Source organism: Lissotriton helveticus, chromosome 4_1 (assembly GCF_964261635.1).
Source record: "Lissotriton helveticus chromosome 4_1, aLisHel1.1, whole genome shotgun sequence".
Taxonomy (NCBI): Eukaryota; Metazoa; Chordata; class Amphibia; order Caudata; family Salamandridae; genus Lissotriton; species Lissotriton helveticus.
The window spans coordinates 20,093,075-20,165,163 of record NC_136063.1 but is presented as its reverse complement, the minus strand read 5'-3'; the positions used below and the strand labels follow the sequence as shown (position 1 = coordinate 20,165,163).

The window sequence follows — 72,089 nt, the reverse complement described above, 5'->3', positions numbered from 1 at the left end:
TTAACGGCGCTCCCAGTTCCTCCATCACCTCTGGGGGAAGGACCTGAAGGTCCAAATCCTGGAGATAAGGGTGGTAGGAGTCTTCAGTAATTGTGGGGTCCGCCGTGTACACCTGCTTCGGAGCACCTCCAAAATAGCCGATTCCGAGTGTACTACATCCCCTGTGGGAGCCCGTAAGGCAACAATCTGATCAGGGGCGAACTCACGTCGGAGGATCCAGGCCAACAGACGCCCAGACTTATCTCCCTCACAGTGTAGACGCTGCCTAAATTGGCCTAAGGTGTATTTGTCCAAGCGGGTAAGAATGTCATGTATGGACACCTGGGCCTCCTCCTCCACCTCATGATCTAGAGCAGTGGGCTCAGACATGGATTGGCAACGTCGGAGACGGTCCTCCGGGTCTCGCAGATCGCATAACAACTGTCTCCGGACCCCATATGTGAGGCCCATACAGGCGCCCCGTATCACCGCCTTCAAAGCCTCCCATTTGGTGGAGCAGGCCAGGTCCTCGTCCCCCCAGTTCAGTTCCACATAGTCGTTTGAAGCAGTCTCAATATGGTCCTTGCCCACCTGATCCTGCAGGAGGTCAACTGGCATCCGCCAAGTACGAGGACGCGCAGTCTGGGCAGCCCAATTCACCACGCAAGTCACCGGAGCATGGTCCGACAAAAACCGTGCCTGGTGTGTGACCGTCAATGAGAGAGATGTGGCGACATTAGCGGCAAGAATGCGATCCAACCTAGTATGTGTATTGTGTGTCGGGGTATAGCAGGTGTAGAGCCTCTGCGTGGGGTGGCTTGCACGCCACACGTCCGCCGCGCCTAAGTTATGCATCACCTCCCTAAGGCAGGCCGTCATGCGCAGCTTCGTGCCAGCGCGGGGAGGGTGCCTGTCCAACTCCGGATCCAACACGCAGTTAAAATCCCCAAGCCAAAGGAAGGGGGTTTCCAGATCCGAGACCACGGGGTCCTGAAGGTGGGAAAAGAATGCAGGGTCATCCGTATTCGGTGCATATGAGTTCAATATCAAGAAGTCCCTACCGTCTAATGTGATTTTCAGTAGCAGATACCGGCCTTCAATATCTGCCTCCAAATATTGTACAGCACAGGGCACCCCCGGAGCAACCCAAATAAGGACCCCCCTGGCATAGGTAGAGAAGGAGGAATGAAACACCTGGCCCCTCCATTTCCTGGACAACTTCTGGGCACCCTCCTCATTCAGATGGGTCACCTGGAGACAAGCAACGGAGACCCTGTGGGGCTTGAGAAAGGAGAGGACCCTGTGTCGTTTGGTACAAGTGCCCAGCCCGCGCACGTTCCATGTCAAGAATTTAAAGCCCATGACTGGTAAGTAAGCCCACCTGGGCTACATGATACAGGCAGTGTGGTCTAGAACTCCCGGGCCTGCATAATATCCAGATTGGTAGATCTGGTCCACTCATTCCACCACACCGAAACCTGCAGAACAGTACTCTTGATGCCAGCAACAATCCCTCCCCCCATCTCCCCAAACCCCCCAAGAATCCCCAACTTCTGAACTTCCCCAGAACTTCCATTCCCACCCCCACCCACGAGCAAGATGACAGCAACAACTAAACATGCTACCCTGCCCTTCCCCTGCCGGTGCCAGGACGTACACAGCCACCCCATTTATCTGACACAACACACACACTCAACAACCAAACTACCACCTCCCCCCACCCCCCACCATCAGCTCCCCCCAGGACCCAGGCTTCTAGATCTGGCCCCGGGCTAATCCAACTAGGGCATCCAGAGGACGTAGCCCTCCCCAGCTAGATTGAGATAGTGCTCTTGCTCTTTAGCGTGTCATCAGCATGATACAATTTACTGTCCCACCCAGTCCCCCAGCAGCCAGCATTAGGAAACACAGGCATCCCGGACGAAGCCGGGCCCCATCAGGGGACCCTCCATGAGGTCGCAAAATATTTAAAAAAAAGCAAAAGTCAACAGTACTTCAGGGCGGAACAGACTCCAATAGTGGCTCCGAGAGCCCAGTCTCAGGAATCTCCGGGGCTGCGGAGTCAATTCTAGGCACAGTGGCCCGCAGGGTATCAGGAGCCAAAATCTCTCCAGGGGCGGATGCATCCGAGTTCTCAGGGTCAGCCCCCACCAATAAGGAGTCTAAGCGCAGGGCACCATCTGCTCCCACCGTGATTCTAGGTCCCTCCGATCCAGACCGACGTCTACGTCGTCCTCTCCGGCGCCCCCGAGGCCGGGTCCCCCAAGTCTCACAAGGCCCCCCACGCTCGCCCAGGGGCAGGTTGTCTCCACGGATTTCCAGCCATTCCCACACCTCCTCTGGGGATTCGAAGAAGTGCGCCCGGCCTTGCGAGATCACTTTGAGTTTAGCTGGGTACAGGAGCATGTATTGGAGTTTCATTTCGCAGAGCTTCCGTTTAACACCCAGGTAGGACTTCCTCTGTTCTTGCACTTGTTGGGTGTAATCAGGATAGATGGATATACGGCTATTCTCAATGGTGAGCGACTCAGCCTCCCTTGCAGCCTTTAAGATGCAGTCCCGGTCTTTATAGTTTAGAATTTTCGCTATCAGCGCCCTCGGGGGCTCGCCAGGACGAGGAGGGGGGGACGAGGGCTCTATGCGCCCGCTCTATGACGAAGACCTACGACAAGCCACGAGGACACAGGTGAGTCCGGATCCAGTTCTCCAGGAATCTCTCTGCATTTCCCGCCTCCAAACGTTCCGGTACACCCAGGACCCTGATGTTGCTCCGACACGCCCTGCCCTCCGCATCCTCAGCTCTCCTTTCCAGAGCGTGCGTTGTGGCCATAAGTTGTGTAACTGTTTTCTGGAGAGAGGCCACCTCACCCTGTAATTGGGTAATGTTACCCTCAGCATCGGAGACTTTGTCCGCCACCTTGTGGAGGTCTGTCCGGAGGAGGTTGACATCAATCGACACTGTCTCTATCTGTCGCTTCAGCGCGGAGTGAGAGCCCTGTATTGCCTTCAACAGTTCCGCTCGGGAGGGCTCGGGTGGACCGTCGGCATTCTCCTTCTGCCTGGACTGGCGCATGAGCCTTTGTGAGGGTAGTCGCTTTTGGTCAAAGGTACCTACTTCTGCCCACTAGAAACCCCTTATTCCAACACTATGTTACACTAGTGCGTGGGCTGTTGAAGTGGAAGGGAGATTAAAAGTTGCCCAGATAATCTATTGAGATATGGATGAGGTATTCTTCAGGAATAAACATACCTTATTTTGAACATACTCTTGTGTGAGAAGATTAGTGGATCCTTTCTGATTTTGGATCTTACAATAAGATATGAATAACACAACTTTGAATTGCTTAAGACTAGTCATATTTTATTTTTCTTTCTTTTAGTAATTTTTTAACCATCATTCATATGTGACAATTACTTTTATCTTGTAGAATGTAATGTGTTAATGTTTCTTTAAACTATGCTGTATATGGGTATGGACATTTGTTCAATCTCTCAGTAATAAAGTAAGGAGACCCCCACTTCAACCAAGGGCTAATGTAACGGGTAAACAGAGCAGCACACAATAGCTGCCGCTCCAGTGGTGACTGCTTGGATGTGAGTTCTTGGTCCCTAGTGTCCAGTTGTGAATGTTATGCCCTTGGAGTTCACAACCATTTACCACAAAGGGTTCAAGTTCACTGCATCACAATACATTACCTTCTTGGGTTTTAGGAAGGCGGGGTAATGTTTAACCCCTTGCATGCTGCCGTGATTCTGCGCCTGTGCGGCACATTCCGATCGCGGGTGCGGTCATGACGGCCCCAAGCCGTCATCAGCACACAAGCACTGTAGTGCATGACGGCTGGGGGCCGTCATCAGCATGCAAGGGGTTAATGATATGCAGGCAACCAGTAACTCCTGAAAAAGATTGTAGTGTTGCCCAATAAACATTTTGATAATTGGTTAGGGAGGAGCCATGAGTCACCCCAAAGCATCACCTAGTGTCAACCATAAAGATGTTTTGGTTTACTTTGTACTCAGGACAGGACATGATTTCGGAGGTTGAGTGGGCTGTAATCCTGTTTTGCTACAGAGACACAGCAAGCTGAAAAACACTTTGACCATGAAGATCAGTTCCCTGGGCTTGCCGCTGTAGTGTAGCTCCTATTTTCCCAATAGGCTCTGCGCATTGGAATAGTACCTACAGCAGTAAAGGCCTAGGCCAGACGTTAACTAGGTCTACTACTGTCGATACTAGACTTAATTTTTGGGTTTGCCAGCTAAGCTCAGAGTTCGCTAGAAACTTTCTCGAATGTTCAAGGAAGGAATTAACTCCCCTGATTAGACAAGAAGGGATTTAGTTTCTGACAACCATAGAACATGACAACTTTGCTCTCCCCTAATCAAGAGTCAATCTCGAGAGTCGTGTGAGCACAAGGCAATTATTTTACTCAGTCAGTACGTGCATTCTTAGTCTCATCAGAATGTAGAGAAAAGGAAGAGACGGGCGTGTTCAATAAAAAGGTGTTATTTATTGATCAGTCTCTTTTCTCATACATGAGAAATGGATCGATATTATTGCAATACTTATAGTTAAGTAAAGTGCATACATTAAAAGCAATAGTATAAAATAATACTGTAAAAACATTGATATGGTTTCTGAGCCATATGATGTTTAAAATGATTAAAATATATTTACATACACATATACATTTGACTAAACGTACTCAACTGGTGTTTCTAAATACGCCTACCCCGTGTACCTGACCTAAGTCTAATGCGTGGGCGGGAATAGAAAGTTACAGTTTAAGTTAAGTTTGTTTTTGCCAAGTGAATAACTAAAGAATTCTCTGTGAGGGGTTATTCAGTTCTGTACCTGGAATTTAGGATGGATGAGGAATAGTATCTCTTTCTCTGCTCTCGATATTCCAGGCTGCCTGCGAGGGCTGCCCGAAAGCGCCGGTGCTGGGTCTCTCGGCTTGAGATAGCAGCGCGTCTCTCAGCGCGTCAGGAAGGCGGGGCTGCGCCAGCGGGGTCTGCTTCTGCTCTCGGCTTCGGCAAGTATGGCTGCTCCGTCTTGTTACCACGCGTGTGTTTGCATAGGGCAAGATCGGCAATATTTATACCTTAAAGGTGCCGAGATTGACGTAAGGATGGACATAGATACGTCAATAAAGATGTCATACGACTTGCTCGTTAGCACATTCTTTACTAAAGTTCTCTGTGAAATCAAAACAATGGCCGCACGGATTATCCAGGTTGTCATAGGTTTGATTTGTTATGAGAACGTCGTATGCCTTATCAGGGGCTGGAGGAATGTCGCTTGTCTAATTAGATCTCAAGCGTTATGACCTAATCAGATAACACGTTCCTGTGCCGTAGTGTGACTGCGTCAGATAACGGTATCTGCATCATGGGGGCTTTTCTTGCCTCATGGGCTGACTGTTAGTTAACTTGATAGTTAGTTTAACCAGAATAGGGTCAGGAATAGGGGGACTGATTCAGAACCTATAGAAATACACGACACCCACTCCACGCTAACTATGGTCATATCTACTAATCTATGCATAGTATAACATAGTACAACATACTATAGAGTATAGTGTATACCTTACCACCCCAAAATACATAAATGCATTTCGAAATTTTCAAATATACTGAAAAATTGCAGTCATATATATTGTATGCACTTAAGCTATGGTTTAAATGCAAAAGTAAACACGCATTTGAATGCATTATTGCTTATTGGTATATGAGAAATACACATGAAATGGCTCTTAATATGGCTATACAGAAAGGAAGTTCGAGACCATTTCATCACATAATAAAATATTTGTGAACATCCCAGCGGGCAACTAAAGTTTATAAAGTATCTAAAAATAGAAATCTTAGTTCTCTAGGAATAGTTTCTTACTTTAAGCAGAAGATAAGTGTCCCGAAAAATTTGTGAAAAATAATTTGGGGCTGCTAAAAAATGGTTGTCCGTGAACTGGTGGGAAGAATTGTTCATGTGACTTTATTTTTAAAGTTGAAGGCCGAATTCAGGGAACGCCGTGTGCGAGTTTACTCAAAAAGTCTCTATTTCTGTTCTGGAGAGAACATCATATCATTCAGGCTTTCGAAAAAACTGTCAACAGCTTCATGGGAAAGTTCCACTAAGTCGGAAATAGGTGTAACCATGCATTCGTGCGCATGATTGTCTGCATTGACATTCTGATTCGCATTGCTGACAGAAGGTCGTACCTGTTCGATGCTGCTTTCATCTTGAACTTCACTACTCTTCAATCGCAGTGGTGAAGATTCCAGGAATGCCGTCATCAGGATTGGCAGCCTTTGAGGGCAGCACAAAGCGTGAACCTTGGTAGGAACCAACAGTGTATCTGCATCCACTGGCGCATCCGATTGTAGCGTCAGACAGGTGTCTAACACGCATTCTTCTCCGCATAGCAGACACCTTAGTACAGGTAAAACACACCTTTGCCACATTGGTCGAAATGATAGAAACCAAGTCATGTTTAGGTCTCTAAGCCGGGAGAGTCCCAGGATTTTTGATATCCGGTCCCGGTATCCAATGGCTAGGATCGTATCTTCCATTGTCGCGAGAGTTTGATCTGTGACATGGGTTGCCATAACGAAAAAAAGGGACTAAGAATAGGATTCCTGCAATTAGTCCCAGGATCAGGGGAAGTCCGCCAAAAATCGAATGGACGAAATCTGGAAAAATACCCAGTATGGCTTTGAATGGTGTTAATGCCATCGAAAATACTGTCTTAAATACCCCTGAGATCCCATTGGTATCAGAAATATTTAAGATTTCGCTCAGGATTTCCGCGAAATGTACGGGGGAATTAGTGGATAATAATGTATGTATCTCTGCAGTCGTCCTTGCGACTTGTAGATCATACGTTTCTTTTGATGACGTGAGCCTTGTAGGCGTCTGAAGAAGCACTGTTTTCATTCTGCTTAAAGTATCTATTCGAATAGAAGTAATTTTCAAACTGGGCCATGCCCTTGCCTCCCTGTCTGGAAAGGAGCTGGGGAATAAAGAACGTCCACAGCACTTGACCTTCGCCGTTGTAGTTACTAGATAAGGAGTCCCGGGCATAAGACTGCAACATCTGCGGTCTACAATAAGAATGTAACTCCCATTATAGAGTCTTTGAAAGAATGGTTCTATTTCAGTTGCAGGTGCGCCTTGCTGGTGACATGAAAGGTTGTATGAATTCCCTTCACAGGCTCCATGCAAACTAATTCCGTTACACAGAAGCGTGCCGCTTAGTGACATAGCACAGTTGTTGCCACTAAGAAACACTTTCTGTCCTTTATTACTGACACATGCATGTGAATAGGGCAGGTTCCAAGTTGTTTTAAGGTACCCCTTTCCCAATTTCTCGTACATGCCAGCCTGTATATATTTTTGGCAGTATTGAAACCTGAAGGTTGAGATTGGAATATTTATGATTCCGTGGATTATCCATTCACTGACAGGTCGTTCTGACATTGTCATTGGTAATCTTTCTAGTTTTTCAATGCTCAAGATTGTATAATCAGCACCCTTTTGCGCCATACCGATTTGTCTATCAGTAAGGTTAAAGATTTGGAATAGTGACGTTGTGTTGATTAAACGCCAAGGCACATAGCCTGAACGCAGATTTTGTAACGTCCAGCCAAGCTGTACAATGGAACGCAATTGTGACTGACCATGTTGTAATAACAGTAAGTCTTGCGATAATATATCGATTGCTGAAGACACAATGCTGTCCAATGAAAAAATTCTGGAGGACAGAGTCATTAACCCATTGTCCACTACAGAAAGTGATTTTTCCAAATTGATACGGTCAATTTCCCGTATTCTTTCTGCTGTCTCAATTTGAGTAACCTTCCAGGCCTCATTGTATGCTGCATATACAGAGGCTGCTATGAAACGCTTTTGACGCTGTTTGCGTGGTCCCAGTATGAAATCACGCAAGTCAGCACCATCAGTAAGTAAAGTTAGGTGTTGCTTAATTTCAGGCAGTGTGGAAGTCTGTAGCCATTGAAGGCATAATTTGCCCACACTGTAGGTTGTTATTATCCCTGGGTGATGTCTTTGGGGATATCTAGGGTCTGGCCTGGTCATTTTGAAACCCTGTGTTTTATTCAGGAATCTATCTTGACAGTAATTTGTATCTGTGGGCCAGATCAACCATTGTTTCCAATCAGGATGTGTTCTGTTTTGGTTTAATATATGGTTTACGCCTATTTCTTCATCTGTATCAGAGCTATTGTTAAACATTGTTGGCTTTGGAATAGACGGTTTAATTAAATCTTTGATTTTGGCTAAGCCAAGACAGGTGGTTTGTTGAACAGTGTCATTTAAAAATATCATTTGTTCTGGGATCATGCAGGCTCTAAACAAAGCTTCTATACCCTGTACTTGCCATTCTTTTGTACCCCAAACACTTTTCAGATCAACATTTTTGTCCCAATATTCAAATCCAAAAGTATTCATTTTTTCAAAGAATGAATCTGAATATATCAATTTTGTGTTGGTTATCATGGTTTTCATCCCTGTCTTGTTTGACAATTTAAAAAAAAAATGTTTCAGCATTACTTATGTTAAAACCTGAAAAATATGAATATTTGTCATATACGGTTCTAGAGCTTCCTTTTGGAGGTGTAGCACAATGTTCCCATTGATTATAACTTAAAACATTTCTAGGTTGTGCAGATTTATGTAAAAAATGGTTACCATAATGGTTATAGCAATACATACTATCATAATTTGTAGAACCTTGCAAATAATCATGTTTTGTAAATTTAGCAGACATTACTAAGTCAGACATCATGTTGTTAATACTTTCGAAGTCCCAATCATCAGCAAATGAGTTTGGTTTTGCAAAGTCACTCAAGGAGATCTTGATTTGGTGTGGATATTTCAGGATCTCGACCGGACCATAAATTTCATAGTCAGTGTTGTCCCAGGCTACCCCACCAGGTATAGGATTGGCTGTGAAGTTGGCTGAAGAAAGTTCTCTTTTCTCGACGTGTGAAGATGTGTGTGGTTTGAGGACCAAGTTGATGTTCTGACTTGCTGTGTCCATTTTAGCATATTTTCCCTCAATGAAGCGTCCCAAAGTAAATACCATGATGAGCCAAAGTATGAGGATAAATGCACCAAAACCCACCCAAAATTCAATCCATGGAGACACCAGATATGTTTCTTTCAGTTGTTTCAAAAGTTCCTTAGCTTTGTCTTTAAAGGATTTTGATGATGGCTGTGTCTTTGATTCACTGAAGCCGTCAGAGGAATCATCGAAGTTGATGAAGTAACCGGATGCAGTTCTGTCAATTGTTCCAATTGGTTCAGGATTTCTGTTTTTTCATTTTCACTCGGTACTTCATTGTAGATTGGTGTGTCTCTGCTAAATGTCTTTATTTGGGTTTTAAGAGGTCTGAGTTCTATTGCATTGTTGCATAGTCCTTCTTGTTCTTCTTTAGGCGTTTCGAATGTGATGAGCCTTTTTGTTAGGACCTCTGTGCTGGTAGCAAAACTTGGTGTTCTGCTACTTATTGGGAGTCCACTTGGCCTACTGTTTGTTATCGGCCACATGTTGTGGTTTTACCAGGTCGATGGATACAACTCGGTTCTCCTTTTTACCAGCAAGTGGCGGTAGTACAACTGATCTTGTCCCGTTGACAGACAAGACAGGAACTGCTTTTCTGTAAGAAGGCCCAAATTCCTTCTTTACCGCGATCTTCTCCCTGACTAGATCCCCAACTTTTGGAATCCAGACAGGTCTTGCTGGGACAGGTGGTGATTCTTCAGTGGTTGTTGGCTGTTGTTTCAACTGTATGTTGCTCAGGTCTTTTCTTGTTTTGTTTAAGTCCTGCAAAATAGCCAAACGGTCTTTGACATCAAAAGTTTTTTTTCTATTACCACTGAAGTCTGACTATCAAGGTCAGAGATCAACATCCTAGTTCCGAATAATAATTCGTACGGACTGAATCCCTTCAGAGAATTTCTTGGCAAGTTATTTAGACTACGTTGGACACTTATTAGATGTTTGACCCACCCAGCTCCCGAACCTAATACCTTTGCCGTTATAGATTGCTTTACGTCACGGTTTTTTCTTTCAACAATTCCGTTCCCCTCAGGGTGAAATGGACAAGAGTACCGCAATTGCACGCCCATGCTGACCATGGCCTCCTTATAAGCCCGAGAGCTAAAAGCAGGACCATTGTCCGAATGCAGCATGCCAATTGCGTATGTACCGATAAAGACTCGCAAATCTTTTATAACAGTTCTGGCGTCAGCCGTTTGCTGGGGCCACATCCATATGAATCTCGTGCATGAATCCACTGCGACCAAGATATATTTATAGTTACCATCCCTTTGTAAGGGACCGCAGTGGTCTAGATAAACACAGGCTAATGGTTTATCCGAGATTAGAAGGGGCGTCTGTGCTGGACGTCTCACCGTTGATACTTTAATTTTTTGACATATTTCACATGCTAGAACATAGTTCCTTGTTTGTCTTCTCATTTGTGGCCACCAGTATCTCTGTTTTAATAATGATACTGTGGCTGAGACGCCAGCATGAATAGAAGCAAGCCCTTCGTGTGCCGCTATTATTAGTCCTAACCTATGTTCCATGTTTGGAATTGCCCTATCCCCCACTCCAGGGATTCGAGCAAAAGGAACATTGTTTGCATCAGTTATGTATGAGTATTTTACTGGAAAGCCTTTAGGGAGTGGTTCTATCGAATCCTTTTCTGAAGCGCTGACAGCTTGTAATATTTCGCTGTCTATTTTTGTTTTTGACCGGGTGACGGCAGCTACGGAAACCGTTTGCACAGCTGCCTTCGCGGCCTCATCAGCCAATGAATTCCCTGCAACGTGAATGCCATCACGTTGATGACTCAGTGTATGTATCACGTGAGTCTTTGGTAGTTCTTTTTGTAAAAGAGCTACTTGTTCCCAGAGCATTTTATGCTTGATTGTGCCACCTTTCGCATCCTTGAAACCGTTCTGAAGCCAGATTTGCAAGTATTCATTATAAGACTGAACGCAATAATACGAATCGCACACTATGAGTGTGGGGAATTCTCGATCGGTATTTTCAAGCGCCATCTTGAATGCTAGTAGTTCAGCTCGCTGAGCTGTACAATCTCCTAGGGATTCTGTTTTAGTGATGGTTGGTTTAAATTTCCCTTCGTGCCAACGACCTTTAACAATCGCGCACGCAGCACTGTAAGCTTGTTTACCCCCTACTGCGGGTTGTGCTGATCCGTCTGTATATATTATACAGCCGTAGTGATCTAGAGGCAGAATTTCGGTTGGCTGAGGACATTCAAATTCATATTGGAGAAATTCTTGTGTTTTTAAATAAGGATCAAATTCGTACACAACGTCTGTTGCAGCAAGAGAGTTAGCCCATTGTATCCATCTCGGATGGAGTGCTTTAGCATTTGGAATGCTTGCCTTTGTTACCGCCTCTAAGGCTGGTATTGGTGTCACGATTACTATTCGTTTACCTTGTGCCAGGGCTCGTTCTTTTGCTATAGCTGTCTGTGTTGCTGTAAGAATTTTTTCCGTTGGGCTAAATTTCATTTCAGCCTTAGTGTACAAGTGTGATTTGAATGCAATTGGTACCTTTTCTCCTTCATTAGAAGTCAGGTATGTGAATCCGCATCTCCCTGGGATGACTCGGATCACAAGGTTGCGTGTGTTATCACGTGTTTCTAATTTTGTTTTAATTAGCATGTCTGTTTGTAAGGATCTCAAAATTTCTGTGTGTGTTTGAGTCCAATTGGATCTTTTAAAGTCTGGTTTAATTAGATCATAAAGGGGTTTGACCCTTTCTGCGTAGTTTGCAATGTATGTTCTTCCGAAATTTAGGAAGCCTAGAATTGACTGTAGGTTTTTTAGTGTTTTAGGGGCTTGGATTACGGCACATTTCTCTAGGAAATTGTCTGCCAGGCTTTTGCCTTCACTTGATAACTCATATCCTAAGAATAGGACTGTCAGATGGGCAATTCTGGACTTTTTGAAGTTGAATTTGTAACCCTCTGCAGCGAACCCAAGTATTATGGTGTTCACCCTTTTCAAGTGAGTCTCCAAGTCATCATCTGTTAAGTAAATGTCATCGACATAAGATAATGCTTCATCATCATATAGTTGTAGTAATTCTGTTACTCTCGCTGAGAATACCCCCGGGCTGTTCTTGTACCCCTGGGCTAACCGACAGAATTGCTTTTGAGTGCCATTTACTGAGAATGCAGTTAAATATCTGCTCTCTGGTGCTATGTTTTGACAAAAGAATCCATTGGAGATGTCCAAGGTTGTTTTGTATTTTTTGCGCACTATGTTATTCATTAGTGCAGCACTGTGTGAGTTTTGCACTGCAAAGGTTTTGCAACATGTGTTAAGGTGTCGGTAATCCAAAACTAGACGATATGAATTGTCTGGTTTGGAGACCGGAAACAAAGGATTGTTCATTTGTGAGGTGCAAGTTTCAATCACCCCCTGGTATTCTAGCTGATCTAGTATTTCATTTACCTGTTTTTTAGCTTCTTGCTTAATTGGGTACTGCCTTTGTGCAGTAGGTTGTGATTTTAACTGGATTTTGTGAGGAGGAGAATCCTCATCCCATCCTACATGATTTTTATATAAAGCAGGTGCTAAGGCCACTGCCCACTTTCTAGCAAGTGTGTATTTTTTATGAATCGGTATTTGATTCGAGAAGGCAGGCATAATTACTTCTTCGCCATGAGGGCACTCCCTGACAAACTCTGGTGGCCAGTCTTTTTCAGCTAGAAGGATGTCATAGCCTTTGGAGAGGTTATCCCAAAATAGTCCCCTTATTTTCCTAGTCTTATCTCCCTCTATACGTAATGTTATCTCGTATATCTTGTGGGGCTTGCTAACTCTGGTGTCTGCAGTTTCCACTTGAAGGTATTCATTCGTGTCCACTGTCTCCAGATGATTCATAAGGACTTTGCGAGCTATGCTCACCTCTGCTGCGCTGTCTAGCATTGTCTGAGCCCATTCTCCGTTTTTCAGTTGTGTCCTCAGTATTCTCGGCATTTTTAACTACCTTGATACTGGCTACCTTCTTTTTTGGAAATTGTAATTTCTTTTTTAGCTGAGCAGGTTCCTTGTCTTTGGACTTGGCGTGCTCTTCTGATCGTCCTCTTCTTTCCGATTTCTGCGAGGAATTCTGAAAAGATTGAGAGGGACGTGTATCAATGTCTTGATATCTATCAGGTTTTTTAATATTATCCCTATTTCTAAGGTTATATCTATTCCCCGAGGGGTCACTCTGCGGTGACCTCTGTCTTTGGTTTGGAGATTTCTCTCTTCGCCTAGGAGACCTTCCTCGGGACTGGAATTTCTTTTCTTTAGGATTGGATTGTTTGTTTCCATCCCAGTTCTTTTTTGGTGAATTATTATTATTAAAAAATATTTTTTCTGGACTTGTAGTCAGTTGCGGTTTTACTGGTATTCCACCTAGACTATCTCTGCCTAGTTCTTCATAGGATTTTTCTATGATTCTGGCAATTTCAGCTGGTTGGTCTGCTATATCTGTCTCTTTTAACCTCTGGCGGATCGCCACATTTGCTGCTTCACCTTTTATGTTGGCTAGTAATATAGCCGAGACCTGCTTGAAGTCTTTCAGTAATTTCATACCAAGAGTTAAAGCAGGTTCTGGACCGTATTCATCTTGAATTTGTTTTAGCACATCTGGTATTACCGAAATGGATGGAACACTGTGCGTTTTTGTGTAGATGGAAGCAAAGACTGTACCCCAAGTGTCACAGTCCTCAATGTGTGGTGCGATTCCCATTGGGAGACATATAGTCAGAATCCTGTGTTTTTCTAATGGGGTGGTGTCAGGAAACACCGCCTCTATTTGGGTAATTTTCTGTGCCAACCAGAATGGTATCTGTTCCCGTTTAGCTGGAACTTTACCTAGGCAGGATTGGATGTTCTGTGGTGTAATTTTATTTGTGTTCCCCTGGTGAGGGGTCAGCTGTGGAAGTTTAATCGCTGGCTGAATTGTTGAAGTCCGCATTACATACTGAACTAATTGTCTATGAATTTTTAGTAGTTGTTTTAGCTGTATTAACAGCTCTGCTGCAGGCATTCTTTCGATGTCTGGATGTGGTGTGTATCCGGCTAAGACCGGCCACGTTGCTCCTGGTCTTCCTAAAGGACCGAGCCTGGTAATGTGATTGTTATGTATTAGGGCGCCATCAAATAAGAGCAAATGCTCTTGGAATTTGAGTGGTACTTCCACCTTCTCGAAAGGAGTGTACGTTTCAGGAGGTTCCTCTACTTTGTAATAGTGGAAGTACTTTGTTACAGCATTTGCTGCCGGAAAATGTATCCATGAATAGTATACCTCTGTCTGCCTATATTCGTGTGCCTCAATTACGAATATGACTGTGCCACCTCTAGGTGTCAGTCCATTTTCTATAAGTTTTAAGGTTGTAGATCTCCTTTTAATGACCGGAATGAGTGTTATATTCGGGTCTGCTGCTTGCATGGTAGCATCAGCATCTGCGATTTCAGTTGCTAATCTAACTGCCTCTCTTTCATCATCACTCTCTGCCATTTTACAGACAGGATGGTATTATGTTTGTTTGCAGATCAGGTTTCTTTATGGAACAAAGATTAGATGCACAATATTTTGGAACTGTTTATCCTTCAACGTTGACTTGACCAAGAACCATACATAGGAGTTCCCTCCTGCGAGGTTTTGGAGGATATAACCTTTCACCCACTCCAGACGTCTTTGGAGTATTTGGGAAAAGGGGTCTGAGTGAGAAAGCACGACTGAGTTACTCTAAATGTCTTACGTTAGTTTTATCGCCCTTTCCAAACGCGTTGGGCGCCATGTAGTGTAGCTCCTATTTTCCCAATAGGCTCTGCGCATTGGAATAGTACCTACAGCAGTAAAGGCCTAGGCCAGACGTTAACTAGGTCTACTACTGTCGATACTAGACTTAATTTTTGGGTTTGCCAGCTAAGCTCAGAGTTCGCTAGAAACTTTCTCGAATGTTCAAGGAAGGAATTAACTCCCCTGATTAGACAAGAAGGGATTTAGTTTCTGACAACCATAGAACATGACAACTTTGCTCTCCCCTAATCAAGAGTCAATCTCGAGAGTCGTGTGAGCACAAGGCAATTATTTTACTCAGTCAGTACGTGCATTCTTAGTCTCATCAGAATGTAGAGAAAAGGAAGAGACGGGCGTGTTCAATAAAAAGGTGTTATTTATTGATCAGTCTCTTTTCTCATACATGAGAAATGGATCGATATTATTGCAATACTTATAGTTAAGTAAAGTGCATACATTAAAAGCAATAGTATAAAATAATACTGTAAAAACATTGATATGGTTTCTGAGCCATATGATGTTTAAAATGATTAAAATATATTTACATACACATATACATTTGACTAAACGTACTCAACTGGTGTTTCTAAATACGCCTACCCCGTGTACCTGACCTAAGTCTAATGCGTGGGCGGGAATAGAAAGTTACAGTTTAAGTTAAGTTTGTTTTTGCCAAGTGAATAACTAAAGAATTCTCTGTGAGGGGTTATTCAGTTCTGTACCTGGAATTTAGGATGGATGAGGAATAGTATCTCTTTCTCTGCTCTCGATATTCCAGGCTGCCTGCGAGGGCTGCCCGAAAGTGCCGGTGCTGGGTCTCTCGGCTTGAGATAGCAGCGCGTCTCTCAGCGCGTCAGGAAGGCGGGGCTGCGCCAGCGGGGTCTGCTTCTGCTCTCGGCTTCGGCAAGTATGGCTGCTCCGTCTTATCACCACGCGTGTGTTTGCATAGGGCAAGATCGGCAATATTTATACCTTAAAGGTGCCGAGATTGACGTAAGGATGGACATAGATACGTCAATAAAGATGTCATACGACTTGCTCGTTAGCACATTCTTTACTAAAGTTCTCTGTGAAATCAAAACAATGGCCGCACGGATTATCCAGGTTGTCATAGGTTTGATTTGTTATGAGAACGTCGTATGCCTTATCAGGGGCTGGAGGAATGTCGCTTGTCTAATTAGATCTCAAGCGTTATGACCTAATCAGATAACACGTTCCTGTGCCGTAGTGTGACTGCGTCAGATAACGGTATCTGCATCATGGGGGCTTTTCTTGCCTCATGGGCTGACTGTTAGTTAACTTGATAGTTAGTTTAACCAGAATAGGGTCAGGAATAGGGGGACTGATTCAGAACCTATAGAAATACACGACACCGCGGACATGCAAATCCCTGATAGACCACTACTCCTGAAGTCTGCAAATCCTATGTGAATAGTTGAATGAAAAAGGACATCCAGATGACATACACCAATTACTACAGTGAATTTAACACACCCTTCTTGGGCTAAAGAAACACAATTATGTGGCTTAGGGGCTTCTTTGTAGAAGTAATTCTTTCCCGTTGGGACCTTTGTGAGAAGAAGAAACCCATTACAGTACAGCATGCCATAATTCCCTGCTAAAAGAAGTATACCTCTCAAAAAACTGTTCACACTATGCAAGACAGCAAGCCACCTGCTACATTGCATTAAGGGAATGGGCATGATAGGGTCATATTTCACACTATACAACATATTCCTACTGTCTGCTTGTGCTTGCACACAAAGTGCTGCCTTGCACCATGGTGCAAGTTTGACCTGCATTCAAAGCAGGATTGGTTTTGTGCAGTAAGGGGCAATTTCTTGCACAAAATACAATCCTCAGATTATGTTTCCTCTTTCTAAGTATGCTGCATAATATAACACATATAGAAGGAGGAAGAAACGAGGAGATATAAAGGTATTTCTCCTTGCTTTGACTCTACTGTGGGCTCTCAGCATTTTGATGCAATCTGGATTGCACAGAGATCCATGGGTGGATGAGTGGGAATATCCCTGCTCCACTCATAATCTGCTCCCTGGGACAGAATAATGCAAGGCAGGGCTCCTCCACATCTACCAAGCCACCACGAGGCACACTAGGTGCAAATGTCACTTGGTGACTATCATTCTCGGTTATGGATTGCACTTTCAGCCCCTTGCGTGATGAAAAACTATGACGAATATGCCCAATTATCCTGAAGTAGAAATCTGGCCTTCACAGATTTACCAAACATACCATGTACTTCTTTGACTGTAAAATGTTTATTTTTCCTGATTAGAGCTTCTACCTACAAAATCACCAAATTTATTTGGACCTTTCTCGATGCCACTCCAACTTCAGTGAGATATTTCCTGATCAAGTCTGATGCCTTGCCCTGTTGAGGTATAGTGACCGCTATATTGCACCGCTGAGAGATTGTGACTTCCATGTTGTACTCTTAGGGCATATTATCAAGGATGGCGTTAAAATTATCGCCGGTTTAGTGGACGAAAACTGCAGCTAAAGCGGTGATAGAGGGTTTGATAATATGCCCTGGAGAATTACAATAGAAGCCCATGTTCACACCAGAACATGAACTTCTATTGGAATTCTCAAGGGCATATTATTAAGCCCATTATTGCCACTTTAACAGCAGTTTTCTGCCGCTTAACCGCTGATAATTTTTAACGCCGTTCTTGATAATATGCCCCTTAGTCAGGAGCAAAAATACTAGACCTGGCAGACCTGTTTGGTGTATCCAACCTCGAGGTCCATTTTGGTGAGCCATAAAGTGTGCTTAGGTCCCGGTGTACCATAGAATATTATTGCCACTAAAATGTACTTAAAGTTTTAAAATGTAATTCCTCTGGTTCTCCTTATTTGATTTTGGTCATGTTGTTGACATGTTTCTTTTAAAAATGTACTTTATTTGTTAAAATTCTGTTTGGGTTTCAGATTGTTCGGTATTTTGACTTTATTACTGTTTCAGTACTGCATATATAATTTATGCATTTCCCTAGATTAAGCCTGTCCGCTCTGTGTCATTGCTACCAGGGGTTTGAGTTCATGTTAATTTAGTGACTCTTGCAGAACACCCTGGCAGTTGGTGTTATTATTCTGTAAGGGGGCGACTGCCCACCCCAGATAATAATACACTTTCTTACAATAGACCTGAGAGCAAAGGGGCATCCCTGAATCCTGTGCAGTATTATATAAAAATGTGCATATTTGGACTGTGGTGGTGCAAGGGGGCTAGGAGCAGTGCAGGGACATTGGTTTTGTGTACGGGCCACACAGGAGCAGAAGCAGCACACTCCCCTCCCAACAATCCCAGAGCAATGCTAATTGAACATTGAAAAGAGCACCTTAAGTCTTCAAGGTCCTTGGATTCCTGATCTGGGGAGCATTTATTTTGATCATTTTATGCACTTGGAACAAAAAGACTAGAAGTAAAGGGAATATAACTATGTTCCTCCGCATTTGCTTTCTGATTCTCCACTATAACCAATGTGTGCCACAGGTGGGTAGGACTCTGCCACATAAGGGGCCTCTATTTCAGCAAGGAAGTTGTTTTCTCTTTGCTATAGGTCAGCATCAGACCTAATAAGTTCTTGTTTTTCCCCAGTCATGATAAGGAGATTTAAATCATGTTTTAAATGCTCAATTCTGGCAGCAGCTTCAAAATGTTAAGACCTAATCAGCTAACGGTAGACCCGGATTCCCAAACTGGAAATCACTTGTTGGAAACTGTAGTCAAGGAGTCAAGTTCATGACAAACCTAAAGTCCACCATTTACTGATGTCTTGGACTTCACTTTGGTCCGCCCCGTCCTCTTTCACAGTGATGGCAGTTGTGGCATCTTCCATGGTTCTGTGTCAATGAGGGTTCCATCAGAGGTCTAGTATATACGACTCTGGGTCTTCATTCCGTTGCCGGCATAGCGTTCATAGCATTGATGTTTCATTCTGTCTTTGAGATAAACTGTTCTATATAGGTGTCTATTTACCTTTATTGCTTTTACAGCACCTGTCCCATGAAACACTCAGCCAGCAGCTATCCATAAAAAACACAGACTCACAGTAGATGCAGCAGTGTCATTTTTTCAATGTAAATTATAAAGCAGGTATATCTTTTTTAATGTAATAGGTTTTGCTACAGCATATAGCAGACCAATTTCAGGATTATAGAGGAAGTTAAAATAGTGGATATAACACATAACTCTTCTTTCTTCTGTTTTGGCATCTCGAACACAACGTGGTAGATATTTTGCATGATCTTATATTCCAAGAGGTGTTCACCTCTAAGGCCAAGAAATAGAAGCAAGGCTGGAAAGGCTGGGAGCACCTGGAGTCCCACTGAAAGACACTGGTTGGATAGTTGGGAGTCTCCCGTGAGTGGTCACTGATGGCCTTCAATGTGGAAAGAAAGAAGGATGAACTCAAGGTCAGGTCTCAATGGCTGATCCAAAATTTCCAGCTGCATCTCAGATGGGAGGTGAAACCTTGTCTCTCTGGTTCAGGCACAGATGTGTTCATAATTAAACAGCCCTTGGTGGTGGAAAGGAAGTGATAAAACTGACGGAGTCAGAGATTCAAAGTAAGCCGGTTTTCAAGCATGCTGAAGTGTGTTACACTCTTTGTGTATCACACATCAACACAGGGACTTGACATGTGATATGCATTGATATTTATTTGCAGGATATACATTGACTGTACAATAATAATTTGGTGATGTTATTTAAAATAGGGAGGTGACACTAGATTTCAGTTTAATCCATCCTTACAGATCAAGTCAGCATTGGTATCTTATCGGGAGGAGCACCTTTTTTGACCACAAGCCAATATCTATGGTTGGTTGAAGGGCCTGGTCATGGATCACTCAATGCATCAAACCATCTCATATACCCAGGAACCAAAGATGGCAATATTTGGAGGTTGAGGTCTGTAAACAGCCCAAACAGTTCCAAGCACATTGCCCACATGTATTCCCAGGGAGGCTGACATGAGTTCATCTGCTTCCTTCTTACAGTGTTACACTTCACAAGTCCAGACTCTGCATGCCAGGCACTTGTAAAACTTTGAAAATGTTTCTACTGACAGCTACCAAGCTGGGGTATTACTGCCTCAGAGGTGTGACCAATGGTCTCACAGCTTCTTGGCAGGTGAGCACTGTAAACATAAGTGAAAAATTGTGTCCCAACCATTTGGAATAATTGACAGTAATCCTGTGTAGAGCATCCTCTAATAGTATACTGTTTCACAACTTCACCTGTAGAAAAAACAAACAGACAATAATCAGTCATTAGTAATGCTGTAAGACGCACACACATGTCCGCCATGCGGGTATATCGTATGATCACTATTTAGTCACACCCAAAAGGTAAGAATTGCAAAGACTGAAAGTGTTACATTGTTTGTCTTCTACTTCTGCATCTTCTCATCTCTTCCCCCATTAGGCAGGACAATTAAACATGACATAAACAGCAATCCTCTGAATTAATATTGATTAGGTGGAACAGAGTGGGGCCACTGACCTAAATTGCCCTACTTTGTATGGGTCCAGATAACTCTGGCAGCAGCAGGCTCTTCCTCCTATACCCAGCCATGATGGCTGACTCCCCTGGAGGGAACATGCCTTGCAGACATCTGGGCAAGCTTTGAGTCATATCACTGGCTCCCAGGCCCTCCTCAGCCAATGTGGCCCTCAGACCTTTTTTTTTTGCAGAGTTTTTTATAGCGCGAACTAGACCCGAACTGAATCAGGTATCAGAGCGCTTTACATAGCACCAGTTACGTTACATGAGGACACACTTTCATTTTTGTTAGGCACGGGGAGATTAAGTGATTTGCCCAGAATCACAGGATGTTTGGTGTCGTTACCGAGACTCAAACCCAGATCCCCAGGTCCTTCTCTGCTTTTCGATGTCTGGACAGAACCCGCTGCCTGTGCCGCCCAATGAGATGAAATAATGCTGATTGTGGCAGGCGCGACTACTGTCTCCACGGCTCATCAACGATGCCCCGTGGTGTTCTGCGAGTTGCACTCTGAGGGTCTGAGCCTTTAGGCTCCAGCACTGTCTACTAGAGGTGAGCTATACAATTTGATTCAATTTATTAACTTTATTCAGCTAGTACAAAAACAGCCATAAAAGTGCATCAAGCATATGATAAACACTGTATCAAACTGTGTCCAAGTAACAGACATGATCATCAAAACAATGTTTAAGCATATCTAATACAAGTCAGGCGATTTGCTAATACATAACAATTTTTCTTAAATGTATGGCCTTCGGGATAAAACGAGCAACAGGAAAACACACAGAAGGGGAATTTAATGCTTCATAGTGACATCCAATGTTCTTGGCAACTATTTTGGGTTTTAGATAAAAATGCCTACAGCTTAGAAACAAATTGCAAAACAGCAAAAACTGCAATGCAGTCTGTTTACTCTGACTATCACACATGCAAAAGATTATATCAGAGGGGCAGGACTTCATGTTAGGAAGAAACCAGCAAGTGATGCACTGCAACAAACCTTGTCAAAAGTGGGCAGGTCAGAGTTTGCAGATTTGTGTTACTCTGAACTCCAAAGTAGCTAGAAACTCCATTAGTTTGTGCCGTTTACACTGATTTTTCAGCACTTGGTGCCGCTCCTGGCACAAACAGCATAATGCACAGCTCAGGAGGACACCGCTTCTTTCTGCAGCTCAAGGAGATTTTCTCCTCGAGTGGCAGCTTCCTCAACGCGGATGGTTTCTGAACATGAGCAGTCGTGACCATCTTCAGCTGCCTTCAGTGGTCTAGCGTTGGACGTTACTGGCTCGTCAACTTTTCAGAGTTTACTTTTTCACAACTCAGTGTGATCAAAAAAGCGCAGAATGCAGAAAATTCTGCAAACCCGGCGAACAGAGGGAAGTTCACCGTCCAGGCCTAGTCAAAAGAAAATGGTACTACATGTCGGTGACACAGGATAAATATATTTTGCAACCCTCTTCTAAATCAAGTGACGTATAAAAAGCAACCATAGATTTCATCATTTCAGTGCCCATGCTCCATCCCAGTCTGTGCTGGAAAAATGATCCTTTGATAGTTTTATTAGTGAGTGACAGTACTTGAGTGGGGTCTGATAATATGGGAAGTTAAAAGAACAAACTAAAAGAAGATTTAATATATGCTAGCCAAGGGATATGTGATACACTATCCTGATTTAAGCCGTCAAGGATAATAGATTTGGAAACACTGGTTTCTTCTTTACCCCCTATAGAAAACTGTAATAACAAAGGCCTTGACAAGAGTATGTCCTCCAAGTACTGTAGACCAACCTCCTGATGTTCGACCACAGGGAGGAATAATAATCATTTAAAAACCAAACCTATTTCCTCAACTTACAGTGCTGTACTAGGAGCAACGTGTTAGGCCAGTCCCATGGGAAGCAGAAGCCACCCCTCTAATGTGTCATCTCCCTAGCTTAGATGAGAACCTATAAATCCCATTAGAGTTTCTGCTCATTTTGTCTTTGCCATTTAATATCTGTTGTGGCCAAGAGTCATTACCTGTACATAGAACCTCCAAGTAGAAAAAAGCATGTAAGTTAGAAATCAGATATTATCAGTAAAAAAAAATTACATTGTCTGGGTTTTTGCCCACAGATCATTGCTAAAGTTGCAGATTTGTTGATCACCATATTTTTAGAAGACATAAACTCTTCAAAGGCACTCAACAATTTCTGCAGACCAACCGGAGTCCTAGACAGCAAGACAGCATCATCAGCATATAATAACACTGGTATAGGACGCCCAGCCACATAAGGAGCATCAGTTTGCAATGACTGCAAAGACTTATCCACCTCATTGATAAAAAGAGAAAACAGTGAAGAGGCCTAAACACAGCCGCGAGGAATGCCCTGACCCACTGTGAAAGTGAGCGAGCACTAACCCTGTGAGCCAAACTGAACTTTTCTGGATACATTCACGTAAAGACTTGAAGGAAACCTATATTTGGCCTAGAAGCACCAAGGGAGATCAACAATTACCAAAGGATGGTATGGTCAACAAAATCAAATGTACTACTTGGATCTGCAAAACAAAGATGCAACATTCTGATTTGGGATATTTCCGTATTAACAGGTCCAGCTTGACGTATTACCCGATATTTCCAAGGCCTTTTCTGAAGCAAAACTTGTCTGTTGATAAAATAGAATATTCCTTAGAGCATTCCTGCAAACTTTTCATTAAGATCCTGTTCAACATGTTTACCAAAGTGTCCAGGAGCGAAATAGTACAATAGTTTTTGGGGCCTGATTTATGGCCATTGGCACATTAATAGAAGCACCCCAGGAGGGTGGTAATATGTTGACAGGAGCTACAATAAATACTCTTCAGAACAATGCACTTTTGTGTGTTGGGGTAGCTTGGGGAAATGGTTCATACTTTTTATCAAGAAGTTATGACCAGCAAATAGTGCTCTGGTAGGGTTAATTTGATTATGATAATGACTACACCTGGTTTGCTTTCAGATGTCCTTAATACATTCTAATTTTTGATTTATAAGCTTCTTTCCCTGCCTCAGTTACAAAGAAGACCCAGCTGATAATTGAGCCTGATGACACTTCAGTAGTGCCGGTCACAAGCTATCTGGGTGTAGAATGGATGGAACAAGACACACATCTTTCAGGTGTCCTAGACTCAGTTTACCAATCACTGTGGTCGCTCTGAAGCTTAGCTTTAGTGTACTTTGCCTTGGACCATGTATAGCACCTTTGTGACTTTTTGTCTGGGTTTGCACCATACAAATACCACATCATCAGGGTATATTTGGTCAATGAGGGATGATTTCTACTTTAAATTTGGTGTAACCATTCAACCTGGAGATATTCTGTTGGATGTTATGTAAATAATCACAACCAATTAGTGTGAACAGCATTTAGAGGTAGATTAGGATGGCGGACAGAGGAATATTAGACCGCCATCATTGTTATAAGCAGACTTACTGACAAGAGGTCAGTGGGCTCACCTACCACACTGTGGAAGTGGTCAGAAACATGTCTATTTATATTGAGGCATGCTGTGCCTGTCACATGATGCAGGGATGTTTAGGGGCACCAGAGGTGTCCCCCCGGGTCCATAGTTGAGGGCCACATGGGTCAGGGGCCCTCCAAGGTGCCCCAAAAAAGCTTTCCACCAGCCATTTTTCACATTGGAAGAACTGACTTTAAATGGCTGGCAGAGAGGATGACCGTAATCCCCATGGCGGCGCCTGAGAAGACAGAGTCTCCATTTTGGGGAATGTGATTGGACTGACTGCCCAATGGGCTCCTTGAGCCGGTCAGAAGCATTGGTTAGTCCCGGGGCTAATAGTGTTGGTCTGACCACATCCTAATGCAGCAATCTGACAGCAGTTAGAGATGACAGTGAGATTGACACTGACATCCTGTCAGTATCGGTCCCACAGACATCATAATCAGCCCTTTATTTTGAAAAAAAGAACCAAAAACCAAGAAGATTAGTGCAGTGGGATATAGAACTCATAAATACAAAATATGTAAAGCTCACCAGGTCTGGAGGCAGTTCCAATGAATCCGGCACAGGTGTTGTGCTCCCCAGTGCACTGAACTTCTCCAGCTGCTGTGCAGGTGTCTGCAGACTGGGCAGTAAAACAAGACTCACATTTATATCCATTGGGAGTCTCGTCTACAGCAGGCACTATAATAACACAGAGCAGGAATTGAGAAGCATAATGTTCCCACCCTAATAGCAATAACATTAAACACCCCACTTGTGGCACAGATTTGTTGATGTTATGCTTGTCCAGAATAACAATTATTTTCCAATTAACTGCTGTACAATTTAGTGTGCTTGAATTAAATCACTAGACCCAAACCCTTGCATTCTCCATGTCTGGGAGACGTGAGGGCAAAACCCCATCCACATATCAGCCATGCACCAGGTTGAGGTTAAAGTAAATAGTGTCAATGCCAATATATTGAGTGCGTTTTAAATGAACCAGTTAGCCCATGACCCAAAATACTGAGATATTTTAAAGGAAGGGGAAAGTGGGCTCCAGATGTCAGGCAGCACATCATTGCAGGCACCACAATGGACACACAGTAGGAGTCTTGATTTCATCTTCAAAACGTACTAATGTTACAGGTAAGTGTGCCATTTTGTTTAATGTCCTCTTTCTTATTGACATCTTTGTGAGAAAGCAGGTGGCTTCATGTAAATACCACTTGTTCGTAGAGAGACCGGTGTTGCGTGGAGAAGAGACAAAGTGGTGTGAGAATGTGCAGCAAGTTGTGCTTTCACTTACTCTCTGGCCTTTGTTTCAAGGCAGCATCTTAAGCCCACACTGCTCATAAACATTCAGAACCTGATGAGAAGCTGATATCAGAGGAGGTTTTAGATCTAGCATATTCCTCTTCATGAAGATTGCCCTGAGAACAATCACCAGGATGAAGGTGGCAGCAGAACTCCTATTGAGGCAGAATAAAAAACAAATTGATGCTGACAGGGACAGTGTCTGTACTTGTGGACAGCATGGTAGTCTACTTGGACTACCAATCGATGAAGACTCTTTTATCATTTAATTTCCCACATGTCCTATTGACAGCAGATAGAGCCTATTCTGTGGGAGACAGGATTTGTATCTTTAGATGTTAGAAAAAAGCCCCTGAGAATGACAATATGGTGTTAACGCACATAACCTGCATTGGGCATATTAAATTAACGTATCCATAAAGGTCTGTGTCATGAACATATTCTGGCTTTAACTTCTCACTTAATGCATGATTTATAATGATGATAAAATTCAATATCTAATTTGGAACCTTTAAAGTCTAAATGTAGTCTAGGAAGGAGATTGGTGAAAGGTTACTATGATTGTATTTTTGATGTTTTTTGAAAGTCTATCTTGATGTGTCAAGGACCCACAAGTTTTACCTGTGACCTGTAAGGCAATCCTGCAGAGACGACATGGACCACCACCGCCGTACCCACCTACCTCCCAAGCTGGCTATACATAGATTGAGGACGCTGATGGGCACGGGGAAGGAAGCCAAAAATGAATGTTGGATGGACCGGGGAGCTTGATGCTGTGTCTCCCTCGGTTTATGGGCGACACCCAACGTAAGGGCTCCCAGTGAGACCGTAGAAAAATCAGCAAGGCAAATGGTAAAACACGCTATGCGCTCCTGCGCGGTGGCAATGTAAGTGAATAACAAAATCAGCAAGGCAATAGGCAAGACAAGCTATGCGCTCCTGCGCGGTGGCAATGTAAGTGAATAACAAAATCAGCAAGGCAATAGGCAAAACAAGCTATGCGCTCCTGCGCGATGGCAATGTAAGTGAATAACAAAATCAGCAAGGCAATAGGCAAAACAAGCTATGCGCTCCTGCGCGGTGGCAATGTAAGTGAATAACAAAATCAGCAAGGCAATAGGCAAAACAAGCTATGCGCTCCTGCGCGATGGCAATGTAAGTGAATAACAAAATCAGCAAGGCAATAGGCAAAACAAGCTATGCGCTCCTGCGCGGTGGCAATGTAAGTGAATAACAAAATCAGCAAGGCAATAGGCAAAACAAGCTATGCACTCCTGCGCGGTGGCAATGTAAGTGAATAACAAAATCAGCAAGGCAATAGGCAAAACAAGATATGCACTCCTGCGCGGTGGCAATGTAAGTGAATAACAAAATCAGCAAGGCAATAGGCAAAACAAGCTATGCGCTCCTGCGCGGTGGCAATGTAAGTGAATAACAAAATCAGCAAGGCAATAGGCAAGACAAGCTATGCGCTCCTGCGCGATGGCAATGTAAGTGAATAACAAAATCAGCAAGGCAATAGGCAAAACAAGCTATGCGCTCCTGCGCGATGGCAATGTAAGTGAATAACAAAATCAGCAAGGCAATAGGCAAAACAAGATATGCCCTCCTACGCAATGGCAATGTAAGTGAATAACAAAATCAGCAAGGTAATAGGCAAAACAAGCTATGCGCTCCTGCGCGGTGGCAATGTAAGTGAATAACAAAATCAGCAAGGCAATAGGCAAAACAAGCTATGCGCTCCTGCGCGGTGGCAATGTAAGTGAATAACAAAATCAGCAAGGCAATAGGCAAGACAAGCTATACGCTCCTGCGCAATGGCAATGTAAGTGAATAACAAAATCAACAAGGCAAATGGTAAAACAAGCTATGCGCTCCTGCGTGATGGCAATGTAAGTGAATAACAAAATCAGCAAGGCAATAGGCAAGACAAGCTATGCGCTCCTGCGCGATGGCAATGTAAGTGAATAACAAAATCAGCAAGGCAATAGGCAAAACAAGCTATGCGCTCCTGCGCGGTGGCAATGTAAGTGAATAACAAAATCAGCAAGGCAATAGGCAAGACAAGCTAAGCGCTCCTGCGCGGTGGCAATGTAAGTGAATAACAAAATCAGAAAGGCAATAGGCAAAACAAGCTATGCGCTCCTGCGCGATGGCAATGTAAGTGAATAACAAAATCAGCAAGGCAATAGGCAAAACAAGCTATGCGCTCCTGCGCGGTGGCAATGTAAGTGAATAACAAAATCAGAAAGGCAATAGGCAAAACAAGCTATGCGCTCCTGCGCGATGGCAATGTAAGTGAATAACAAAATCAGCAAGGCAATAGGCAAAACAAGCTATGCACTCCTGCGCGGTGGCAATGTAAGTGAATAACAAAATCAGCAAGGCAATAGGCAAAACAAGATATGCACTCCTGCGCGGTGGCAATGTAAGTGAATAACAAAATCAGCAAGGCAATAGGCAAAACAAGCTATGTACTCCTGCGCGGTGGCAATGTAAGTGAATAACAAAATCAGCAAGGCAATAGGCAAAACAAGCTATGCGCTCCTGCGCGATGGCAATGTTAGTGAATAACAAAATCAGCAAGGCAATAGGCAAAACAAGCTATGCGCTCCTGCGCGGTGGCAATGTAAGTGAATAACAAAATCAGCAAGGCAATAGGCAAAACAAGCTATGCCCTCCTGCGCGGTGGCAATGTAAGTGAATAACTAAATCAGCAAGGTAATAGGCAAAACAAACAATGCGCTCCTGCGCAATGGCAAAACAAACAATAGACGCACCCAGGTAAGCCAGCAAGACTACCGGTGCAGTAAGGCAGAGCGTCCTGAATGCAGTGGTTCCAAGAAGGTTCTTAGCGAGAGCGCGTCTCGGAGCGGTCGGGTACTCACGCTTCCAGGAAAGGCGGGCTCGAGAAGAGAAGCGTGGCAGCGTTGCGAACATCTTGGTGTAATGCAGGCAGGAACGCTGGCTTGCGGCTTCAGGAATCCAGATTCCAAAGCACAGAATGGGCGGAAACCACGGTTCTTAAGTGGTTTCCCCCGAAAGTGCTTTGACGATGCCGGCGGCCTCCGGAGTACAGCTAGACCGATGACTCCCTTAAACCGGAAACGAGGAGTGCGCACATCGCCCGAGTATGGAGTTGAGCCCTCTCCGTCTGCATCCAGGACACGCTGCCACAAGGTAAGGATGGAACATGACATGATGATCTTAAAGAATGTCACTACCTCACTATCAGTGCTGGGAAGAAGGACATCCCCTGAAAGAGTAGTGAAGTGAAGAAGACAGTCATTCTTATATGCCTTTGCTGGGGCTTATGATTTCTACAGTCCAGTTGTTGGCACTGTTGAAGAACAGTCTAGTCCCATAATATGATCAAGTCATGTAATCATAGACATCATTTTCAGGAGATGCCAGAGGATCCAGACAGGCCATGTTTCCACTCAGCAAAATTCTAAGGGGAATTTTACGCCAGAAAGATAATATTTATATTAAACTACATGCTACATCAAAGTATATAAAACATACATCCACACTTTTTTGGTCTCATTTAAACCTCCTCATTCAAGCATTCCACAGCCATGACCTGCTGTACGTCTATGTCTCTGGGTTGGCTTCTCCCACAGGATTCTCACAAGGGCTCTTGCTAATTTGATGAGGCAATGCATGATAGAGTGGTAAAGATGCACCTTTGCACTTTGATTTAATTGTGTATGCTCCAAGCAATGAACATGAGGAATATATATTGTATTACATTACATGATGTTTATTGGGCTTCTTAACACTCAATTGTCAGGTTCATGTGCTCTTTTAGGAGGATACTGTTTCAGAAGTGTTGGATATAAAAGTCCTGTATATATACGATTCAAAGACTTTTTTTTATAGTTCGATTGACATGTTTTTCATGGGTGACAAGTTGTGCTAAAGAGAATATTCTTTGATTATTTAAGCAAATATCTGTTGTTTTGCTGAGACTGCAAGGTTAGATGCAGCCTAGAATATCTGTTTACAAATCTGTAGAAAGTGGTATTAATGATCATACTAATATGTGTCATACTATTCGGAAGTGGAAATCATTGGCCGACTGGATGAATGTGAAGGAGGTATTGCCATATCGTTCCTATCAAATGTGTGGTACAGTCAGTAGTCGATTCATTCCTGAGCTGTAACTCTTGCTTGTTATATGTGATATGTTTTCGCTGATGGACTCATGGTCTGTCCTCTTTGAGTGTTCAGTGAGCAGTGGACTTGGCTTTAAAAGTGAACTGTCAAGCTATTGCCAGTTACTTGAAATGTGTCCTGGTGTGACTCTGCCCCACATCAGCAGAATAGGAAGCTGTACGGTAGACACATTTTTGTTTCACTATAGTTTCTTAAGTAATAAAATGAAAACATCACTATATAACCCATTGGAATACCCAAGGTGCCTGAAGTCATTACGCTGAGACAGGTAGATAAGGAGACTTCCTGTTTAATGACCGTTTGCCTCCACAGCTCCCAGGAACTCACAGGCTCCTATCATTCAAACATGTACATTCTTTTGTCATGACAATGACATCACAGATGCCACTGAAGAGATAGAAGAGATTATTACATCATCTCCTCTCTTCCCAATAACAACAAAACTAAGTGCAAAGGAGGAAAAGATAAAAACAAGAGAAACAGATCAGCAAGGAAGAAGACTAGTAATAAATAAATAACGTGATAAGAAGATAAAGGATATGAATAAAGATAAAATGATACCAACTATTAGAACTAAAATACATTGGACAAAACATTTAGTTTACAAATCCATGCGATTAGGCGGAAGCATAATTCTACCACTCCACTCTACTCCACCATTCCATCACTGCTAAAGTGTCTGCCACATCTCCTGGCTCAAGGTCTTGTTGCTAAACTACTCTTTTAGGAATTTTGTAGATCCTAGATAATTCTTCCCATTGACCCAGACAGAAAACGTGAAACAGCATTAACCTTAACAGGAGTACCACACTTTGAAAGTCCTTTAGGGACATTTAAAGGGGATTTAACTCTCACCCAATCTCCCACAGAAACATTAGATTCAAAATTCTTAGACTTTTGAAGAACACACTGATCAAGTGATCCAACTTTATCATGAGATTCTCCACACTTGGGCAGGGAGCCCCATTTCTTCATCCAAGCAGGGCACATGTGAAATGAAGCTTCTCTACCTCTGGGAAGTTTGAAAGGACTGGAACCTGTGATGGAGCTGGGATTGGTACGATGTGCCCAGAGCATACTTGGAACAGCTTCTTTAATATCAGTCCTAGAACTTTCAGCCCATTGAACACATTCAACTAGAATACGCTTGGTGCACTCAATTAAACCATTAGCCTGTGGGTGATAGAGTGCCACACGCTTATAAGCAATACCAGACTGGCTCAAAAAATCTGACATTTCTTTTGAAGTAAATTGTTCTCCATTGTCGGAGACAATCTCTTTGGGAAAACCCTCTCTTACAAAGAGACTCTGAAGAAACTTGATGACTTCCTGCGAATTGGGATCAGTCATGAATTGCACCTCCCACCATTTACTAAAATAATCAGCCACAACTAAATCACATTTATACTTTTTTGGTATAATGTTAAATGGCCCCATAAAATCACTGGCAAGCTTCAACCAAGGACCATTGGGAACCATACCCTCTTATACAGGAGGAGAGACAATGTGTATAACTTTGTCGCTGGAACAACATGTCACAGAACCTTCAACATCATCAGTAATTTGTCATTTCATGGAAGGCCACCAATAGACAGCTTGGATCCTTTTTTTTGTATTGGTATGACCAAGATGGCCCTCACGGCCGTAGTCAATAATGCGACTTCTCAAAGACTCTGGAGGGATACATTTTTCCCCCAGATGATCATTTCTCCACCCACCAAAGTAAGTTCATCTGCAAAAGGGTGAAGATGACCATCTAGATGTTTCTCTTTGGGCCACCCTGAAACAATTAACTCTTTAACTTTCTTGAGTACAGAATCAGACTCCATCCCATGAAACCACTCCTCTTCCAAAATACAACTGAAACAGCAAACATCCACAGCAGCAATAAGACACTCCTCATCAGCATCATCATCAAGTTCTTGTTTATGCAAAGGACGAGGAAACCCTGAGAGAAAATCAGCTCTGGTGTTTCTTCCCCCAGATATATGCGCAACCTCAAAATTATATTGTAAAAATGTAGAACTTAGTCTGGCAATCCTAGGAGTATGATTGTTTACAATGTTTCCCTCAAGAGTAGGAATGACTGGTTTATGATCAGTCAGGAGACTAAACATCTTAACCCACTGAAAACATTTGAACCTCTCCACTGCCCAACAGCATGCCAACAGCTCACGTTCAATAACTGAGTAATTAATTTCACTTGGGCGTAAAGCCTGTGATGCAAATCCTACAGTGAATTATTTTCCCTGTTTAACTTGAGAAATCATGCCCCTCCAGACCATATAAACTGGCGTCAACAGACACAGTACACTGATAATTGGGATCAAAAGGTTAAGGATCTTGCAAGGCCCTAATTCTTTCTTGAGCTGAGAAAACTCATCCATACAGACATCATCCCAGATGAACTTGAACTTTTCCTTAAGTAATTCTCTCATGTGTACAGTCTTGGCAGCAAAATTGGGTATAAACTTTGTATAGAATTCACACATTCCAAAAATGAAGACATCAACTCTTTGGGAGAGGGAAAATGAGCATTCGGAATGGCCTCAAAAGACCTTCTCTAGGAACAATTCATTCTACAGAAATACGATGCCCCAAATACTCAATGGAGTCTACACCAAAAACATATTTAAGTCTATTGCCTACAATACATTTACCCTCTAACTTCTCTAAAACAGTGACAAGATTTTTGTCGTGAGATTCTTTGCAGTTACCAGCAACCAAAACGTTGTCTTGAAAAACTACTGTGTTAGTGACCCCTTCCAACATCTTTTCCATGATACGTTAGAAAACTGAAGCTGCCGTAGCTAAACCGAAAGGAATCCTCCTAAACTGAAATGTCCCTTTGGGAGACACAAAAGCAGTCAAATGCTTAGTGACAGGGTCTAGGTCATTTTGATGATATGCTGATGCAAGATATATTTTTGAAAAAAAGAATCTTGCACCAGTAAACTTGAACAGAATATCATCGATACGGTAAAGGGGATGTGAGTCCACCCAGATGTCTCTGTTCAACCTGCGTAAGTCCATGCAAACTCAGAGACTCCCATTTTTTTTTCGCGCGACAACAAGGGGGGACTAACAGAGGGAGGATTCAATAGGTTTGATGACCCCTGACTCACACATTCTCCTAAGTTCAGCTGAAAGATCATCTCTGACACTAAACGGCACATTACGTAACATGTGTTTGATTGGAACAGCACCTTCTTTGACCTTGATAAGATGCTTAAAACCTTTAATCCATCCCAAACTGTCACCAAAAACCTTAGGAAATATTTTGGACGAAGACATTAAAGTTTCCCCTTGATGATGTTCATTCACAACCAAAACTTGCTCCGAAGTGCCTGGTCTAAGTGTCATGCCAAACAAGCCGTGATGGTACCACCCAAGAATGTTAAGACCTTTCTTTGCCACATACACTTCCCCACAGATGTGGATGTTTAAAAAAAAACAGATAACTCAATTTTGCTGCCTTCATAGGAAACAAGACTTCTGTCTGGAGGATTGAGCTGCCTGTCCCCCCACGTCTTTAAATACAAGAGATGTTTAAAAAAAAACAGATAACTCAATTGTGCTGCCTTCATAGGAAACAAGACTTCTGTCTGGAGGATTGAGGTGCCTGTCCCCCCACGTCTTTTCAAATATTTCAGCAGTGATCATTGTCATGCACGCACCGGAATCGAAAAACAACTCAAGAGGCTTACCATCCACTACAATTTCAACAACAGGATCAACACAATCCTCAGAATCATCTTTTACAGCCACTACTAAATCAGTTAATGAACTAACAACTTCACACACTGGATTACATTTGTTTTGTTCAGCATACACCACACTCACGCTGCAACGAAAACCACCCATCTTTGCAAAGTGACCTTGGTTGCCACATTTGCGGCACGAGGCATTCTTTGCTGGACACATCCTGGAATTTGGAAAATGAGAAGGAAAACCACATTTTGTACAAACATTTTTTGAAACCCCACTTCTCTTTTAATTTTTGTTGTGACGTACCTAACTCCTTTTTGCTCTGATTGATTTGTGTCTTTATCCATGTGCGCTTTCTCAATTTTATCCTTACCCTCCCTAATAACACCTACAGCATTGTTTTCTGATTTTAATTCCCGTGACGCTTCTTTAGAGAGCTCCATACTCTTAACTATGGAAATAGTTTCTTGTAACAAAGGATTTTTCAGAATAAGTAACAACAATCTGATCACGAATGAGGATACAATGCTCTCGTCATTGTCTTGTACTCTTGTGAAAAATGTATGTCTGGCTACCATAAGACTGCTTTCCACATCACATTGCTTCTGCAATAAACTGACTGCTTGTTCAAACTCATCTAGTTCCTCTTCTCCTGGAACTACTTCCAAAGGAGGAAAATGATCTAACAGAGCTTGCCCCTCATTCCCAAAATTATGTTCTACATTGAATCGTTTTCTCTGCGCACTAAATGTGCTACCCCCCATGGCACCTAAATATTTTTCAAATGCTCTGTACCAAACCTTCCACCTAACTGGTGGATCACCTGTACGCTTAAAAAAGGGGGGAGGAAGTTGTACACTTTGCATGATGAAAAATAAAATAATTTAAGAAATACAATGTTGAAAGTCCACCTGCAAGGTAAAAGTTGGGTGTAATAAACAAACGCTTTTCCTAAATAAAATTAAGAGAAAACAAGAACTGTGAGGCATTGCTTGAAGACCTGCAAAGCAATAATTAGTTGTGACTAGCGCACATTTTCCCAAAAGACAGAAAGGCAATTATGAAAACAAACTGCAAAAGATCCATTTAGAGACTGAAAGTCACCTACAAAAAAAATGTAACTGAAACAATAGTTTCTTAGTTGTTGAAGCCACTGAAACCACAAATATCACTATAATAATAAGCTAAGATGAAAAGACTCTTAAAAAGCGCCATCCCACTACTAGTACAATTATAACTTTACTGAAGTTTGGCTATTACCTAAAATAAACCCTTCATCGCCTCCTTAAATGCCCCCACACTATCTTAATTAGCTTAAATATGACACTTGAATAGGTTCAAGTTACACACTTCACCACTTCCTGAAAAGCCTGAAAAATGTCACCTCTGTATTTCTTCAAAAAGAACTTTGCCGCTTCCAGCTTTCCTTCCTTGAAGAGAAATAATTACAGCAGTTTTTCTTCAAATAATGTCTCACTTCACCGTCATCAAAAGGGGGAGGACGTGAGATGGAGAGAATCTCTGTGCCTCGAAAAAGAAACAGTGCAGAGAGAAACCACCACGACTCAATGCAGTAAAACCAAGTCGGTAAAAAAATACAAAAAACACACCAGGGACGGCCAGAAACGAAAAAAAACCAACTCACGGTTTGGCAAAGTCTTCCGACTGCTGGCAAAGACACATTTAGCTTGAAACTTAAGCAGCATACAATGTCCTCGGTAAACTGGCAGTGACAAACTGTGCCGACTGATTACCCACATAAAACACTGAGATGCGACATCCCATCGTTGTTAAATGCAGAAGGGTAGAACTGAATGAATGGAGAAATGAGGAGGAAGTCACCACGTAGAAAATGACAGCAAGCAGATGAAGTGGCGGAAGCACTAGGGGCCTCATTTATGAGGCCTTGCGTCAGTTTTGCGTTTCTGATGCGTCACTTTTTGTGACGCATCGGCGGCGTAAAACATGCCTCCTGTTGCGCACTATTTACAAAGTGACGCATCTAAGCAGAAGCGTCACTTTGTAAAACCCTGCGCTACATTATACCTGCGTCAGGTATAATGTATGCAGAGGGGGCGTTCCCCCGCAAAAAGCCTCGTAATAGTGACGCAGTGAAATCTATGAGATTTCACTGCGTCACTTTTAGGACGCTGTTGCGTCAAAATCTTGCGCCTGCCTCACAGCAGGCGTAGGACTGACGCAAGCCCTTTCACATGGGGCTTTCCCCATGTGAAAGGACGCATTGCTGGAGTTGCGTCACTTTTGTGACACTCCAGCAATGCGTCACTTTTGCGCTTACAGATACGTCAGAAATACTGACGTATCTGTAACTCCTTGCGACATGATGCGTCATACTGTAAATATGACGCATCAATCATGTCGCACTGAGAAGTGACGCATCGCTGCTTTCACGCAGCGATGCGTCCTTTCTCATAAATTAAGCCCTAGGTTGTCAAATCGAGGCAAACAGATAACAAGAGCAACACACGTGGGTGGAGGCACTCAACGGTCAGCCAGATCGCCGCCAAGTTGAAGTAATTATGCTGGGACAGGTAGATAAGAAGACTTCATGTTAAATGACCTTTTGCCTCCACAGCTCCCAGGAACGGACAGGCTCCTAACATTCAAACATGTATATGTTTGAATGCACATCCCCCTATTGAAGATTTCAGAGTCATAGACGGTACAGACCCTGAACATCCCATCTGTTACGGATGTTGTAGTCACAGACTGCACGTACCCTGAACATCCCATCTGTTACAGATGTTGTAGTCACAGACTGCACGTACCCTGAACATCCCATCTGTTACAGATGTTGGAGTCACCGGCTGCATGCACTCTGCACCTTGCCTCTGTTACATGGGTCAGAGTCACAGGCTGTATGTTTACTGCACTTCATCTCTGTTGCTGAATATACCTTCGCATTTTATTTTATGTTATCTCAAAGCTTTTTATAAAGCATACATAGCTGCCCGAATCGAGCTTCCGGTGCTGTCGTGAGAATAAACAACAGATGTTTCAAAAGAATGGCACTGGAGGTGTAGTTAAAAAAGATGCATTTTTAAATGCTTTCTAGAACTTGACATAGTGTTATTAAAACTGAGCTGTACTGGAAGAGTATTGCATAATTTGATAAGCAAATGAGCAACCTCCTCCCCTCAATCTCTTGATTTTGGGGACTGCAAAGAAGGACAGATTGTTAAATCTTAGTGCTCTTGAGGCGGTGGAGTGATAAGATGTTGTAGTACATGAGAACCAGATGAATACTTTAACTTGTGGGCAATGCACAGGGCATTACATTCTATCTGTCTCTTGGTGAGTAGCTAATGCAGGCATCCCCTCGGTTACAGACGTTAGTCACAAACTAGACGTACCCTATACCTTCTCTCTGTTAAAGATGTTGGTGTCACTGACTGTACGTACCCTCCAAATTAGTAGGAATCACAACCTGTACATACCCTGCAAATATCCTCGGGTTCTCATGTCGGAGTCACAGACTGCATGTATTATTTATATTGCCTGTTTAACGGATGTCAGAGCCATGAACATACATACCTTGCACATCTCCTCCATTGCAGAAGTCAGAGTCGCAGCAAGTTCTGCTAATTCTTAAAGAGGAAACTGAGTTTTTAAATGTTAAGTCTCTTCCGCAGGTTGCTTTGTGGGAAGGATCCAGACAGTCCTTGAATGCAGTTAGAATAACTTCACCCCCTGTTGGCAGAAATGCGTAGTGTGAGTTTTAGAGCAGACATGAGTGAGTACTACAGAAAAAACAGCTGCCCCCTGAAAAAGCAAGGGTCTGGTGTGTCAAAGTAACTTGTAGCATATCTTTTAGCAAATGTCAATGTTATGGTGGGAGAAAATGTCCTCTTGAACATTTGTGAATGGTCACATCTGGCACCTCCCTCGACAATGCTTACTTAATTGAATGTTGTCATTGATGTTACTGTCATGCCTTTATTAGTTTTTATACAATTCTAACCTCTAATTAATTTTGTCAGAAACTGTTTGCAAATGAGTACTTTGAAAGCAGGCAAGCAAGAGAACTGCTGCTGGCAAGGTTGAGGAATTTATACCAGAAACCACTCATTAGTGAATCACAAGTTGCTGCCATGTGGATGCAATGGAAGGGAATAAGGAAGGGTGATTGGCACCATCACATATTTGAATATGAGCGGCACATGTATTATGGCAATCCACACGGTGGCTCTGTCACTCCACATTTCAAAAAAGCACACAAGCAAAGCGTTTAATAATTCAGCAAAGGATTATTAATATAATTATATCATGGTGCTTACTCAGGCCCTTCATATAGATATGGCTCACATATTAATAATAATAATAATAATATTCCACATTTGTAAAGTGCGAACAATCACCCGAAAGGGTCTCCAGGCGCTAGGGGCCATCAGGAAGATTAAGTACGCTAGTGCCCGGAGTCACATGGTGCTGCGCTAATCTGCCGCCGATGGAACCTTGATCCCCAGAATCCAGCAACGGTCACCCTGGCCGCGGCGACACACCTCTCCCCTGGCAGTGATGACAGTGGTTGCCGGCGTTGCAAGCTGCAATAGCCTCTTAAGAATTATCTTTGGCCAGAATGTTGAGGATTGAGTCACAGTACAGGTAGTGGGCATGTGGCACTCACCCAGCGTGTTGTTCTCCAGTTCTTTGATGCAGTGAGTGACATCAGGAGAGCATTGCTTGAAGATACCTGAGCAATGGCTGCTGCCGATAGACAGACACTGCTCACAAAGTAGGCAATCTGCTGAAAAAGGATATGCATTGTAGAGATGTGAGTATAATTGTACTTTCAATTCAAACAGGGTAAAATACATGTAAATAAGTATAGATTCTTTAACGTTAGAGTGGGGCCCAGTCACTCTTTGCAGTGAAATGATTTAAGAATAAGGAGAAGCCAAGAAAATGTTTAGGCTGTATCATACATAGGGTGAATTTTTCTTGCTTACCACGGGCACACCTTTTAAAAGGTGTACCGGACATGAACAAGGAAAATGTGTTGTATTAGGATGAATGGTCTGGCCCCAGGGCAGCTGCCAAGTCATGTTGCATCGAGGGCTACGCTAAACCAGAGCGGCTGCTTTGAAGCTGCTCCATGTTTCACAGTGCAGGCGGCTACCTGCCTGCACTTCTAAGGGAGATTACAAATCCCCTTGCAGGCAGGTGTAGTGAGTGACTGTACCCACCTGATAGGGTATTTCTGGGTGGCGCCTAAGGAGCCACTTTCCACTTCAGAGGAGTGCCATCTGGTGATGCTCTGACAGTGTGACACGTTTTAGTGCACCTCCAGACTACTTTTCTACCTCTGCACCACATCTGAAATACAACACGGGCACAGAGGCAGAAGGATTCCCTCATTTGCATGGGCCGCACTCCCCGCATATGAGAGAATACCCTCTGATGATAGCACTGGTGCTTTATGTGAGCCAGCACAACCGTTATTACAGAAGGAGATGCTCACGGTTCTGAGGCCCCTTCTGTAATACTAAAGGGCCCAGGAGCACACACAATGGGACAAACACTTGTTACACCCCAGGTGCACTTCTGCTATATGGCCCCTGGTGATCAGTGGTACAAAAGATACTAATAATAATAATAATAATAATAATAATAATAAACTTAAACCATAAAAGCAGTGCATAATAAAAAAATCTACTGTACGATGTATTTACAAATAACATGCAATATACATAAAAGATTAGGTAGTTTATACAGTACTGTTATTTAGAGGTTTTTTCTGTGTCTGTATATACATTTCAAAAAATTAAGAACGTGGTAGCACGTGGCTTCAGTGTCCAAAAGCTGCAAACTCAGCATGGCTGCTCGACATTGTCTAAGACCCCAAGATTTTAAAAGAGTCAGTAACCAAACTTTGCGGTGTTCCTGATAAAATTTACAGAACAAAACGGTGTGAAGAGTGGTTTGTGTTGATTCCCCGTCACAGGGACAAAGAGGTGGATTTGAGTCCCAGACGTTTGGGGTTGGAAAGGCTACCAGTTTATGAAATATGTTCAGTCTAAATCTTATCAGGAGGTATCGGTCGAAATTGCCAATGTTAAGAGTTAAATAGGGCTGAATTAAAAAGGTGGTTTGGACCGTTATTGCGTGCTGAACGGATCCTTTCCCTGCTTCTGATTGCAATCTTAAGTTTCCCAGGTGGTCCAAGGCTCGTGTTTTTAAGTTGTTTTTTGAAAGTTCTCCAATTTTTTCGGGGTTTAGATAATATTGTTCTATTCCGAGATCAATTAGGAATTTCTGGATATAGGCTAGCCATTTGATTTTTAGGGCGTAGTCCAGGGACATTGCATCTGCTAATATTGTTTTTGTAAAGTCGTTTTTTCTGAAGTCCAGATGCGACGCCATAAAAGTAGCGGTTGTATTTTCGCGAGGTCTTCGATATATGGAACGCCCAATTCTATGTGGCAGGCGTAGGTCGAGGCTCGCTTAGGGGCTGATAAGAGGAATCTAAAAAAATTGTTTTCTGCGATTTGCAGGGAAGTAACATCCGTGTGACCCCATAATCCTGCTCCGTATAGAGCTGTAGATTGGCATTTGGCTTTATATATAGTCATCAGTTCCATGGGTGGGCGTTTTCCTAGTTTTTGTGAGAACGACACCAGTGCGGCCAATGCTCTTTTAAAGCAGTGTTTCCTTGCTTCTACTGCTGCTTTCCAAGAGAGCTTGTTATCTATCGTCACTCCTAGATAGCAGTATTCGTTTGTGGAGTCTATTTTTTGGGTGTCAAGATAGATGGTTTTTTGGTGTTTTGTCCCGACCCCGGCCATCATTACGAAAGTCTTTTTCACATTTATGTGAAGGTCTAGGGTTCTCATGAACTGAGAGTATCTGTTGAGGGATTTTTGGAGTTCACGGGGGGTTCGTGCTAGGAGGACAACACGGGCACAGAGGCAGAAGGATTCCCTCATTTGCATGGGCCGCACTCCCCGCATATGAGAGAATACCCTCTGATGATAGCACTGGTGCTTTATGTGAGCCAGCACAACCGTTATTACAGAAGGAGATGCTCACGGTTCTGAGGCCCCTTCTGTAATACTAAAGGGCCCAGGAGCACACACAATGGGACAAACACTTGTTACACCCCAGGTGCACTTCTGCTATATGGCCCCTGGTGATCAGTGATACAAAAGATACTGTAAAATAAAACAATTCTAGCTATTTAGAGAGTAGGAAAGTGTAGGAAAGTAAACACAAAATGGCACTTGGGGAGAGATGTAGGAAAGCAGAGGTATGATAGTATAGTAACAGACTGAGACAGAAAGAGAATGACAGAAAAACAGAAATGGATAGACAGAGAAAGATGGACAATTTAGAAAAGGGCAAATACAGATACAAAGAGTTAATTAAATATAGAGGGGCAGATTCATAAAACCTTGGCACAAAAGAGGGAAGCAACCAATGCTGATGTGCTGTGTTGCATCAAAGTGAAGAGAGCAGACCAGCACAATGTCTACATAGCTATTGTGCTGTTTACCTCTCTGCCTGTGCTGGGGCACTTTTGGCTACCTTGTGCTATGCACACCCACTTGCACCATAGTGCAAGCAGTGAGTGTGATATCTTGCATTGCTTGCGTACTGAAATCTACCCTTCCTGTACAAAAAATCTATGGTTAGACATATAGTATTACACAACTGTGTAATATAGCGCCATGAAGCCCCCGGGCGTACGAGCGCTTAATAAATACATATTAACATAACATAACATAACATAACTGTACGAGTATTTTGCATTTACACTCAAAAGGAAAGATGGAAATGATTGGAGGAAAGAAAAATTACATTATGTCAGATGATAATTATATGACGTGTCATGTGATGCAATAAACACTGCAACCTATAGATGACATTTAAGTTTAATTCAGCGGACCCCCCCTGGAATGGATAAAATCCTTCCTCACAGATAGAATACAACAAGTGATGCTGGGACCTTTTCTCTCCTCAAAAAAACAGCTGATCTGGGGCGTCCCTCAGGGCTCTGCCCTCAGCCCGCTCCTGTTTAACGTGTACCTCAAACCTCTGGCTAAAGTTGTTGAAACCTGGGGCGTCAAAGTAACCTTTTACGCTGACGACACCCAATTGGTGTTCGCCTTCAAAGAACACACAGAAAAATCTTTCAACAACTTCCGTCTCTGCATGCTCAACATCGCAGCCTGGATGTCCGCTAACAACCTGAAACTCAATACAGACAAAACCGAGGTTCTGTTCTTCAATCAAAAATCACCTATTTCCCCCAATCTCTGGTGGCCGTCTGAACTTAACCCCCCCCAGAACCAGTTCAAACCTCCCGCAACCTTGGTTTTCAATTCAACACCTCCCTCTCATGCACAACCCAAATAAATAAAGTCACTTCTGCTTGCTTCGGGAAACTCCGAATGATAAAAAAAATCATTCCTTACCTGCCACTCGAGTCCCGTAAAACGGTGGTTCATGCCCTCATCACTGCTCATCTGGACTATGCCAACAGCCTATACGTAGGCGCCCCCACTTACCTCATCCACCAACTCCAAAAAGTCCAGAATGCAGCTGCCAGGTTAGTCTGCAATATCCCATACCGCCATTCTATCACTCCCCACCTAATCAAACTTCACTGGCTCCCAATAAAACTCCGTATTCAGTTTAAGGCCCTGACCCTGGCTTTCAGAGCACTTAATGACCGAGGCCCACTCTACCTACGTCAAAGAATGAGATTTTCTCAAGCTCCAAGAAACTTGAGATCAAATCACCTCCGCCTCATGATCTGCCCCCGCTTTCGCCTCACTCATACTGGGGGAAGGGCCTTGGCAGTAGCCACCTCCAAACTATGGAACCAACTACCCACTGAGCTAAGATTCCTAACGTCCGAACCTCAATTCAGGAAAAAACTGAAAACCTGGTTATTCTCGCAGATCTAAAAAAACCCCTCTCCTCGCCATCCCTCCTGAGATTATGTCTTCAGCGCCGGGACACCTCCGTCGGAGGTAGCTGTGCGCTCTACAAAATTCTAAATAAATAAATAAATAAATTCCAATGGTGCATTTTATGGGTCAACGTACTTACTGAAGGGCCAATGATATGAAGCCATGTTGTAACAGTTTTAAGACAGAACACATATTGTGGCATTGATGCACAGTCCACATAGTCATAATATCAGAAAAATAGGAATCCTTGATATGTGAATAATCTAGAGAGCCCACTCAGCAAAAGCAAATTTACTATAGTTGGGTTCCCCCATTCGTTACTTCCCGAACTTGTTTTCATTGTGATATCTTAATTAAGACTTTGATTTACTAACCTTTGGTAAGATGTTCTATAAAAAATCAAATTGCAGTAAAGCAAGAGCTCAGTTACCATGCAACATGAAAGATTTCACACTCTTAGCTCATCTCATTTCAAGCAAAATCTGTTTTTCAAATTAATAGCAGGCAATCTACACTGGCAGGATAAAGACTCTAAACTCATCTGCCTTTGAATCTCATGTTTGCTGGAGCCAAAGTCAAGGAACAAATTATACGTGTTGGTACAGATTTTTTTCTATATTTCATGACAATAATGACCATCATTATGAGGACGTTTGTCCAACACAGGAAAATATTTTTTAATTTTACCACTGGGCTAAATGAGACAATAGGATAGATTGTACCCCTAGAAATTCCTTAGACGTTGAGTCACACAGGCGTAACTTCTTTGAGGAAACACCGAACAATTATAATTCTTCATGCATAATAATCAGCAATGCCTGAATAGTTCTACCGATTCAAACCTGACACAATCCCAGCATCAAACCACCAGAGGCAGATAAAACAGTTAGGAATTACTAACTGACTTAGAGGGAACTGTGGAAACAAGACTTGGGCAACATTTGTTTTCAAAAGTGCCTTGCCACTGCAACACAGACAGCGTATACACTACCTGGTTCAACTAGCCACTTGCTTCTCCACACTCCCAACTTTCAGGCAAATATATTTTGGTGATCAACTAATGGAAACTGTGACAACAGATGGTCTAAATGTGATTACCCTCAATGCTGCACCGGTTGCGATGTTTGAGACCATAACTGACTGCATTGTCACATGGAGACAAGTCTCAGGGCACAGGGCTAAGGAATTTGGCAAGGTCTAGCAAGACCTTCAGGCAGACCCTCAGGTAAAGCTGGGCACCCTCTGAATACTCCACATCACTGCAAATAGTTCTACTTATAGCCCACCTTGGAGCACACCAAGGGGGGGGTCCCTAGGACAGCACCAGATTTTCAGTTTGTGGGTGGAGATTTCCCTGCAATCACAGGCTGTCCAAAACTGAGATAAACAATAAAACATACGGGGAACGACAGGGACAAAGGGTACACAGGCAATCATATGATAGTAGATAGAGTCAGCTGGGGACATTTAAACTTACAGCTAATTTCAGGGGGTAGGGAAGCTCAGTCCTGCTCATATCTTTCTTCTTATCTATTTGCACCTTTAAGTGAACTTAAAATAATTAAGACTGTAAACGGGTATGCTCATCTTACCTCCAGTTATCAGTGCCTGGAGCATGACCACAGCTGCAAGGATGGCACTGATGGTGCTAAGTAAGGGGTGGGGTGATGGAGTCTTTCCGTTGGATCACCTGCCTGGGTCTTCTGTACATCTTGTGCTCAGGGCATGCCTTTTATACTGCCCCAGAAGGGGTTGGGTGAATAATACCTGTTCTCTGTACACAGTATGTGGCTGCCCCCTTTAAGTGTCACTGGGTGTACTTCTCTGGTTGCAGGCATAATTTCTAGGAAATGTATATCTAATAACTGTATGACATGATGTAAGGCAGAATTATTGAGTACATGCCAAGTTGTACTGTCCAGTATTTGTAAAGCGCAAACAATTACCCGAAGATGTCAAGGCGATGGCGGCCGTCGGGAAGATTAAGCGAGTTATTGCCCAGAGTCACATGGTGCTGGTCAGATCTGCCTCCGGCCCCAGGGATCGAACTGTGAGACTCTGTGTTCTGGAGTCAGTTACCCTGCCAGCTGCGCCACACCCTGATTATACAGTCAGGCTTAATTCCAAACACACAAACATAGATACATATGTGCAGGAATTTTGACTATGAATAATATATTTTCTCCTTAGAGATGGGTAGAGTATTTACTGCAGAGGTTAAATATCGTACCTTTGATACGTTTTAAAGAAAAATGTCAAAAGAAGCAAACATGTAGACTTTGGGCTGGTAAATACTGCATCAGTATGTGTCACCACACTACCAGGTTAACGTGCTCCTAATGGGTCATTAGTTGCGTCCTTTCATTTCATTCCCTTAGGAACGATTAAGGGAAGCTGTGCACCTGCCTCAATTCTAAGTTCAAACCACACTACCAGGGCCATATCCTGAAATAAGAGGTATTTAACCAACCCAGAAAATACTGCACTCTGGATAACTTCTTTCAGTAATTATGTTTTGCAGTAAATACCTCCTCCATTTCGTCCTACTAGTTGGTGTGGCTCCTGCAATGTATGCTACAGATGCCATTTATTGTATATTACATCAATGATATATTCATACATTTAAATAAATGTGGAAATTGGAATTCTACCACCTTAATTCTGATACCTAAAAAGAGTCTTTTATCACAATTATATGGTACATTTCATATTTTCTATTTCCTCTTCAGGTTTTCCTATTCTCTGGTTTCTTGATCACCTTAACAACTTCAGAAAAAAACTGAGATGTGCAAAGCCATCACGTTTTACCTTTTTTTGTCATACAGATCTGGGGTTCATCAAGGCAGAGAATAATTTACTACAGTAATTAAAGGCATATTCTCAGTTTACGTAAGTCAGAAATCAAATGACAATTCTTCTCTCCATTTACCGCCGGCAGCATCAGCTTTGGTGAAGGTTCTGACCAATCTTCCGACTCTAAGGGAGGACCAATTGGAAACAACCCCTCAATCAATGGCTACGTCTCTACATTGGCTGACCATCACACAGTTGTTTATGCAGGGGGACGGGAACAATTAACCAACCAAATTATTATGGCCAGAAGGGAAGTGTGGTTAGGTCTGTCAAGAGGTTGAAGGGTGACTGTGTTGTGATACATTTTAATAATCTACATACACCAAGATCCCTTCTAAATCATTTCTCCAGATCTCCTCTTATAGGAACACAAATTACACCATTTCCTTTGGAGTATTTTTCCAAGCCATGTCTTTTATTTAATCTGGATTTTCCACCGTACATAAGAGAAAATCTAGATAGATCAAATTTGTCAGAAAATCCGGGAATCCAAATAGAAAAATAAAAATAAACTTCCACTTAGGCTTAGACAATCCCAGGACCTGATGATATTCAGGAGAGAGCTCAAAACCTGGCTTTTCACCCACTAAGCTCCACTTATTCTTGCACCAGCAGTCAGCGCCAGGACACCTCCGGGTAACAGAGCGCTCTACAAATGCGAAAAAAAAAAAAAAATAGGTTTACCCTGTTATCTTGCTCAGAGTCATGCAATTGACTATCCACTCCTGTGTTTATTGGTGCCTACGCGGCAGCTACTGAATCACTAACTAAACAAAATGTGAATAAAAGGGAGGGATCGAATGTATTCAGAATAGTAACGTGGAACATGGCAAGAATTTTAAATAAAAACTAATCACTCTCCTTGCTCGCAATTCATTTGGAAGATTGTACAAGATCGAACATCATCAGACCCAAATTCTGGGTAGAGATTCATTTCCCCAATTCAATGGTGCAATCACCAGCAAGGATGACAAATACTTATTTTTAAAATGAGGAAGGAATTTAAGATGTTGGAACATTTTTGTTGTAGAAATTGACAAGCAGGATACTACCCTTCTTTGAAAAGATCAATTAATGAGCTTGCAGATTTCTTCACACCGTGCGATGGTCTACCATGCCAGAAATAAAGGCTCTAAAGACCCAAGTAATTAGTATACCATTAGATCTTAATGAAAAAGATGAAAGAACAAGCACATGAGGAGGATCTATCTAGAACATGCTGTCCCTAGACAAGATTTTTTGTAGTAGTACAATGTCATAAGAATTTATACATTTTTATCGATCCATATTTTGTAACTTAGAATCAATGCCATGCCAATAATGTAATATGATTGTTAAAAGAGTCCCTTATATTCTCCCCTCCTAAATTCAAATCAGCACTATCCACTTACAAGGTCAGTGAATGGAAAGCTTCCTTTAAATGACTCAGTACAAGAGTACTCTTAATATTATGATTAGATGACAGGCTAATTGACCATCAATCATGTGAATCCAGCAATAAAGAGGACAAAGAATTCTCTACTCAAACATTATATTTGTCAGAAAGAAAAACATTCAAAGTAAGTGGTTTGGGATGCAATCAGAAATCAAAACTACAACGGTTACCGAGAAAAGAACTGTCTCTGAATTTAGGAATTACAAAAACCCCATCACATTCTTTTTGGGGGTATCTGATACAGCTTAAATGGCTGATGATGATAAAGTTGTGAAAAGTAGGCCTGAGTGAAATTTAAATAAGGCAGGTCAAATTCCCATCATTTTGCTAATTTTGTGTTTCACTTGGTACAAATGTTTTAAATTATGTCATTATACTACAATTGGATAGAACTGCATCATTCAGAGTAATAATGGAGCACTAACGCATGGGAACAACAAACCTTGAGCCGCTGATATTCACAATGATTTTGTTTTTGTACTATTTTTAAAAACAAAATAATTAACTTGTTGTCAGCGGTCTCTTCTTTTTTTATTTAAGTAAAAAATGGTTTGGCCCTTAGCATGTTTTTATGCAGTAGCTAATGTGTGGGGTAATGCATTGCGAAGGCAAGGCAGAACAATCTTTGTTGCATTTTATGTTGTTTGTGCTTTTAATTAGTATAAGGTCGTTTAACTGTATATCAAAACTTTACTAAAAACTTTAGCTTTTTACTATTGTAGATCAGCCGTATCTTATCTCCAAATTTTAAATAGTCCTGGTATTTGTTTTAATCAATCAATCAATGCAACTTTATTTCAGCCAATGTGGCTATAAAAGTAAAAACACACTATGATACATTTCATTAAAGTCAATTCTACATAAAACAGTACATATATGACATATAAATGTGGTGTACAAACATTCAACATTGGAATCAGACCTGTCCTACTGCCTGGGTTAAAGTGCATCTGCAGTACAAATTTATACTACCGGGCATAATAAGCCTAGACTCTGGCCCGCTGAACAGCTATTTTAGTATCTTTTTGTAAAGTGCTTGTGTCTGTCAATTAAAAACAGTCGACGTAAACATACACCCATATCTTAGGAACACTAATCTGCTTGTTGGTAGTCCTGTGTGCTTTTTACATAACATCAGACAAGAAATACATCTGTGAATGGGTAAAATAAGCTCTTAAAATTCATAAATAGTATGTACAAATAAAAATGACATCCATAGTCTTTTTTCAAAAAGAATATTTCACAGCAGAAAATCTACCAGAATACTTAGGAATCAGATTCATTATTGTTTTTCAAGTACTCCACATAGAGAATGAAACACCTGCTACTGAAAATGCTTCAGGGATGCATGTATCATGCTTCAGTTTCCTGAAAGCCTCTGAACAATGACTGGTTCCCTGATTTCTACATAGCTGTATCAGACACAGTTTTCTCACCTTCTTATATCCAGGATTGAAGAAAAAGGCATGCTGTTCTGACTCATGTGCATGATTACAGGCCAGGCATCCTAAAGTTTGTGAGCCTGTCTATTTATTTCTGTATGCTTGCATACCCCATGCCTAAACTGCAAATATAATTTCCTTGTAGCAGCCGGGTTGATATCATCCAGTACAGACTCAAATCTGTACTGTTCTTTTATTTCCAGACATGCTAAGACAAGTCTGCCTATTGAGGGGCCCCTGGAGGCGGGCACTTTGTTTTCCCAATAACCCTCCTTCAATTCCTTCCTTGAGACCATTGGACGGGTTGTTTCCGGGGTGTCCCACATATTGCCCAATCCCATAGTCAGAAAAGAATCCTGAACAATGGTAGTTTCCCTGCCTCTAGTATACTCAACACCTCTCTCAGTTCATCCCTGCAGTAAGCCAGTTGTGGAGTAACCCACAGGCGTCGCCAGAATAAAAGAGGTCTAAGGGTAACTTCTTCTGCAATTGATCTGCCCCCAAGTCGAGTCGGATGAGTATGAGGGGGGAACTATGCGGGAGGCCAAATAATTGTCTAACAAAGGTGTTCTCTGCTTTTGTTAAACTGTCCAAATGACAGTGTACCCAGATTTCTGCCCCATAGAGAGCAGCACCTCATGCTTGCACCTTGTAAATTTCCATTTCTGGGCCGACTGGTTTGTGAGAAGAATTTTGATATACCTTTGTCAGGCCCTCCTGTATTTGGTTCAGCTTTAAACTGGCATTTTTGATTTACATCCTCCAGTCCATTTTTAGGGTAATCGTGATGCCAAGATAATCAAATACAGGTACCCTCTCCAGGGTTCTGCCTTCCAGACACGGGTTTGGTTGGGTACTATTGCCTGCGATAAACTCCATGAATTTTGTTTTTTGTAGATTAATCTCAAGCCGCCTTTTCCTTTCAGAAGGCATCAAACTTATTAAAAACCCTTTGTATTCCCATTGGTGTCTTTGACAATAACAGGGTATCGTCAGCAAACTTCATGGCCGGAATTTTACGGTTCACCAACTTGGGTGCATCCAAGTCCTTCTCAACATTTATAAACCTCAACTAACTTTTTTATAAATAAACAGTAAAAGGTAAGGGCAAGGAAATATCTCTAGCGAACACCTCTGTCTACAGAGATGGATGAAGTAAATTTCCAATGTTTACCAAACCTAATTTGTGCACAATGTCATACATGTAATCACTTCAGAAATTGGCACAGATACACAGGGACACCCAGTTCCAGTAGGGTTTTATCCCTCAGGACCAGATCAAATGCAGATTTTTGGTCCACAAATATGAAGTAGAGAAAGCCACCCTCAATAAACTTCCAGAGTAATAATTGGAGTCTAAAAATCTGGTTTAGTGTGGACATTTTTTCTCTGAACCCCGTTTGAAAAGGACTAAGGATATTATGCTTCTCCGTCCAACTCTGAAATCGACCCAGCAATACTTGGGCAAATCATTTTTGGCTGATGTCGATGAGGCTGATCCATTTGTAATGTGTGGGGAGCAACTGTGAGCCTTTTTTATGTACAGGTACAATTTCTGCACCTGCCAAAGTGGCTGGGATTGCCATACCTAACCTGATGGCATTAAATAAAATCCAGAAATAGCGTGCCCAGACGGTAGGTTCACTGCGATACAGGTCCCCAGGAATCTTGTCAATCCCGGGGGCTTTTGCTGGAGCTATTTTACACAGTGCTACACTTATCTCTTTAATTGTTTTCTCAGGGATGTCTTTTTCCTCCATGAAGGTTTTCATATTAGCCTTGGGGTCTTTAACCTGTGTAGAAAAGGGCTCATTATCTGATAGAATGTCTCCTGCCTCTGCCCTCAAATAAAGGGACTTAAAGTAGTCTTTCCAAGTGTCTTTCCACATATCTGCCCTTAAATTCGGTTCTACAGCCGACTTGGCTTCAGTGCTACCCATGTTTACCAGCTTCCTCATTTGACGAGTACCCAGGATCTTTCTCAAAGTCTCCCATTTGTCTTGTTCCCACCCTTTTTTGGAGTCTTCAATATTGTTGCTGTAGGTCACTCTATGGCTTTAATTGCTATCCCTGCCTTAATGGCAGAAATCAAAGCTAGTTTGGCCTTACAACAGCTTTTGTGGTGCCATGGATGCCGTGGTTCACTGTTACTCCAAGACCTTTTCATCAGGAAAAAAAGTTAGCCATAGTGGTTATCAATTTAGTGTTGTTTAAGGCAACTTCTGGGAATGCAGTTGGGGTGCCCTCAGTTGCAACAGATTGCATCATATTCACTGTGATATGTCCATCCATTTGACTCTCTTTCTGCAGGTAGTAAGGGTTAATCTGTCGTCAGCTGGCATTTCAGGGCCAAATACATTCCCTGAACTTGGCATGGTCATCTCTAGGACCAGGGCGTTATGGTCACGATTGTGACAATGCATTATCATAAAGTCTATGACTGTTTGCTAAGATTTTATAAAGATTAAAATGTAGTCCAGAATAGAAACATGTCCAGGTCTTTTTTTTTTTCTTTTTTTTTGTTCCTCATCTCAACCATGGCTGGCCCATTAGTACAGTGGACTGAGAAAATGTGATTTGAGAAAAAGACATACTGTCTCAGTACAAGACTGGTAGGGGTTGATCGTAATGAAGGAGCACCAGGACCCTACAGCCATGTCAGTTTCACAATTAATCACAGACCCTTATGTACTATTTGGATGGTGCTTGCCATTAGCCAGATTCCACCATTGCTATTAGCACCGATTGACCTCAAAGAAAAAGGACAGACGTGATAAAGCGAAGAGAGTGCGACATGGCTTCATAATCATTGGAACTGGGGAAAAAAAAAAACAGCTCTAGTTAATGAGACCAATCGAGTTTCAACCAGAAAGCTCTTTTTTCAGGTTTACCACCCCTGGAAAGATCCAATTTCGATATATGAAGCATGGAAGAACTCCAGTCTTGCAATGTCGGGGGAGAGGCCTCTTTCCAATGCCTACAGATCTCCCGTCGGGCCACCAGCATTGTTTAGAACAAGAGGTTGTTATTTGCACTACGTTTTTTATCCATTACTCCAAAAATTACAAGGCATAGATCTATATTCACAGTGGTGCCTATAGAAGATGTTAATTTATTGCTTATTGATTGCCAGAAAGATGTTAAATGTGGGCAGTCATAAAACATATGAGCATCTGAGGCTGCGACCTGACCACAACGGGGGCAAACCACTGGTGTACCTGATGAGAATTTGGACAACCTCTGGGGGGAATAGTAAGCCCTATGAAGGGTAAAGAAGTGGTTTCTTCGCAGCCAGGTGGGTTTAACAATATCCCAGAGAACGTTGCAAGATGTTAACCATAATTCATTCACATTTACTGCAGGCAATAGAGAACCCCACAGCTGATCCGGAAGGTGGAATATTCTGTCTATCTCTTCTAAGATTAAATTGTAAATGTGGGAAACCTCTTTAGTTTTTGGAGCGTTGTCAAGTAAGCAAGATTCTAGTTGACTGCTGCCTCCCAAAGGTCGTTGTGAACGATGTGTGGGAGCAGATTTTTGTGCTTGCGCCCAACTTGAGATTTGAAGGAATTTAAGTCTAGGGAGATTGGGGCCTACCTTACTCACTAGATGTTCCCATGTAAGCATTTCCCCCTCGAAAAACAAATCTCCCCAAGTTAAAATTCCAGCATCTTTTAGTGGGCTTGTCAATGCATCTTTAGTCCAGCCCGGAGGAGCAGGAAGATCCCATATAGGAGAATCGTTAGAATGGTAGCCTATTTTGGTAGTGGTTCTAAGGTTATACCAGGTTCTCTCTAGGCCTTGCAATACCTTCAACTTAATTTTCCTAAATAATTTTGGGTCTCCGAACTTGAATAGAAATCCCATCTGGTTTAAACCTTCACATTTTAATAGTGTTGAGAACATAAAGCCAATACCCTGATTTGGTGGAGTTTTGAGTAGTATTCGGGCATGTGTCAGCTGAAAGGCCCAAGCATAGATCTGAATGTCAGGGCCGGCCAAACCCCCCTTTTCCCTACGACGCCTTAATTTATTCCAAGAAATTCTTGCAATCTTGTTCCTCCATATAAATGAGGTGATGTCGCTCTGCATCTTTGCTATCATTTTTTTATCAAAGTAAAGTGGTAAACTGTTAAAAACAAAGGTCAACCTAGGTAAAATAGACATCTTAACTAAGTTGGATCGACCTAGGAGCGTTAATGGAAGATGTCTCCAACAATGCATTAGTTTCCTACTATCTTTAGCCACCTGAGTAAAATTTGTATGGGCAATCTGATTAATATCCTTTAGGATTTTTATGCCTAAAAATCTCATGCTATCACAAGGTTGTACTGGGAGTAGCGCTGTTGTGCTGTTCCATGCCATAATCTCCGTCTTTGTGGCGTTAACTTCATATCCCGAGATATTACCAAATTGTTGTGCTAAATTAATAACTGTCGGAAACGCTGTGCTAATATCTGAGGTTAAGATCACAAGATCCTCAGCATACAAAGATACTTTTTTTTCCCAATCTCTATATCTAAATGGAGCGATGTTAGTATCTTCACAGATTAATTGAGCTAATGGCTCTATATAGATATCGAAGAGTAGGGGCGAAAGCGGGCAACCCTGCCGGGTGCCCCTTGTGATGGTAAAAGGTTCCGACAGTCCGCCGTTAACCAAGACCGAGGCCGAAGCATTATGGTACAATAATTCCACCGCTCTGCGTAAGACCTGGCCCACGCCAAATTTTTCCAAGGCCCCCGACAGGTATTTCCAATTGACCCTGTCGAAGGCCTTGGCTGCTTCCAGAGTAAGAATAGCCATATCAATCGCGCCTATAAGGTCATATATTAGCTCGTAAAGTTGGCGACCTTTAAGAAAGCCCTTTTGGTTGGAATGTAGGACTGAGGGGGCTACCTGCCCCAATCGCTTGGCTAGTACTGACGCGAAGATCTTATAATCAGCGTTTAGAACTGAAATTGGACGATACGAGCCGCAGGCGGTGGATGCTTTGCCTGGTTTCAAAATAAGCGTGATGGAAGCTTTGTTCCATGATGAGGGGGGTAAATCGCCATCTACCAGAATTTGATTAAATAGTATGGTGAGAAAGGGAGTGATGTCGGCTGCAATATGTTTGTATACCTCTGCCGGTAGGCCATCCGGGCCCGCCGCCTTTCCAGATTGACTGTTTAATATGGCAGATGATACCTCTTCAACCGTAATAGGGTGATCTATCAAATTCACTTGCTCTGTAGAGAGTACTGGTAGTGAAATTTTATTGAGTCAATTTCCTACATCAATAGAGGTGATGTTATTGTCCTCTCGATATATAGCCTGGAAAAAATCTTTGAAAGCTGACCTTATTTCTGGGTCCGAAGATACTATACCGGAGCCAGTAATTATAGACTCAATATTATTTCGCGTCTGATCTGTTCTAGACTTCCAAGCTAGTAGTTTGCCTGCCCCTTCACCAAATTCAAAATTGGCTAATTTACTGGCTTCCCACCTTTGCAAAATACGCTGGTTTAATACAGAAGCCAGTTGCCCTTTAAGCTTCATCAGCTCCTCCTGCTTAGCATGTATGACTTGATCTGAGCAATTGTTTAGATTTTCTAATTCTGATTGGGCTGTTGATATGCTGGCCTCTATCAGTGTAACCGCTTGGGTATACTGTTTCTTACGAAACGAAGTTTTGTTCTTAATAACCCCTCTCAAAGAGCATTTAAAAGTGTCCGAAACTGAGCTAGAGCACGCCGAACCAATGTTAATCTTAAAGAATTCTTGCGTCTCCACCTTAACATACTCCAAATCTTCGGGGGATGTAAGAAAAGATCTGTTGATTGACCACGACCTTGTCAGGGTTTGAGACTGCAATTCGAGGTCTAAGAGTACCGCCGAATGATCGGACAGGTGAGATGGTAGATAGGTTATATTCCAAACTGACTTATCCAAACATTTGTTTACCAATATAAGATCGATCCTAGATCTGTGACGATACTTATAGTTTATGAAGGAAAAGCCGGATTTCTGACCCGACCTTACCCTCCAAATGTCAATAAATCTGTATTGATGCATGTTTTTAATTAGAAGATCTCTAGATTTAGAGTGAGCAAGTTGTCGACTAGAAGGAGATTTATCTAGCAATGGATCAAGCACGATGTTAAAGTCTCCCGCTATTATCATGGGTTCTGGAAAATGTAAAAGCTCGGAGAACAACGTGGCCTGGGCAGATGGATCATCTCAGTTAGGCCCATAATAACCAACCAACGTAAAGCTTGTCCCCCCTATCATGACAGCCACGATTGCCCACCTACCAAAAGGATCGACCTTCTGCTTCAAAAGTCTTGTTGTGATGTTTTTTTTAAATAGAATAGCAACCCCTCTTGTATTAACTGTTTGAGATGTAGTGACTGATAAATCTATCCATCTGTTCTTTTTTACCAAATCCAATACTTCAGCTTCAACCAGGTGTGTCTCCTGGAGAATAATGACCTGCACATCAAAGTCATGGATGTATTGTACAATTGTGTTGGCTCTAGGTTTGGTGCGCAGGCCATTAACATTCCAGGAGAGAATCTTAATGGTACTCATAGCTGACATATCTGATGGCGTATCTAATGATAATGATTAGGAGTCCAGCTGACACATACCCCTTGGTACCACTAAAATGAGCAAGATTCGTCCATTGTCCATTTATAGAGTAATAGACCGCCATTTTAGAGATGAGAAGCATTTTATCTTTTATTTCCCTAACCCTTCCCCGCGTGAACACCACCCCCCTCCTCTGAGGAACCCCTGATTAACAAACCGGAACAGATCCGGTATGTGATACCCCTGATACTCTATCCAGGCTCAAGCGGGGCATTAAAATTTGGAATATTGGAGGACTAAATATGTCTAATTTCAGTCGAGCCCTTAATGGCCACACTCCAATTTGATTAAATAGCATTAACTGGTATCTCTATAGGGTTTATAGGGGTAGAATACGTATACTCGTGCTCTTTGTGATTTGCTATTGCAATATTTATATATATATTTTTTTTTTAATAGAACATTGCATGAAATTAAAGTGATTACTTGTTTTGTATTCTTCCTTTTTTTTTCACCGTCTACTCTTCTGAGTTAAACTATTATATTTGTCTTCTATTAGAAAAGTTCATACTGAGCTAAGATTTTTGCATATTCATTCATAGAAAAACTCTATAAACAGCTAAGTGAGGAAAACCCTCGAACTTCTCGGCCTGAAACAAAACTAGCGTCAGTTTTTAGATGTGCCAAAACTTAACAATAATTCATCTGCTGCTTGGACTGTGCGGACGTTAAACATTTTGTTATTCAGCATAATCTTCAGTGCTGCAGGAAAACTCAACTGGACAGATGCTCCCAGATTTCTGAATGCCTCCATCCTCCGACCTAGTTCCCACTGTCTATCAAGGGTCGCCCTTGACAGATCAGAACACACTTGAAAGGAAAAACCTTCGCCAGTCAAAGATTTTTGTTTTAGGGCCAGATTTAGAATGTGATCCTTCAGTTGAAACGTGTGGAAATTTACTAGAATCTTGCGGGGCTTTGCACGCTGCGAATTATGCCTGAAGGGGTCCCTGTGGATCCGTTGAATGTCCAGATTGAGCTCGTCCTCTGTATGTTTTAAATTTAAAGGTTTTATTAGGAGTTGGATTATATATGCCTTTATGTTGGAACCTTCATTTGCTTCTGGTACATTCAGGATGCGAATATTACATTGCCTCGCATTATTTTCCAGGACCTCTATTCTTTCAGCCAATACAGTATCCTCTCTTTTAAGCTTCACTATTTCCTCCTTAGCATTGTCTAGTTCTATGGACATTACTGCTGTTGTTTCTTCCAAGGCACCCGTCCTTGAAAAGAGCCCATCAATTTTGCTGTCCAATGATTCACAGTAAGACCTAATCTCTCTCTGAATTTTAGATGATTCCTCAAATCCTCGTTTAATATCAGCTGTCAAGTTTGAAAACATGGTTAAAACTGAAGAGAGATCTAAAGGTGAGGTAGAAACCGTGGCTTCTGGTGGCAACGGTTCTTCAGAGCTAAGAGGATGAGGGGTCTGAGTTAATTGCAGTATAGTGCTCTGAATGTTCTGGTTTGGAATTGAAAGAACCTCAAGTATTTGAGGTTGATTATCTGAAACTAATGCCTAACTTGCGTTTGCTACATGATTGATACACCTTTCAGGGAGACCAGAGTCTACCAGTCCTGTGCTACTAGGTGGAACTGCTGGAGTCTTGGCAAGATTTAGAGAAGTGTTCGCACTATCACTGCCATGTATGACATTAATGTCAGCTGGATTTTCTAGCGAAGTGCCTGGCTGTGTGTTTTCCATGTTTAGAGAGATAGAGGCCACATTACCAACTATTATTGGGCTGAAGATTGTCTCTGAGGAAGCTCTAGTAGAAATATGTCTACTCTGTGGAAGGCTCAGAACCTGAGGTATTGCCTTGAAATAGGAGCGCAGAGACGGTGTTATCTTTGAACCCGAATCCAAGACTGATTTTACTGCCTTGGATCTCTTGGATCGTTTAGGCTTAGCTTCTGCGGAGAGGTAAGAAGAGGACTTAACGGGCGTATTTTTAGTACCACCAATAATACCACTAGACTTAGCGGAAATAGCACTAATTGGAATAACTAGTTTAGGACCTAAACCAGTATTGTCCCAGTCCTCATGCTCAGCGACCTGCGTGGACTCCAGCACTGAGGCGGAAAACAAGTTAGATTTATCTGAATTTGTTCCCCCTCGGTTATAATGTACACTCCCTGCTTTAGCTTTAGCTGTTCTCCTCCCTCTACGACCCTTTCTAGGTTCTACTGGGGTCGAGTTTGTAGCTAACTCAGGTTGAGCCGTAGTTCTGCTTCTAAGAGAGTATGGATTTTTTTACAGAGCTAATGTCCCGCTTTGTGGCCCCTAGCGCAGAAATTAGATCTTCCTTGAATCCAGCAGTTCTGACATCGGGACACACAGACTGACCCGCAAACTTATTTACATGCAACTCCTCCCGAAGTTGAGCAGCCACCGCCTCCTCCGCCCCTTGGCCCCCCTTCACCTCGTTTACAGCCAGATCAAATCCCACGAAGCCTCCTGTAACCTCCAACAGAGCGGGAGCCGGCACCAAGGAGCTCTCGAAGATGGTCTCGCTTTTTGCCACCACCGCCAGCTTTTGTCGTCCTTCCTTGCCAGCAAACACAGGGAGAATATCTCTGAATAGTGAGCGAGCTTGCCTCCCGCGGCGGTGCTCCAGGGCGGCTCGATACCACTTCCAAGGCGCCTGCAGAGCGGACCGAGCCGGCAGCGGAAGAGTGAACGCCGAGTCAGAGCAAAACACACCCCCAGCTAGCACAAGCATGAAGAGTGAAAGGAGAGCGAGCTAACGCCTCCAATATTTCGGCGAGTACATTCGGCTCAAAAATAGATAATTTCACAAAACGGAGGCTATAAAAGTATAGCAGCGCATTTGAATCAAGTTGAACGCGCTAACGCATGAATATAGCCCTCGTCAAGAAGTAAGAAACAAAAATGCTCCGCGAAAGGCAAGAGCGGGGTATCGCGGCAGCTAGCCTGCTGCCGCCATGTTCCTCCTCCCTCTAGAAACATGTCCTCCAGTTCTGTTAAAGGTGTGTTTACCTGGTGAGTCAGATTTTGTTCTAGCATTGCATGCTCTCAATGAATGTTTTAATGTACATGAGTTCATCTGTAACACCAAGGGTGTCGAGACTACTCTACTAGTAGTCTCAGTGATGGCCCAGTGTTGATCTTCTTCACTGGAGCCACCTCCAGTAATGCCCCCCAAGGGCTCGTATTGACAATGGAAGTCCCTGCCAAGAATCACAATACAGCTATCAGGGATAGTAGACAAAAAAGATGTTAGCTCCTCTAGTGTCCTTGACTCTTGGCAATGACTAACCAGTCTAGAATAGACATTGACCAGAGCAATTACCATCCTCGAAGGGAACTTCAAAAAATACCTAGAATGTCTTTTGAGGATGTTTCCAACTGTTCTACTGAACATCCCAAATGTACACCAACCCAGGTACAAAGCACCCCTGAGGGCCTCCCCTTGCCCCCTGATGTTGCAGCTATGCTAAACGATGCATAGCCAGATTTTGAAATTTCCCCCTAAACGAGGTTTCTTGAAACATGCAGACCTCGTGCTGTTCGATGAATGCGCCCCAATCTCGAATATCCAACTCATGCGCCAACCCAGCTACATCCCAGGATAAAACCTGCAGCCTTGGTGGGTCCAACCTGCAGTTTATAATGGTAGATAAAGGAAGTGGAGGGTATGAGATCCCTGATGCACTCAAATATGGAGTTAGATAAGTTTAGCGGTAATCTAGTTGTTATGGCCCCATTAAGCCTGTCAATTTTTTCCAGTTTCTTTCCACCCAGCTTCCCACTAATCTCACCCCCCTTGATACCTGGGTCTGTTCAGAGACCTCCCCTATTTTCAGATGTCTCTCCTGTTGCTCTCTCAGGACTAAGCATGGGCGTAAAATCCGCTCCGCTCGCGGATTTTTCGGATTTTCGGCAAATTCGCAATCCGCGAACGCTCGCGAATTTGTTGAAAATCCGTGAATCCGCTCGCGGCGGATTTTTTGCTTGGTTGCGGCGCGCGGCGTGGTGCACGGCGTTCACTTTCCGTCATTTAGCGTTTGCCGAGTTGTTTTTCTTTGCGAGTGACGCGCCATTTTAGATCTTGCTGCGTGTTCCCGCGGGAGTTTAGCGCCCGCGAATACGTACTCGCGGCTTGCCACCTTGCACAGCACACCTCGCGAGAGTTCGCAATTGCGAACACGTAGTTGCGGCGGAAAGGAACAATCTCGCACTTGCGAAATAGAGATTTTGCAATTTCGCACAAGAAAATCACCAGCAAACAGGATAAACCTTCAGAAAATTATGATTTTTATCAGAATCACTCCTCAGGTTGACATTTGCATGGCCTTTTTTTTTGCAAGGAGTCCATTTTGGGGGGGGGGAGGAAGGAAGTGCCCCACAGTCTCCAACTTCCTGTTCCTGTCCAGCAGGCTCCTCCCAGTGCTTTGTCCATCTCCTGGTCACTTTCATTTGGATCTGGAGCTGGAAGGATTACTTTTTGTGGGTGCTGCTGGATATTTGGATTTGAGGCCTTTTTGACTGTCTTTGGATCACTTTTGGATTAGAAATCAACTTTCACAAGTAAGTTTGTTTGGGGCATTACAGTTGCTGCAAGTAAAATTTTGGAACTTTTTCAGAACATTAAATAAATTATATTGTGGGTAGCCACAGTATCCAGTAGGACCAGGGTTGGTTAGGGGTGCATGATACAAATGTTTTGTTGAATTTAAACACCATTGAGGCCATGGATGGGCTGGGATTGTGCTGATTTTTGTCCTTTTTTTGGGCCTGCTGGTGTGGCCCTTTGCCCAGGGGTGGTGAGTGTTGCATGGGCCTAGTCTTTCTGTGGGGTGTCTTCTTGAATTTAAACATAATTGAGGCCATGGATGGGCTGGGATTGTGCTGATTTTATTGTTTTTTGTCGTTTTTGGGGGGGTGCTGGTGTGGCCTTTTGCCCAGGGGTGGTGGTGCATGGACTGAGTGTGCCTGTGGTGTGGTCTCACTCTCTTTAATGTAAACATCATGGATGGCATTGGATTGTGGTGATTTCTGGCTGTTTTTCTGTTTTTTGGGGGTGTACTGTTGATGTGGACTGGCCATGTGGGTGGTGGTGGTGGCCATCTTGAGTGCTGGCTGGTACAGGCAACATGTGCTTGGGGTGTAAGGGAGGGGCCATTTTGAGGAGAGGCAGTGTCTGAGGCCTGCACCTATTTTGCCTACTTTTCATCCATTATGCCCAGGGGTAGTGAGTGTTGCATGGGCCTAGTGTTTCTGAGGGGTGTCTTCTTGAATTTAAACACCATTGAGGCCATGGATGGGCTGGGATTGTGCTGATTTTATTGTTTTTTGTCGTTTTTTTGGGCCTGCTGGTGGGGCCCTTTGGCCAGGGGTGGTGAGTGTTGCATGGGCCTAGTCTTTCTGTGGGGTGTCTTCTTGAATTTAAACATAATTGAGGCCATGGATGGGCTGGGATTGTGCTGATTTTATTGTTTTTTGTCGTTTTTGGGGGGGTGCTGGTGTGGCCTTTTGCCCAGGGGTGGTGGTGCATGGACTGAGTGTGCCTGTGGTGTGGTCTCACTCTCTTTAATGTAAACATCATGGATGGCATTAGATTGTGGTGATTTCTGGCTGTTTTCTGTTTTTTGGGGGTGTACTGTTGATGTGGACTGGCCATGTGGGTGGTGGTGGTGGCCATCTTGAGTGCTGGCTGGTACAGGCAACATGTGCTTGGGGTGTAAGGGAGGGGCCATTTTGAGGAGAGGCAGTGTCTGAGGCCTGCACTTATTTTGCCTACTTTTCATCCATTATGCCCAGGGGTAGTGAGTGTTGCATGGGCCTAGTGTTTCTGAGGGGTGTCTTCTTGAATTTAAACACCATTGAGGCCATGGATGGGCTGGAATTGTGCTGATTTTATTGGTTTTTGTCGTTTTTTTGGGCCTGCTGGTGGGGCCCTTTGGCCAGGGGTGGTGAGTGTTGCATGGGCCTAGTCTTTCTGTGGGGTGTCTTCTTGAATTTAAACATAATTGAGGCCATGGATGGGCTGGGATTGTGCTGATTTTATTGTTTTTTGTCGTTTTTGGGGGGGTGCTGGTGTGGCCTTTTGCCCAGGGGTGGTGGTGCATGGACTGAGTGTGCCTGTGGTGTGGTCTCACTCTCTTTAATGTAAACATCATGGATGGCATTGGATTGTGGTGATTTCTGGCTGTTTTTCTGTTTTTTGGGGGTGTACTGTTGATGTGGACTGGCCATGTGGGTGGTGGTGGTGGCCATTTTGAGTGCTGGCTGGTACAGGCAACATGTGCTTGGGGTGTAAGGGGCCATTTTGAGGAGAGGCAGTGTCTGAGGCCTGCACTTATTTTGCCTACTTTTCATCCATTATGCCCAGGGGTAGTGAGTGTGCATGGGCCTAGTGTTTCTGAGGGGTGTCTTCTTGAATTTAAACACCATTGAGGCCATGGATGGGCTGGGATTGTGCTGATTTTATTGTTTTTTGTCGTTTTTGGGGGGCTGCTGGTGTGGCCTTTTGCCCAGGGGTGGTGGTGCATGGACTGAGTGTGCCTGTGGTGTGGTCTCACTCTCTTTAATGTAAACATCATGGATGGCATTGGATTGTGGTGATTTCTGGCTGTTTTTCTGTTTTTTGGGGGTGTACTGTTGATGTGGACTGGCCATGTGGGTGGTGGTGGTGGCCATCTTGAGTGCTGGCTGGTACAGGCAACATGTGCTTGGGGTGTAAGGGGCCATTTTGAGGAGAGGCAGTGTCTGAGGCCTGCACTTATTTTGCCTACTTTTCATCCATTATGCCCAGGGGTAGTGACTGAGTGTTGCATACTTGCATGTCCCACTCCCTAGTCTTTCTGTGGGGTGTCTTCAATGTAAACATCATGGATGGCATGGGATTGTGCTCATTTTTCTGTGCTTTGTCGATTTTTTGGGGTGTATAACTGAACTGATGTTCCTCTGTCTTCCATTGCTTTTAGGTGCACAAAAAGACTCAAGAGAACCACCAGTGCCAGGAAGAAGTCCTGCAGCGGTGTGTGTGTGCAGCATAACGTCACGCGACGTCACGTCTAAACACAGAACCCTATGCAACTCGTGCAACTGCTGCCATGCTGACCTGCTCTGAAGAAGATGGCCCCCAAAAAAGTAACCCGTAGCTCCTCTAGCAAGAAAGGTGCCAGTAAGGAGCAGAAGAAGCAAGTTACCAAGGACACTGGTGTGCTGCCCGCCCCTTTTTTTGGGAGTAAAAAAAAAAGTATGCCTGCAGCAGCAGCAGCGGGATCTGCTGGGGACCAAGCTGGCAGCAGCACCCCCGCTCCATTGGGCTCAGTGCCACCACCACCACCACGCCAACTTAAGTCCAAGCCCTTGAGTGCTGCAGAGGCAGCCAGTATAGTTGTTCAATCACCATCGACCAGTGATGTTGGCTCATCGCAAGAAAGCAGCAGCAATGTCCCTCAATCAACACAGGTTGTTGTAGCTCATCTGACGAGTGTTGAACAACCACAGCCGCAACAACAATCACATGTGCAAGTACAAGCCCAAGTACATGTGGAAGGAGAGGCAGCGCAAGGAGATGCGCAAGCAGAGGTGCATGGAGGGTCACAAGTGCCCACAATAGTTGTTCCTCCCGAAGTAGGGGCACATCAGGAAATCGACAATCAAGGCGAGGTATCATTTGAGGAAGCCACTCCTCCTGATGATCCTTCATTGTCTTCCACACCCCTAGCAAGGAAGAGATCAAGGGTGGTGTCTACATCTTCTTCAAGCACACCTCCTTCTGAGGATACGGATCAAACTTGGGAACCAGCACCACAGCCGTCTGAGAGTGAGGCACACCATGATCCGACAAAGGTAGTTAAGCGTAAAAGGAAGCTCGTCCAAAGTCTCAGAGTTATGGAGTGTGATGAGTCTCAACAAGAAGTGGCGGATACTGCTGCTGATGAAGACTCTGCCAACGACGACCCAGTCATCATAAAGGTCACTGCAGCCCCAGCGGGCATGCAGCAAACAGACATTTTGACCCTAGCCCGAAGAGCTGCTGAGTGTGATGATGATGATAATGTTGTCGATGAGGAGGCAGTGGAAACACCACAATCATTGGAGTTAAGTAGTACACCAACTCGTCCCGCTTCCATATTTCTTTCTGGCAAGAAGAGACCTCCGTCAACCTCGACCTTAATTAGTGGCGGTGAAAGTGCAAAACGTACAAAAGTTGGGCAATCCAGATCCTCCACTTCATCTGGCATTAGCTTCATGACCACCACCACCAGTATCGCCGCCTCCTCCATGTCCCACAGACACTTCAAGTCCCCAGTTTGGGACTTCTTTACTGTTTGTCCAAAAAATCCAAAGTTTGCCATTTGTACCATTTGTAAGCAAGCAGTTAGTCGTGGTAAGCCAGGTACCAACTATGGTACCGGAGGCCAGAGAGGTCATCTTAGGAGACAGCACACTGTCAAATGGTTTGCGCACCTAGATGCGATCAAGAAAGGCCGAATTCAAGGAAACGTTGATGTTTCATCTGATGATGACGAGCAGGAAGAAGACGTGTCAAACACTTCCCTTACACCCAGTACCCCTGTCAGCAGCACACCCAATGTGAGGCACACTAAGAGTGTTGGAGCGAGTGAGACACCAACGCACAAAAGTTCACCAGCGAGCAAAATTGGGTCAACGAAGTCATTATCAGCCCGTAAATGCTTGGTCCAGGGCAACATTACAACAATGCTTACTTCAGACGTGCCATATGAACGCAACCACCCACTGACGCGTCTGTATAACACCAAGCTGGCTAAAATGCTAGCTGTGGACCTTCTACCTTTTTCTTTTGTAGAAGCGGTAGGTTTTCTTGAATTAGTGGCAACGCTCTGCCCTAAATGGAAGGTTCCGAGCCGGTTCTATTTTGCCAGAGTTGCGGTTCCAGCACTACATGAAGATGTGCTGGAGGCGATTGGGGCAGCTTTGCAGAAGAGTGCTGTTCACACAATACATCTGACAACAGACATGTGGACCAGTGGCGCAGGCGCTGATTACATGTGCATCACTGCACACTGGGTCTCTTTTTCAGGTGTTATAGCAAAGCTAAACGCAGGTGTTGACCCGGACAAAGTTTTCAAAGCTGCTCGGAAACATGCAACACTAGCCATGTTTGGCCTGGAGAAAAGTCACACAGCAGAAAACCTTTTGGAAGAGTTTAACAAAAAGGTGTTGAAAATGCTATCCCCCCTAAAACTCAAGATTGGTTATGTTTCCACGGATAATGGCGCCAATGTAGTTAAGGCCATGTTGAAGGGTGACCATGTTAGAGTGCCGTGTTTGGCGCACTGTATCAACCTGGTAGTTCAAAAATTCTTGATGGATAAACAGAGTACAGCGTTCGAGGTAATGGCCACCTGCCGCAAAATGTGCAACCATTTCAGCCATTCTTTTAAGGCCCGGAAGCATCTGCGGAGACTGCTATTTATACGTGGAATGCCAGTGAAAGCACTCATCCAGGAGGTGGCAACACGTTGGAACTCAACCTTCTACATGCTTGAGCGTCTGTATGAGCAGTATACGGTACTCGATCACTATTTCTTCACAGAGGGTACATCTCAGAAGGAGGACCTGCGGATGAGTGCGGCGCAATGGGACATAGTTAAAAGCCTGACAGACATGCTTCGTCCTTTTGAGTTCTTCACGCGTGCAGTCAGCCAGGAGGACTGTAATTTGGGAAAAGCTATCCCATTGTTGTGCATGCTGGAGCACCAACTGATGGCGGTGTCTTCTGAGTTTGAAAAAGATGAAAAAAAAAAAAGACCATTTTATTTTGTCTGAGAAATTATTAGAGCGCCTACGTGGTGATGAACGTCTTGAAAAGATCAAGTCAGATCAGCATTACATTTGTGCTACTATTCTGGATCCACGCTACAAAAAGGCGCTGGCAGGCGAAGCATTCTTTCCTTTTGCTGATGCAGATGTTCAAAAGTACAAACATTGGTTAGCCTGGTCAGCCAAGAGGTATGAAAAAGAACGGCAGGTTATTGAAGGAGAAGCCAGTACATCAGCATCAGCATCAGCAGGCCATCCCCAGTCACAAGAATCCACTTCTGCACCTGTGGCTGGGGCACAAGTGACCTCTCAGCCGTTAAAGACACCGGCAACTGGATCATCTGCACCACACACAACAAAAACAGTGGCTGTTGTAGAGGATTGGCTAAGTTTGCTTGGGTATGGTTCTCGAAAAAATGTCACAGCCACAGCAAAAAGTAAGCAAAGTGGAGGAACCGTTGATGACCTTGAGTCGATGGTGCAGGACTATCTGAATGACTCAACAGAGGTCTTTCTTAATGATGAGCCATTGCAGTATTGGCATGGCAAAAAACAATTGTGGCCACAGCTCTTCAACCTGGCTATAAACTATTTGTCTTGCCCACTCGCAAGTGTGTCTTCTGAACGTGTTTTCAGTGCTGCTGGTGGCATTGTAACTCCCAAACGGAGCCGCCTCTCGCCCAAAAATGTAGAGCGGCTGACAATGATCAAGATGAATCAGCACCTCATACCACCAGATTACAAAGTACGAGAAAGCACGCCGCATGAAGACGAGGAGGACGGCAACGTAGATGAGGGGATTTGTTCTCTGTTCGGTGGCACTGACCTCATCCAGCCTGAATTCGCAGAGTATGATGACGAAATCTTGTTCTTATTCCCTGACACCGAGCCCTGAAAATGAGACAATCAATCAAGAACTTTCTTTTTCGTCCTTTTCACTTTTATTCCTGTGTGCTTTGTGTCTCTCTTTCTTTGTTTTGCACAGTTAATTTAATTCAAACTTTAATCACCTAATCCCAAAAACAAGACCATCATCAGAACTGTCTTCACTTGTTTGCTTATTGATTTGAAGGTGCCGCAGTCTACATTCCTCAGGTTCACAAGTTCTGAAGAACATGCTCCTCTATCCTCCTCCTCCAGACTGTGATTTCCCTCCAAGCAGAGTGCTGGATTACGCCCAATGAAGAAAGACTCAGCACTTGTGGGGGTGTTGTACTTCTTTGCGGGTGAGTTGACGGATTTGGGCCCATTGCTGTGAAGCTCTAATAATGGACAAAAGTGTTTTGTACCAAATATGAGGTGGAAATTTCTTGCCGTTTTTGCAGACTTGCTTGCCTTTGAGGTGCTCTTTGGCGGGGTTCCGGGTGTTTGTGGGTAATTTTTGGTGTCTGTCGAAGCACTGCTGCGAGCCTGCGACAGTCTAATCTTGATTGCATTTGCTTTTCAGGAAATCCGTGGTGGAAAACAGGAGTTATGATGATTGATGATGATGACCTAGCTGAACAGCGCCGCATTTGGACCGAAGGCCGAGAGATATTGTAAGTATGAGATTTAGCTTTTTCGCTGTTTGGGGGTGTTGTCGGGTGTTTTTTTGCGGGTGGGTTGGCGGGTCTTGCCTGGGGCATTCCTGGGAAGGTCTAATACCGGATAGAAGTGTTTTGGACAAAATCCATAAGGAACAGCCTTTTTTTTTGCTATTTCTTCTGACATCTTGCTCAATGTAGCGTTTTGGGGGGCTTCCTGCTGTTCGTGGGTGGGTTGCGGCCGGGGTCTCTGTCGAAGCACTGCTGCGACAGTCTAATCTTGATTGCATTTGCTTTTCAGGAAATCCGTGGTGGAAAACAGGAGTTATGATGATTGATGATGATGATGACCTAGCTGCACAGCGCCGCGTTTGGACCGAAGGCCGAGAGACATTGTAAGTATGAGATTTAGCTTTTTCGCTGTTTGGGGGTGTTGTCGGGTGTTTTTTTGCGGGTGGGTTGGCGGGTCTTGCCTGGGGCATTCCTGGGAAGGTCCAATACCGGATAGAAGTGTTTTGGACAAAATCCATAAGGAACAGCTTTTTTTTTTGCTATTTCTTCTGACATCTTGCTCAATGTAGCGTTTTGGGGGGCTTCCTGCTGTTCGTGGGTGGGTTGCGGCCGGGGTCTCTGTCGAAGCACTGCTGCGACTGTCTAATCTTGATTGCATTTGCTTTTCAGGAAATCCGTGGTGGAAAACAGGAGTTATGATGATTGATGATGATGATGACCTAGCTGCACAGCGCCGCGTTTGGACCGAAGGCCGAGAGACATTGTAAGTATGAGATTTAGCTTTTTCGCTGTTTGGGGGTGTTGTCGGGTGTTTTTTTGCGGGTGGGTTGGCGGGTCTTGCCTGGGGCATTCCTGGGAAGGTCTAATACCGGCTAGAAGTTTGTTGGACAAAATCCATAAGGAAACACCAGTTTTGGCACTTTTTGTAAGTTAGGGTTCGTTAGGGTTAGCCCTAGCAGCAGGATTGCATGTGTTTCGGGGGGTTCTATTGCAACGCAGTTCTGTTGTTGTAGAGCACTGTTGGAGCGATGCTGGCTATGGATACTTTTGCTTGCTTGCAAGTGGTTTGAATACAATCCACGGTCTGTATTTGGGCCTACTGTTACTTTCAAAGTACGTTTTGTAACCATTTTTCTGCTAGGCATCGTTTTTGGAGATCTGATTGGGGTTCTTCTACATTTTTGCGACTGGCTTTAGTAAGGGTCTTGGTGGGAGCATTGCTGGGAAGGTCAAATTTTGTTCTAAAACACAGTTTACAGTACACCTACCTTGAGGGGAAAGATCCGCTATAATATTTTGGCCATACTTATTGATCCTTAAAAAGGTGACTCAGACAGAGCACGCAATTTCAAAAATATTGTACTGTCTATTAGGGAAATCAAAGTGTCACTTTTTGAACCACACAGCGTACATACCTTTTATTTATTTATCAGTGGTATTGTAATAGCACTTCCTGTTTTCCGTTCAATAATTAAAGGCCGGGTTTCAGTCAACATCCGCCAGGCAGGCAGTGGACAGGGTGTCTTCTGTCAGTGGTCACCAGCCACATTGATGGACGAAGCGTCAGCTGGAATGGAGGAGTGCCGCCAATAAGAGGAATTGTTTGCTGCATGCAACTTACTTACCAAATTCAACAGGACAACTCCAACAACATACGCAATACAGATACAGTATCCATTGTTGTCTTTTATTCTATGAGTGTGACTGCATGTGCTTACCTTTAGTTTGTAACCAAAGATTGTCTGTATCTTCAATTATTTTTTGTCCATGCTCTGCTTTTTTTTTCTTCTCTCAACAAAACCTACCCAAAAAGAAACCCCCATTCCCATCCATTTTACAAACCCTAACCCTCTTCCCCCGGGCTGTGTTGTTTTGCTTGATGTCTGACTAAAATGACATCAATAATTCCACACACTTGCTGGGGAGGATAAGGTCATAGCAACAGGCTGGTGAAGGAATACGAGGATATCTTCTAGACTTACTCAGCTTCAGTACTATATCTTCTAGTAGTAGTAGCCAATGTCAAATAAATTCAACGCAAGTACTAGTTATACTTGCAAGCAAATACTTTACCATTTGTTAGACTACATTATGGCACTGTTCTAGTGTACTGTCACCTGCTATTTTCTCGATCGTACCGTAACCGTTGTAATGCTACAGTAAGGAGGACAAACAAGGTTTTGTTTTCTTTTTTTCCATAGGCATGCAACTGCCACTGTGTCACACCACTAGTACCACCGCAATGAGGAAATGTCACCCGCCCAGGATTGACAACGTTAATCCCCATTTCACCTGGAGCCAGCCCTGGGCCTAGCACTAATTTCTAACACAAATTACAGGTAAGATAAGCGTTTGGTGGGAGGTAGTATAATGGAGTATTATTTCGGAGTAGACAAGAGATTGACGGTTGTACTACTAAAGTCCTACGACTGTTCAGGAAAACAAAGTTACTGTTACACCCCCGCCCCCCACCCACCAGACTGAAAAGCAGTAAAAAACAGGTATGGTCAGATAAAGTTTAAAAATATATTTATTTAGCCCTAACAAAATAATCTCCCTCACCCACCCTAACCCCAACGATTGTCTTTGAAACTTCCCAAAACGATCCCAACTCCCAAATCCCACCCCCCAAAAGTCTATAAAAAAAGGGCAAGGGACACTCCACTACTGGAGGGTGCTGGTGCTGGTGCATGATGCGGCATGGGCATCATACTCCTTGCGGAGGGTGGCAAGCTCGGAGCGGAGGCCCTTAACCAAGTTCTTATACTTCAGGACCTCCTGCTCCAGGTTGGACATGCGGACTCGTAGGCGGCGTTGGCGTTCCTTGCAGCTCCTGTGGGGGGCAGCTGGTATTTCGGTTGCTTGGCGGTGGCGGTCGTCTTTCTTAGCCCGGCTCGGTCCCGCTGGCTTAGTCACGGAGGAGGATGCAGTGGTCACAGTCGAGGATGTCGTTGTTGCCCCGCTCGACTGCGTGTCCTCCTCCTCCTCCAGGGCCACCAGCCGCCGATATTCGGCGACAGTGGCCTCCAGCCTCCGTTGCCGGGCCAATCTAGCCTGCTCCCTCCGTGTTGTTGATTTGGAAGGAGCAACTATATGAAGAAAGAAAGACATAGTCTGTAACCAATGCTCCTTATTAATAACACAAAGTGATTGAGCCGAAAGTTGGGTCACAGAGTACAAGTAGCAAATTGAAAGCACAGTACATAACTATTGAGGACAGTATCTATGTAACCTCCCACTTCTGCATCCTTGCACTAACATTAGTGGTAGTTTAATGAACAAATTCTACGACCACTATGGACTTCCATTACAGTCGACTATGACAGTACACCAGTCTTATTCTTCTTCTTCTCTCTTGTTTAGGGAAATTGGTACGTTATCTTATGCAAGCCGGCAGAATGACATGGACAGCACAGTGAACTTGCACCCGAGAAAAAAAGTTGCACACCATGATGAGTGAGACAGACTTGCGTTACTGTACCGGTACAGTACATGCAGGTGGTGAAGCTATTACTTTTCTATTACGGGTGGCACTGAGAATACTCTGTTACAAGGGCTACTGCTTAATTAATTTACCTTTCACCCTACAGTGCAAATGAGTACTAGAAAAGGAAAATGAAGAAGCTAACTAATTTGATTATCTATCACTTCACATGGGACGTATTTGATGACATATGAGATGACTTTAGGTGCTTTGCTTAATATTGAGTGAACAGTGATACACCCACACATGAATGACGTACTACAAGTAAACTAAAGTTATTAAGAGAGGTACGGAGTGTCCACCGTAATAACCAGATATATGCTGTGATTGCAAACGCAATACAAAGTACTGCTACTATTCATGGTAGTATTGGACACATTTACAATTTCTTTTCCTTGCCTTCCCTGCACTGGAACGGACGTGCGGGTGCGGTGGTACATGCTCTTCAAGGTAACACTTACTTCACCTGGCGACCATCTACTCTCTCTAGATACACATGTGCTATCTAAGAGTCAGAGAATACCATGCTCCAGGCATCCATTCAGTCAAAGTATACGCACATATACAGTTTCTGTTTCACCCACCCAGGCTGCTGTCCTTCCACCCATCCTTGCTTCATCATTGACCCAGCCATGCACCATACCATATTCTTTCCTTTCCAGCCACCTCGGGGGCCAAGCAAACACATATCGTTCTTCTTTGCCAGCCATCATACAAGTTCGCGTCCCACTTACTTACACCCTTCTTTCGCTTTTCGTTCATCCCATCCATCACGTTCGTCTAAGAACTTATTGGGATTCTTCTCACCAAAAACTTCACAGCTAAGTCGAAGTACATTTCGAGGAGGCTACTACCTGGTTGATTTGTAATTGTAATGCACCCGTGCAGAAAGCACACTATGCAGTCTTCAATCTCAATAAGTAAGGAATATATAGCTTACCTGTTTCCGCCACCACCGTTTGAACCCCCACAGGACCGTCCGCCGGCTCTTGCACCGCCTCCTCCCCAGAGTCCTCCGAGTCCTCGCCCAACACAGCCACCTCCGCGCTGGCCCCGTCACCAGATGTTACACCTACAAAGTACATTTAAGAATGTTAGAATACACCACTCACTACCATATAATATTTGGTCTAGGAGAAATGTTAAAAAAACTGAATACAATTAATAATTTGTGACTGTCTACTCCATAGTAAAAATGTCCCATTTTCCAGGGAAGGCTGTTGTCTTGCTGCACTTTTATGCACAACTGATGAATGCTTGCTTTTGATTTTTAACACGCACCACTTTTTCTCCTAACAGACAGAAGCTTGACTCCTAAGAACACGACCAGGATCAAGTTCAAACCAGGTGAGAGCTCGGCTCGACCACAAGAAATGTGTCCAATTAATCGTCAGCACTAACCACTTTTCCGTTTTCAGTTAAATAGTTTTATGACAAAGTAGATTTTAATAAATGTGTTTACTTTTAATAAAGCTTTTAAACTTAAATAGACTCTGTGGTTTTTGTTCCTCCAGACTAGAGGGGATGAGCTAAAGGTTTTGGAATTTTTGCAAGCATGAGTGCCTCTGACACTTCTTGACTGTGCTGTGACTCCGTACTACTCTCTTGTCCTGCGTACGATAATCTAGAGATCATTGGGGATCTATAATCGGTGACTTCGGGAGCTGAATGACTCTGCCACACTATCTAGTCAGTAAGGAGACAGTGCATAGAGGTATTGCTGAATAGAATGGGAGTCCAATGGAATTGCCAAATGTCCAATCATAGTTAGCTACACAGACAGACTAATAAGAATAGTCTAGTAATACCACAGGGAGTCATATTCGAGGCAGGATAAGAATTTATATCCAGTCTACAAGAAGATCAAAGACGATTTAGAAAAAATCGAATGAGGAACGCTAGGAAAAAATAGGTACTGTTTATTAAAATGTAAACTTACTGGGGCCAGCAAAGGAGCCCTCGCCTGCCCGATCCTGGCCTGCATCCTCAGCACCCTCCTCCTGTGTCCTCTTGCCCTTGGGGGGAGCTGATGTACAACATGAAAGAAAGAAAAACCAGAAAACATGGATGAGATTTTTCAACCAAATCAAACATTTCAAAAGAACAATAACAAAATATTTTGGAAAAATAGCAAATAGATAGACAACTATTCCACGGGATCTATCTCATGTGGTATACTACGTTATTCGTATTGCCTGATTTGCGGAACGTTGACTTAGAAAGTTCCTATGTAACTCAATAAACAGACTACTAAAGAGGTTTGCCTAGGCCTGGCACTGCAGGCAGCAGTGCGCAGCACGCGAAGTGACAGACAAAGTCCATCCTGCTTGCAGATCAGTGAATACTCAAACTATCAATCCACCCGCCACCACCGCCACTATTTCTTCTTATAGCCATGTGTCTAAAGGAAGGACTGGACTTCAGTCTGTTGGGGCTTATTTAGAAGTCCCTTGCGGAAGTTGCGGCTCATTTTCCTCCATTGTTGCGTGCCTTTTGTGACGCAGCGGCAGAACAAAAGACTCGCCATGGTGTTGGTGCGGCGTATATATTAAAAAAAAACACATATGGGCATATGGGCGATGCATCACGTTGTAAAGCCCTGCGCCATCAGGGGAGTTCCGGCGCAAGGGAGGACGTACCTGCGCAGGAACGAATCCTAAAAGTGGCTGAGGGAAATCTACAAGATGTCAATCAGTCACTTTTAGGACAATGATGCATGACTCAAACCCTGCGCGCTTGAAGCCGACGTACGGCTTGATGCAGCATTGGGGAGATAGGGTACCCCAGAGCATTGCTGGAGCTGCGCCATCGTTGGCACGCAACTCCAGCAATGCGCTGCCTTTACGGCACAGATGCGTAAGGCTTCTGTGACGTTTTGGGCCAATGGGTGGTGGTGGCATGGCACACAATTACTGCCGCATCCCTGCTACTTTGCAGGG

At 43.4% G+C, this 72,089-nt stretch overlaps 1 pseudogene across 1 annotated transcript; it reads right to left on the bottom strand.

Moving 5' to 3' along the window:
- Positions 1–19,934: 19,934 nt before the first annotated feature.
- LOC144828287 (phospholipase A2 inhibitor gamma subunit B-like) lies at positions 19,935–44,040 on the bottom strand (annotated as a pseudogene). Its single transcript, XR_013610414.1, has 5 exons — positions 43,574–44,040; positions 37,694–37,813; positions 36,601–36,756; positions 24,394–24,543; positions 19,935–20,111 (listed from the first exon to the last, which is right to left on the bottom strand). The product of XR_013610414.1 is annotated as a phospholipase A2 inhibitor gamma subunit B-like (transcript).
- Positions 44,041–72,089: the final 28,049 nt, after the last annotated feature.